A 72,089-nucleotide genomic window follows, 5' to 3' on the forward strand; every position below is an offset into this window, starting at 1 on the left:
GTGCCTCACCTTTTGCAATGACTTTTATTGTTCATGATGTGTGTGTGTGTATGTGTGTGTGTGTGTGTGTGAAAACTTCTAACCACAACTGTACCAACCATGACATTAACATGTTCATAGCTATCAGATTCATTTCACAGTACCACCATGAAACTAGGCTTCCTTGAAGGTGTTCTAGCACAGGGGTGGTTACCCATTCCTGTCCAGGAAGGATGATCAGACTAGGCAGTCAGTAGGAAAGTTGTACTAGCCCATCAGTCCTAACTAGTCAATCGGAGTGTCAGAGAGAAACACTGTCAGTTAGAGCAGGAGGTGAACTTAGCTAGCCATTTAGCTTGCAGGAAGCCAATCAGATCACAGTGGGGAACATTCATTGTGCCAGTCAGATCACATGAGTCAAACCTGTATTGGCCAGTCAGACCACAGGCAAGAATGCTTTTTGCATCTTTAGGTTAAAAGTGATCTAATCACATTTTTCACTATACTCTTCTCAACTGGACGAGGGCACGCATGGCATACAGCAGTTAAGGTTACGTTCACGATTGAGCCAGTTCTTATTACGGTTCTTTAGTAAGACCAAAGGATCCAGCGTCTGAACAGCTGCTGTTTTTGTCATTGTGCCAAATTTCCACCGCCTGCCCTTAATCCACTCCCTGTGTGAACAGTGAGATCCAATCAGTCACAAAAGAGAACCGTTGTTCTCTTGTTCCTGAAAGGCAGAATGAATGAATGAATGTACACTGCTCAGCCTCCACTGCCAGGTGAAGTGAAAAGCATTTCTGTCAGAGGTAGATGTAAAAGGCAGGAAATGTAGTCAGTTCCTAAAGTTGAGGTGTTACAAACAGGACAAATGGGCAAGCATAAGGCCCTGAGCCACAAAGGTCCAATTGTGATGGCTAGATGAGTGGAGGGTCAGAGCATCTCCGCAGCATCAGGCAGGTCTTGTTTTCTGGGTTTTCTGGTATGTAGTGGTCGGTACCTACCAAGAGTGGTCCAAGGTAGAACAACCGGTGAACCGGCCACAGGGTAATGGGCACCTAAGGCTCATTGATGTGATCCATAGAGACCCCACCTTACAGCTCACAGGACCTAAGGGACCTGCTGCTAATGTCTTGCTGCCACTACATGATCAGAACATGATTTTTCCATTCTCCTTCTCCTGCTGAAGTAACTGTCTGGTCAGGGTCATCTTCAACTCATCACAAACATAGTGGACGAAGCACCATCATTCCAGAGAACACAGTTCCACAGATCCATGCTGGGGGGCTTTACACCCAATTAGGCACAATGCCAACAAGTTCAAGTTCAGTCTTATTGTATTGGCAGTACTCCTCTATGCAGACTAGACAAGCTGTAGCTATCGATAACAAGGTTGTGGGTTGGATTCCTGGGCTCGGAAAGCTGCCACTGTTGGGCCCTTGAGCAAGGCCCTTTACCCTCTCTGCTCCTCGGGCGCTGGAGTTGGCTGCCCACCACTCTGGTTGTGTGTGCACTCACTGCCCCTAGCTCACTAGTGTGTGTGTGTGTTCACTACCACAGATGGGTTAAATGCGGAGGACACATTTCGCTGTGCAGTGAACACTGTACAGTGACAAATACGTGCACCTTTACCTTTTTTACCTTTACCTGTGTCAGCAATGGGTGCAGCTTGAACTAGCTGAATGCATTCAGTAGAAGGGGTGTCCACAAACATTTGGACATATAGCGTAGCCTCGAATGGTCAAGAGCTGTTGTGGCAGCACAAAGAGATACTCAATATTAGGCAGATGGTGCTAATGTTATAGCTGGTGTCGAAAGAGTGGGATTGGGGGAACGGTTCTACTGTTGAGGTATTTTGCTGGAATGGCATTCCTCCACTGTCCTGATCAGAATGGTCTCCATGAGGGCAGTACCCCCATCTATTGAAAGCGAGGGGTCACTGAAGGACTTGTTTTTTTTTTTAGGAGTCTGAGGATGATGGAAATGGTTGGAGGGAATATCTTTTGGAAGAGTGGGAATTCCATCCTTCCAGTACCGTCCCAGAGGCTCGTAGAGGGCACACTGCAGCTGTACTGGCAGCTCAGTAGAACCCAATGGGACCCAAGCTCACAAAAAATTTATCAGTTTCCAGGATGGGAATGAGCCTGTTCTTAATGTTGGTTGCACTGAGAGGAAAATGAAGTCTAGCCCTAGATTTCATGTTAGGAAAGGAACGTTTGGATCTGTTAGTTTAACCAGATTTACGGTTACTCGCAATAAACAAAACCCGCACACAAGCACACTGAACTGCTTTAAAAAGCTTTATTTCACCCAAATCTCACAGAAGCGCCCTGTCTGAATTCACTGTGCCTTTAAAAAAAACAAAAAACAAAACAAACAAACAAAACTCTGAATAGGTAGACTTTCACAGAGACGTATTTAACATTCTAGCATGGTACGTAAACTCAAAAAAATGAGCTAACAAAAATGTGCTAAAAAATAGGCTGCTCTATAGTTAAATGCATTCTATAATTGTCTATAGAAAGAAACATAATTCAAGGGCTATCCATAGTGTCTTAAATTTAACAATACCGCTGGTTAAAAAATAATAATAATAATAAAACAAAAAAACAGAAAACCAGACTCCTCACTGGCAGCCTGTTACTATCAATAATTCCAGTATTATAATTTTGGTCTTTCATATAAATTTCCATATACATATCTACTGTTAAAAAAAAAAGGCATCTATCTCAAAGATTAAAATAGGCATAAAAAGATTCAAGTTTGGCGTCGGTAATGCTGTGTAGTAATGAGGCTGTTTGGTCTGTTGGCTCTGTGTTAAACACACATTGACACGAGTGTGCATGAGTGTGTTTTTCAGTGTGCGCACACTCGATTCGGAGAGAGGTTGAGTGCGTGAGGGGTGGGGGACCTGATGTGGCAGCTCCATGGAGCTCTACAGTCTTCACATACTTCCCTGATTAGACATAAACACACACACACACACACACACACACACACACACACACACACAAAACACACACAGTGCTTTCAGTTTTGGAAAACAGTCACAACGACGTCAATACCACTGAATCATGAGTAGAGGGAGGGCAGATAGGCAGGCCATGGAGGGAAGGTAGGGAGGGAGGGAAGAAGGGCAGTCTCACCAGCTCTATACCTCTGCTGCCTTTTTTGAGCTCTTCTTAGGGCCCTTACTGGCCGCCCTGTTAGAGGCGTTCTTGGTCCCAGGTTTGCGGCCACGTTTGGTTGGGTTTTTGGGCAGAGGGGCTTGAGAGGTGCTGGACAGCTCCTTGGCAGGCTCTGCTGAAGCCTGCAGGTCTGAGTCGTCATGCTCTTGACAGCAGAGTTGACTTGTGATGGGGTGTGGTCGTAACGCACCTTCCTCGTGGGCCTTACAGAAGGAGTTGGGACACTGCTGGCAAAAGGCATCAGAAGGCTTCCCGCACACATCACAGTGGTGCCAGGGGCAGTCCCAGCGACCTGCCTCAGCAGATGACAAAATCAGTTACGTTGTACTACAGCGAAGAGCTGCCCTATCATTCAAAACGCCATTAGAATTCCATTAGTTCCATCACACACACAAACACACGAAAATGCCCCTTACCGAATGGTCTCTTGGTACGATCTAGGCAGGACAGGTGGTAGGCTTTGGTGCAGCCCTTCTTATCACACAGAACCAGCTGTCCTCCATCCCCACAACGGAAACACTCGTCCTCCGATTGCTTCTTCCCTTCGCTCCGAGCACGCCGTTTCCGAGGCTTCTTTTTCTGTGGCTTGGCTTTGGACTCCGAAGTTGGAGTAATCTGCAGTAAAGGGATTAGATACTCAACCTTAAGGTCTCATCTGTAGCTTTGTTTCCAAAACAAAGGTATTTAAACAATTTTGAAAAGTATTGCCAAGGCTTGTCAGAGATGGACTCACCTTGGGTCTGTCCCCTAAAAAGCCGCTGCAGTTGGGTGCTCCACAGCGACACACGGTTTTCTCATTTCCCAGACAATCCAAATTGTAGTTAAAGGTCAACTCTGTACCTGCATACAGCACAAGACAAACATATCTTCAGCTAAACCTAAGCAACACTCTTCCTAACAGATCTTATATTACCTGAACACAATTCTATACAAATCTAATATCAGCAGAAATGTCCCGATCAAGATCCCCAGATCAGAGTCTCTCCGAGTCAACACTGACTGTCGACAGATAGTGATCTGATCTTTGTGTTTCTGTAAATAAATAAATACAGCCCCTCAATTTAGGTAAGCTGTGCTAATTCACGCTAGTGTCCACGTGGGGCAGTGGTGGCTCAGCGGTTAGAGCTTTGGGCTATAGGTGACAGGGTTGTGGGTTCGATACCCGGGCTTTGCAAGCTGCCACTGTTTGGCCCTTGAGCAAGGCCCTTCACCCTCTCTTCTCCCCGGGCGCAGGATTTGGCTGCCCATCGCTCTGGGTGTGTGTGCTCACTGGCCCTAGTTCACTAGTGTGCGCGTGTTCACTATCTTACAGTCCAGTACACCACCACCAGACACACCAACTATTCAGCTCTCAGTCCCTTTACAACTCTGCAGATCACTTACTTTGTATGTGGATTAGCATTAGCCACCTTCTAGGTTCTGAATGTACTGTTCAGAGCAGTTTTAGAATCAAAGAAATGAGTGTGGTTCTTTTGCTGGTAGAACAGAGACTTTCCACCATAGTCTGGTTTCTAAATAGGCAGCTTTTAGCAGTGCGGACAAAAACAGCTAACCACCCAACACACTCTACCTGCTGATCTCTAATTTACGGCGAGGCTCTGTGCCATTACATTTCTCTGTGGTGTTGTAAAGGAGCCCAGCGGACATCAAACCTAAGGATCGGAACCTTAAAAGCCGATACTCAATACATTCAAAATGCCTGGATCGGATCGGGATATCCCCAAATGTCAGTGCTAGACATGTGTTGATATTAAATAAGGTAAATGGCAATATTACTGTGAAAACATAAAAACACGATCACTGCACTTCAGTCAAAACTAGCTGCTATTTCTACAACAGCTTTTTAGAAAGTGCCAACCAAATATTTTTCCTTAAACAAAATCCCTAGAAATACTTCCAATTAATATAAATAAAGACAATTCTGAATGCTACATGTGTGCATGTACTCTCTAAAATTGACCTTTCCCCTTTTCTATCAGTACTGAGCATAACAGACTGTCCAGCTAGCAGAAATTTGAAATGCTCAGTGCTCTTCTCTAAGCATACCTGTCGGGATGTCACAAACAGCAAACAGGCCCACTCGAGTATCTCCATTCACAGTCCACTTCTGAGTCTCACAGTTGGGCTGGCAGCTGTGATTCATGAAGCGAGAGTAATTCCCTTTAGGTCCTGCATCTATGATCCGGTCCTGTACACAGACACCAAAATAAATACAGGTAATGTTTAATATAGATAAAGACATTATTATACAAACCTGGCTTAAAATCAATTTGTTGTGGGATGTACGGTTTAAGATAAATAACAATGCTTCAGTGAATGTAATTTTCCTGGCATTTGATAAATTGATCAAATGGACTGCATTCAATTCAATAACCCAGGACAAGCAATTGTGTTTGTGATGAATTATAGTAATTCCAGTTGAAAAATTGCTGGGATCCGCAATCAAAATTAGAAAAGTATATTGTGATGTAATTTATCAGAAAAATGGTCAATATCATAGCAATTAATAGACTTCATTAAGCGCCATAATTATTTTATTGATTAGTTCAATATTAAGTTCTATCCGAAGTGATAAGGTAATCAGAGGTAAGACACTGGTGGGGCTGTAAATGAACATATTTCCGAAAACATGCTTGTAGTATTTAGTACTGTAGTGCCACAGGAGGCTGTTCAGCGGCACTCCCAATCAAATACTGTCCATCTAGCTCTACTGCACTTTCCAGTCACTGAACAGACTGCAATCAGTGCAGGAAGAGCAATCAAATACACTACAAAATAATTCCTGAACTAAATGATGACCCATCAGCTAGATAGAAATCAAATACACATGAAAGAAATGGAGACGACTAGGTCCTTATGAAAAAGACCCGATACATTCAAAAAAAATGTTCTCTGTGCAGTGGAACAAGGACAGTCACGTGAGACATGCACGCCCCCAAATCAGGCTGCAGTGTTTACCTTGTCAATGGTAAGCATGTAGAAATGAGTGATGTCATTCTCCTGGGCATATCTGATCCTGGCTCTGCACTCCTCCTCATCGATCAGCTCTCCTACATACTCGTTCACAAACTCACCCTGAGAGATCAATACAAGGGTCAATCAAATAGTAGACATTTTTCCTGACGCACTCAAAACAATCTTATATGTCATATACATGCGGGCTGAAGCAGCTGTGCTATTGTTATTACCATACTTATATATAGTTCAAACACAAGTTCCAGAAAATTATATATAAAATAATAATAATAATAAAAAAAAAATAATAAAAGAAATATATATATATATATAATTAGGCTCCAACCTTCTTGATGTCTCTTAGAGTTAAGAGACCCCAGCCCTTGCCAGCTGTACGAACGGTCTTGGTCTCTGGGTAGAGGCGTTTTGTGAAGTCCTGGTTCATGCAGCGCTCTCCAGCTGGACACACCTGAGGGTGGCACTCGTACAGAAGCATACGGTTCAGGCACTCTGACTCAAAGCTACAAGGACGCTCATCTGTGGGTTTACAGTTGCACTTTGGGATCTCAGAGATATCCGCGGTGTAGATCTGGACTCGTCCACATGGTTTGTTGATCTGGTAAAAACAGGTTGGGCAACACATGAATAAAATCAGACACGTCTGAACCGAATTTGTTGGAAGATTAAAAACACCACATGAAAAGTTTGTTGGTACCTTGATGTATTTATATGGTGGTGGTTTCTTGTTGTTCTCATGGGCCTCTTTAGCTTCTCTCTCCATCTTTATCTGTTTAAATCGAGCCTCAGCCTCCAAAAGAGCTAAAAGTCATGATTGTAAGGGAACAGTGAAGCACACACAGACATTAATGATGTTCTAGCTAGAAAAAAATAGCTGAAACCAATAAACTGAAGAAAAAAAAAACAAAATTAATTTCACATAAATTCCCTGAATTGCTGAATTAACCAACACACATTTGCTTTTATTGGTTTTGAACTGGATCCAAGTGGTTCAAATAATCCAGTGACTGGCAAGACAGATTCTGTGTAAGCTAGGTAAACCTCACTGCAAACATGTCTTTGCTGGCTGACTACATCTGGGCTAAAGGGTGGGGGACGACTTACCAGTCTTAAAGACTTTCCCAATTCCATTCCTCTGGTGCCTGCTCCCCCGGTCTCCTTCTATATAAGGGAACACACGGCCCTGATGGGTCCAGAAGTAGTCCTTTGACCCAAAGAAGTAAACAGGGAACTCTCCGATCTCATGCCGCAGGTGCTGGATATTTGTGGGGATATTTCTGGGATGACGGATCTCAGCTGGCCACCACCTAGAAAGTTAGAGTGGGTCTAATTAACGCATATTTAAGATCATTTATTATATATGCATCGTACGAAAACCTTGCATTTCCAAAATGACAAATGAACAGTAGAAAACACCAAAACAAAAAAACCCTCTTACTCGGCCTTATTACAAGGCCTGAGAGTACATCTATTGTTATATTAATCATAATATTCTACCATTGTAAATAACAACTGCCAGATTAAATTTATTTCAGTTAACTGCATATTTATTGGTAGAAGGACATGATTTCATATTTAGTGCAGGATGAGACTTGCCTGTAGTTGCCCAGTTTGACCCAGATGATGTCCCTATACTTGGGCTTCTTTCCCGAACGGCAGTCGTTACAGAACCAACTACCATCAGGCATGGCAATATTCAGGCAGTCAGGATGAAAAGCAGCCGGACACGACTCGCAGCACAGCAGACGACCACCTACAACACATGAACACACACACACACACCCCGTACATATAAGTCACTGCATAACCAAGGTCTTAAATCTATTACTTCTGACTACTATTCACCCACTGACAGTCAAATGTCCTATGTAAACATTCTTCTCACCCTTGGAGCAGATAAAACACCAGCTGACGTTGACATGTGAGTGATGGCTGTAGCCCTTCTTAGGGTTGAAGTGATTAGTACACACTATTGCTGTAGAGGTCAGCATCTCACTTCCGGCAGCTATGCACAGGTCTCCAGCATGATAGGCCACTGGGCAGCGCAGACAACGAATCATCTTTCCTAAAATGCAACAATAAAGAAACAAAAACAAACTATTGGCTTGTTGAAGAACAATACGAAGCAAAGAACATTTTACATTGGGAAAACACATCTATGAATGCAAGGAGAGAAAAGGGAGGAGGAATAGGAGGAGTCAGGGTGCTACCTTTGGTGGCTTTTGCAGTGCCACGGCTGCTGTAGTGACAACTGAGACAAGTGTGCAGCGGACAGCGGAACCCTCTGTTTTCAAACACCGTCAAGGCACTCAACCGCAAACACGCCTCATGGTAGTATCTTCCACAGTGCAGAACACTGCAGCGTTTCACCTCCCCTTCAGACTGCTTACAGGTAAAACATGCGTGCACTCCTGAGAAAGAAAAGAAGAGACATTTAGAAAATTAAATGTATTTAGAACATCTCAGATAACAAACGCATCCTCGATGTGATATCTGAGCGTGCAAAGGCTGTCGATCTTGCTTACCTGTCCTGCAGGCAGCACAGAGCACCTTGTCCATTGGCTGGTCCAAACCCAAACACTGCAGGTGGTATGTAGCATAGCATTGTCCCTCACACGTCACCAAGTCCTCACTCGTCTTTTCACAAATCTACACACACACGGATTATCAAAAAAATGCCTGCACAGAACACCACCAAAACACATAATAGATCAAGATACAGCACGCACACATGCACACACACTAACCTGGCACACACTCTCTTTTTTAGCACTGGTCTTCTTGATAGTATGGGCTTCATCTGTACTGTCACTGGGAGAATCTGGTCGGTCCTCACACAAAGCCTAAACCACATTTCAGAAAACAATAGACATAAGTGATAGGTCTGGGTACCCGTTGCCAAATGACTCATTGAGAAGAAAACAGCCTCTGTAGCTAATCAAACAAAACATTTTTGTGAAACTCCTAAGCAATTACTTAAAAATAAAATACAAAAATATATAGACTTTACAAACCTTGTCCTAACGTTAATCAACTTCCTCTAGCAACTGTTTAAAGATGTGAAAGCGAAAGTAATCAATGCTCACAAACGAGGAGAATGAGAAGAATCAAATCAGATTGCGGTTTCTATAGAAATGTTAAGAAACGGAACTTCAGGTGAACTGAAGACTGCTCAGATGCTTGGCTTGACTGCCAAGAACCTGAATAAACATTTATTTGAGTCAAGTAGGCTTGGTAATACACTATACCGCAGGAGTTCAAAATGCTGGCGGCATCTGAAAATAAGGACGGTATTCGTAAGTTATATGTCAAGTACACGGTCAATTAAAGCCATTTCCCTCGTTCCATTAAAGAAAGCCACATGGTGTGGCTGTGAGTGCTCTCAGGGTGTGACCGGGGGTAGCAGGGGTGGAAGAAGTAGAGAAAAAAAAAAAAAAAGAAAAAAAAAAAAAAAGAGAATACTGCCCAACTCTATCTGTCAAAGGGCTGTGCATGTTTGCTTCCATAAACATTTTTTACAGAAATGACGGATTCATTTCAAGAAAACTGGCACTTACGGTTGCAGGTGAAGTTAAGTATGAAGGATGCTACAGATGAATTAATAAATATAAAAATAAATGCTGTGTACTAAAGAATTCCAAATATAACCACAATCAGCAATGGGAACTGTGTTCCATTTATAAAAAAACAACAAAAAACACCCTGCTAACTGTGAAGCATGGGGGTGGAAAGGGAGATTGCATTGCATTAGGATACAATGTTTCATTTGACTAGCTACAGAGGCTGGGTTTACTACTATTTACTAACAAAAGGCAAAACAAGGTAAGGGTGCCCAAACTTTCCATTAAACTGCAATTTTAGTATTACTATTTTATAGTAACAAACTTTGTGCACAGTAAGCCCTCATATAATGTTTCTTTTTGTAGAAATAATAACAGTATAGAAATAAAAATCTATACTGGAACAACTATGACACATAAGGATATTCTGTTATTTAAAAGCTACAGTGTAGCAGCATGTTCTTTTTGTGCCACTGAAACATGAACACAGGTCTTAATAGTTCAGTACCTATTATCTAGTGGCTTAATGAGTCATCTGGACCACAGTGGAATTTTTAGTTAGAAACATAGAAACCTGGTTTAATTTCAAGAAAACCTGCTTATGCTGTGCTTGTTTGCCAATACTCAGGACAATGAAGACAAATATACCTCTAGCTCTAACTGCGTTGATGGGCGGCGCTTCTTGGAAGAGGCAGTACGTAATTGGTTCCCATCCTTCTTCCTCTTTCTGACACGTTTCGCTTTGACTGGAGGCTCCTCTCCTGACACAAAAGAAGAGATGCAGGAGATCAGAAACATTGTTTTAAAAATACCACAAAAAACAAAAGCCAGTCTACCTTTACTGCACTGCCGGGCTTATTTACCTGAGACTGAGGTTTTGAATCCCTTTCTTTTCTCTATGGAAGAATTCTGTTTCTTTCTCCTTTTTATGCTGTCAACTGGCTCAGTAGTCTGTGCCTTTTAGAAACAAAGAGGAAAAATTAGCAGGAGCATCAACTTTTAAATCTACGGAGGAGTCTTCTACCTGAATAGTCTGTAAAATGACACTGATTACAATGCGTCCATTTGGATTTTAAATGCACAGTGAAATATAAACCCAACTACAGCTGCAGAGACCGGTATACCTTTTCAGTCTTGCGTGGCTTTATGCCCTCCCCCAGCTTGGCTTTCTTCTTAGGATGGGCCGGCTCCGGCTCCTCCTCCTCCTCCTCCTCCTCCTCTTCTCCTTCATCGATCATCTCTAGTGCACGCTTTAAGGCCTTTTTCCTTCCTGTATGATGGACAGAAATGTGTTACATTTCACACTTATTACTTCAGCCCAAAACATTCACCTTGAAATATTAAGGCAATTTTTTTGTGGGAATAATTACAAGCTCACCTCTAGGGCCAGCATCTGCAATGTTGTTTCTAGGTTTTCTCCTCATCTTGCCCATCTTTCCATCTTGAGACAAAAGTAAATTGGTCATAAAGGCAGAAAAGTAATTTCACTAAAATATCTGGTCACAATATATATTAAGTAATGTAGAGTGCACAAAGGTCCACAACTTTAATGTGCAGTATACATGTGTGTACTGAAGTATACAAGGGAAGCTAGATGACTCACCCATTACTATTGACTTTGCTAGTTCTGTACTCAGATTTTCAGCAATACTCGCAGCTGCCTTAACTTTCTTCCTTTTTAGAGAGTTTGGTGCAGCTGGAAACTTCTGCCTGAGTTTTCTCTGTTTCTTCTGAGGTGCGTTTAACTGAGGGTCAATGTCAGCAAAGAGGACATCCTGTACATGGACACAAGTTCATGCAATTAAAACCAAAAGTTATCTACATTATAGCATCATTTTGTAGAAAAGAAATAGATTCACACCTGTTTCAGCAATGACTTTTTAGTCAGTGTTCCAGATTTTGTCTTTCTTTCAGGCTTATATGAGGCAACGGCGATATCCTGAAATGCAAACCACAGACAACATGAGGCAGGCCAGACAGAACAAAAAGTAAATTTGATGATACACACTACTAACTCTACTAACCTGTACAGTAGAGTCAGCGTGAGGGAGAACAACAGGGACAAAAACTTTCTTTCTCCTCTTCACAGAAGTGTTGGGACGATTACGGCGCGCCTTCTTGGCTGGTGCTTTACGTGCTTTAGTGGCAAGGGGCATTTTCCCTGCTGAAGTGCTACTGTCGGAGGGACAGGGGAACGGAATAGGGCTGCTGGGAGTCTGTACAGTGATGGGGCTAGACTGAGTGGAGTCTGGGGGAGTAAGGTTGGCTGTCTCTGGAAATTTTCCATGACTCTGCTCTTCACGTTGCTGCTGCAGCACTTGCAGCATGTGAGAGTTGAACTGTGGCTGATTGCCCTCATATGCAAAGCTGAACTTGGTCAATCGCTCCTCTACTGGTAAAGTTACAGCTTCTGTTGCCTGGGATATGCCCATCTCCCATGGAACCCGCAGCTTACGTGGGATTGACTGCTAAAAAGAAGATTTCAAGGATAAAAACTCAATACATCTGCTTCATGCTAGGTTAACAGGTGTTAATATAATCAGTCACAGCATCCTGTATGCAATGCGATGAGCGAAAAGTGGTACCTTCTTGCCATCCGACTGGGGACTGGTTTGTTTGTTGCCAAGGCAGAGCTTCTGGAACTGCTCCTTTTCTGTAAATATGACCATATTCTTGCCAGCAATGTACCCTCTCTCTGGAGCGTCACTAAAATACTGTATATGGTACAATAACCCCGTCCTGCTGTTTGCTGCTAGAGAAGAAACAAACACTACGTCATCAAGGCCATCCTAAACTAACAACTGCTATTTATTAATGATGCCATCACACTGGGTGTGCCAGCATTTACCTTTCTGTCTGAAGTGAAGGTTAGTCTCTGGGTCTGTAGTGACTATACATGGCCACCAGGGGTATCCAGACACTTTAGTCCAGACAACATCACCCACAGAAAACTGCACAGGAGGCTCCTGTTGTGAAAGTGCCTCTTCTACATCATCCACAACCTCCATGTGAGCGTTGTTCTCAGACATGAGCTGCCACACAGGAGAAAGGGGGGGGGGGGTTACTTTCACTCAGCACTTATATACCTAGTTTTATACTCTTGACTAATAGTTAGCTGTTTTAAGTGTAGTATTATCTCCACTAAAAACCATTTCAGCTTGTACTTGTCATTTTCTAACCATCATTACTATTGATATGTTGTATTTTGTTCTCTAATGCACTTTCACAGTTCTTGATTATTATTATTATTTTTTAAATAAAACAATACATCCTTTAAACAGCTACAATTACAATATTACATTTTTCAGCTGCATTTTAAAACTGCCAGCATTAATATAAGGCATGGTTGTTGTATGGTGTATATTCAACTATACAGATATCTATGTTAATATAGGATGTGCCTGGATTTGGAGATGAGTGGTGCCTTACATGAATGGAACAATATAAAATTGTTTCGTATTGGGAAATTTGAATACAATTCTTACTCAGACTCTAACAGCTAAAATGGTCCAACTGTCCATCCATAATAAAAGTTAAAATTGAAATAATAATAATAATAAATAAATAAATAAAATAATAATAAATAAAATAATCAAAATTGAAAATTGAAAACAATTGGAAAACAAAGCCGTACCACAGCAGGCAACGGAGATACACAGGCAGGTACATCAGTGTCAGTCACGTCATGGGACTCAGAAGGTAGAACATCTGTGTCTGGGGCGAGGTTGTGCGATTCTGTGGCCTGGTCACATGGCTTGATGGTAGCGTGCATGAAAGAGGATCTCTCTGGGACAATAGCAGCAGCTGTAATTGGGTGCCTTCTGTTCAGTGGCGTTCTCTTCTTCATGGGTCCCCTCTTCCTCTTCCTCCCTTCTTTACTATCATTTGGAGAGTCCAGAATAACCTCTGGTAGGCTCAAAGGTGCGTTTGCCTCCTCTGCCCCTTCTTCTCCGTAGCTCACTTCATACCGGCTTGGTGGCGGCGACTTTCCATTGGTCAAATGTTTGGTTATTTTGAGGGTGAGCTCTGGGGAGGATTCAGCTTTCCTCTGGGGACTGCCATGCTGAGAACCAGCATCTACCCCTTTAAGAAATGGAGGTGCAGCAGGGGAAGCACAGAGCTTTTGCATTTTATCCTGGTCGCCATTTAACAAGCGAGACGTCAGATCCTTCAGACGCTCATGAGTGTGGTCATGGCCGTGCGTGTGGTTGTGGTTACTCATCTTCTGCAGAACACCTTCCTGGGGGGTGGCAGCCAGCTGCGTAGCTGCTTTGTCCAAAAGAAGAGCGGGATCTGTGCTTCCATCACCACGTCCCTTACAACCACCTGGTGAACCGGAGAGCTGCTTCATACTGGTGGGGTTCTTTGGCTCAGGCATTGCAGGCAGAGACCTCCCCTTACTGTCCATCACTCCCAATCAGGGGGCCTGTTGAGAATTGAAACGCAAACCGAAAAAATTAAAGAGCACTTTCTGATCCTGCACAACTGTTCCACATTTCAGTCAGAGAGGTCGGACCAAAACACTTCAAATTCAACATCAATTTATGACTTTTCCAAAACAGCGTCCGCTAACTCTAGCACTAGTTTTTCACTATTCCCTGCTTCAACACACCAGATACAGCCCATCTCAAGTCCTTTATGAGACAGCTTAAGTGTGCTGGGGAAGGGAATAGCGGCAATAAACCAAGCAAACCAAAAAAAATTAAAAGTATGTAGCAATTTAGTGTATTCATATTTTACATATTTAACATTTTAGGCAAATATATATTTACAAATGCATAGTTTTACTCTTTTATACAAAAAAAATCTTTAAAAAAAGGCAAAGGCATGCTCAGATCTCAGAATTAACACCCGTTCAGAGAAAAGCCAAAGCAGTGCATTAACACAGCTGCACCTGTAGCGACTGCAGAAGACCGAGAGCCCGGACTCTCCGGACGGTGAGGACGTCCTAACAATCATACACTGTTGGCTGTTCCAAATCACAGACACAGTTTAGTAACCCCCAGCCCATGTCAAACGAAATGGGCTTTGCTCTACATAAAAATGGCTACCCTCTTAAGTTTGCAGTGAGTGGGTGGCCGGCTAGTGCGCTGCTGAATGAGATCATGGTTTAATGTGCTGTTGGTGTGCAGGCTGCTTTCTAACTCACTCCTGTTAGTCAGGTACACAGATCTCAGAGCCGGGATATATAAAAACACATAAAAAGCAGACGACTAATCATTCATATTTTCATATTAAAAAGATGGATTGCATGTTAACGTTACAGAAATCCTGCATCCATGTTTAGGACAAAGTCACCTTGTGCGTAATAGCGCATATGGTATGCTAAACAAAATCATTGAAAGAAAAAAAAAAAACCCAAAGCGTTAAAAAAAAACAAAGACAAAACACACATCCTAGCTAGTACTAGCTAGCTACCTCAGTCCTGGACGAAGCCAACAAGCTAGCTAACTCATTGTCATTCAAGATGGGCAATCTCAGAGTGTCCCCCTCGTTAGCTGTGTGTGAGATGCCTATTGATCAGAAAGCGATCTGTGAGGAAAACAGCACCTCAGTAATAGCTTTAATGGAGCTTCCCTAATGGACCACTTAGCACTAATTACTTAAACGATTTCTGAAAGTACACGACTTCAAATAAATAAATAAATAAAATAAATAAATATTCGAAGATGGGCGTTAGTTACTTCGTTAGCTAGCTAGATAACTAACTTGTCCCAGACTGGATCGCAGCAGTCTTTAGATTATCCAGCGCTACTTATCTAATATAAATAATTACACTCACAAAGGCTTCAGCTTAAGCTACATGTTATTAGCCAAGACTGTAACGGGACCACAATAGCAGCACAAATCACAGAAAACACGTTAGCCATCAGGCTAAAATGGAACCTGGCTAACAGCTAAGCTGCAGCTAGCTAACTAGCCTCCACATCAATAAAATATTAGACACCGCTGTGGTTTAATGCAAAGCACGACTCCAAGGTTAGCGACATCACAGCCTTCAACTGCGAAAAGAGAGCGAAATATAAGGAGCTGTGGACCCGCGGGAATGTCAGATCTGATTACCGCGGCTAGCTAGCTAGAGAATTTGAACCCCCTGTGTGCTGTTAGACTGGAGAACCCATACAAGAGAGCAGCTAGCCTGTTAGCCTAGCATACTACAGCTGCTCCACTGACAGGCTAGCCAGCAGCACTAGCCCTCCAAAAACGGCGCTCCCTCCCCCGTGTTCTAAAGCAGTGTTTAACAGAGCAGTATTTTCCTCATACGATACGAACATGAATCTCCAGCTGAAATGAGCCCGTTTGAAGCATTACGGCTTCTCCAACCTCTATTCATTCGAGTCAAGGCTTGCGGGAAACTCATCCCAATCAGCGCGAAAAATACTCACTCCCGATTGGTCGGCGGCAGCGGCAGAATTCACCCGGCTATTTCAAACACGGTTACACTCCACCTTCTCCACCCGCCGCAGAGCATCTTCGGGAATCCGCAAACTGAGGCGCAAAACTACCCCGTCCGCAACTCGCGCGAAACAAATACGATTCTAAGCTCGTTTGTTTTTGTTTTTCGGAAAAAGTCCGTCGCTCAGTGAAACAGGGCGGCCTGCAGGAATGAGCGAAGGAGGGCATCCTCACCATGTGACGTCCTACGAGGGAGGGCGGGCTCCACCGGGAGGTTGCCAGTTGCTCCGTTTTAAACATGGAACAGTTGATGCGACGACAACAACCCCGCCTGATTTCCGTACAGTATGTATTAGTTAGCGTTAAAATATGAAAAGGGAACACGTTTATGTAAACCTCTTCTATGTTTTTTCCCGACATACAATCACACATAAGTGTTGCTGTTAAATCTAAAAGAGCACGAAAATGGGTCACAATTTGGCAACCCGAAAATAAGCGCGCCAGAGTGTGACTGGAATGGCATTCCTGCAGAGCGGTGTTTTGAGCTGTGGCAGAGCTGTGATATATATACACACATCCTCACTGCATCCTCATCCTGCAGTTAGAAAGACATATTCCAGAGGACGAAAAGCAGATGAATATTCTATCATTTGACCATAAATGTAGGTTTCTAAATCTGTTGCCGTGTCAGGGCAAGGATTGTCTAGAGCTGGCCGCCCAGCATGATACCACACAGAACAGTATCTTCAGGAAATCAGGATATATATATATATATATGTGTGTGTATGTATATATATATATATATATATATATATGTGTGTGTATGTATATATATATATATATATATATATATATATATATATATGTATGTAGGCTACCTGCAAGCATGACAGGTGGATGAACTGGCATGTAAGATAACTGGAGTAAAGAATGGCCTTCAGGTATTTAGTAAGTTCAGCAGGCCTGTTGTGTCATCGTGGTGTATTTGGCATCATTCCTCTCAGTCTAAGCAGTCTTTCCTCTACAGGAAATGTGTTCTGTAAAACCCTATGATAAATAAATGTTGTTTCTCCTGTGTCCACTTTCTATGAATGTTACCAGAACCTCTGAATTACACCAAGAATGCCACATATAGGCAGGTTTAGGATGTGCCAGGTTGTGTGCCGGCTGCAGTAACATGTGTCAGTTAGTAACCCGACTACCATAAAATGTGCCGGAAGGTTTGCTGGCTGCTGTAAGATGTGTCGGTTGGTGTGCCAGCTGCTGTAAGATGTGGCAGTTGGGGTGCCGGCTGCTGTAAGATGTGCTGGTTGGTGTAAGGTGTTCTGGTTGGTGTGCTGGCTGTTTTAGCAGGTGCCGGTTGTTGTGCCAACAGAAGTAAGATGTGCCGGTTTGAGTGCCGGCTTCTGTGAGGTGTGCTGCTTGGTGTGCTTGTTGCTTTAGGATGTGCCGGTTGGTGCACAGACTGCTGTAAGATGTGCCGGTTTCTGTGAGATGTGCTGCTTGGTGTGCTTGCTGCTTTAGGATGTGCCGGTTTTTGTGCTGACAGCAGTAAAATGTGCCGGTTGGTGTGCCGGCTTCTGTGAGATGTGCTGCTTGGTGTGCTTGCTGCTTCATGGTGTGCCGGTTGGTGTGCCAGCTGCTTCATGGTGTGCCGGCTGCTTTAAGAAATGCCGTAGGGAATCCAAACACTAGTGCAGAATACGCAAGAAAACGTCTGAGCTCTAAGCTTGTGGTTCTGGTCGGTCACGTTCACGGTCACGGTCACACCAACAGGATCTTGAAATGGCTCCTAAGAACCTGAACCTCTCTCTCTCTCTCTCTCTCTCTCTCTCTCTCTCTCTCTCTCTCTCTCTCTCTCTCTCTCTCTCTCTCTCTCTCTCTCTCTCTCTCTCTCACCTCCACACTCTCCCTCTCCCACTCCCTCTGCTGGCCGACTGACGCTCACAGGAAGGCGGAAGTGGCCGAAGGCCTCGCAGTGCCGACAGTCTGTGAGCCCGTCGGACGGATAAGCGCAGGGAGGGAGAGCAAGGACATGGCAGACAGGATTTGGGACTATGACTTTTGTAGCTAGTTCGTAAACCGTCCAACAGCTACTCACAACAGCCCGGCTGATCGTCGTTTCTGATATTATTACCGTGGGACAGATCTTCCTCCTCACAGGATCACAATGGCTTTGATTTTGTTCTCCAGATCTCGGACTCCGCTGATGAAATCTCACAACGTTAGATCCTTAAAGAACGAGCTCAGAAAAGGTAATGGCCTCTTACCCTGTGTTTGTGTGACTGCATGTAGCTCATATGTCGCTTCTGTGCTGTTCATCAGGACTGGAGCAGCTAGCTGATGTGCTGCTCTACACAGTCCCGTTAGGAGGTCTTATTGGCCTTGTTATTCTCAAAGCGTTGCCTGCCGGTCTGTCAGTGTGTCCGATGTGAGAGCCAGCAACGTTAGGACACAGTCAGCCGGCAAACACCAGCCTGGGGCATTTCACTTGGACCAGAAAGAGCTGAAAAGCTATTTTTGCCGAATAAACGAAGCCGACTGTTTTTCGATTAGCTACACATGAACGAAGTAGACGCACTTAGCTAGCTAACGTTGATTAGCAGGCTTATAGACATCCCCCTGGATCGGACGGTTTAGCTTATGTGGTTAGCCAGCAAGCTAACTGTGGACTTTTCCACGTTGAGAAAGTTAGCTAGACGTTTCGTTTGTGAGCTCCACACCAGCAGGTCAGAACCCCGTAGATGTTACATTAGTAGATGATATTAGGGGCAGTAAAGCTTGGGTTTGTGGACAGTATGGTAACGTCAGTGACAGCAGGTGACGCTGACACGTGTTGTGTTGCTGGGTCTGTGGCTTTTGTGTGGTGGTCTAATACTGTATATAGGTGGGCAATTTCCAGAAGGCATGGATTGTCTCTTGTATCTGCTTTGTTGTTGGTTCACACACGTGTCGTTTCCACACGTTTAAAGAAACATCCATGGCACGGGATCTCTCTAACCGTCCTGCTGTGTTAAGGTTCGTCTCTTAAACGTTGTAGGGGCTGAAACATGACGCTGGAATGTCTTCGATATTTCCAAATGTTTTTTTTTTTTTACTTGACTTTTCCATGAGTCATGCTAGTCGCACTGTAATTTTGTGAGGTGCCTTGTTATTTTAGCCAGCCTGCGCACAGACAGGAGTGCTCACTGCTGCCTCATGCCCATTGGAGGTTATCTAAGGACACGTTCTGCAGGAGCTCTCCTCGTTTTACAGGGCCACCGTGGGCACAAGTGATCTAAGTGGTCCATTCTAAGGGTCTTCTTTGCCTGTGTACCAGTATACCAGTTATACCGGCCCGGATGCCGGATCAACTTAACCTGTTCCTTAACAGCTGGTATGCGGCATGTAGCTATTTATGCACTGTCACCATAGCTTAGTATAGTCTTAACTCACTCATTAGGCCACCTATTCTGTGAAAGCCTCGATCTGTCTGATTGAGCAAATTACGTGAATGGTCAGATCTAAGAATTCGTAGCATGTTCTAGCAGGTATGTCTATACACTCCAAAGTCCTGTCTGATTAGACTGCCTTCAGTATAATCCATTCATTATCTAAATTCAGCGTAATGAAGAGTGGATGAGACCAACTAAAGGTGCTTTAAATGGAAGAACCTGAGCAGACTGAAGCAGTGAACATGTCAGGGTGCAAAGGGTTGAAGGTCAGAAAGGTCGTTCATGGCAAGGAACGCCTTCATTGGTTGGTGGACTGGCGGTAGACCAAAGAGGAAGACGACCATCATCTGTTAATGTTTTGGGGCTCCTTCATGCCACACTTTCACTAATTCTTGCTGGCGTTTCATTTTGGTTGATCTGTTAAAGCACAATTTGCAGGATTGAAGTCATTGCCTGTAGCCCATCAGTGGCCTAATGCCACTACTATGTTAATGGCACTACTTGGGTCCTATGGTGGTTCCTTTATTCACTGGATTCGTTACAACACCTCCAGTACGTGGTAAACTGATCAGTGAGTATGATGAGTAGTAGTTCAGTATTCAGATATAAAGGTATAGTTGTTCTTATACACTTGTTCACTTTACTAGCTAATATGCCCTAGCTTTTGATGAAGCGCAGGGATATGCACACCATTGCAGTAGGTGGTAACAACACTGCCCTCCCCATGGCACTCTGATAAGAGCTTCAGCCAAATGCAGTGAATGTAAACTAGACTCTTTGATTGGGGTTGTAGAATGGCAGTGTAACTCCATGCAGCAGAAAGACTGCACTGATCTGTGATCCGAGTGTATTGATATGTAATAACTAATTTAATAACCCTGTTACCTAGATATAAATATAGAAATATAGTCCGCCTTTACCACAAAAGGGCAGTTATCAGTGTGATACCTGGCTGCTTTGGTTTATCTCATATTTAGAACTGCTTCTGACATGTGGTCAGTTTTGATTGGTTATGTACACAACACTCTGTGTTGAAGTTTAGAAGTTTAAAGAGAATTTTAGAGTAATATAACAGCATTTTACACAAATATGACTCTGGTTCCGGACTCCGGACTCGGATTACGCAGAGTTACACAGGTCTCGCGAGCATTGTCCATAGTGCAGTTAGCAGCTTGCTGAGCCCAGAGTGGGAATTACAAGTCAGTGGAGCTTCACAATGATTTTGCCGCTGTTATATGATAATAAATATGCTTGTTTACATTTATTTGCCCATCTTAAGCTCTAGTGAAGCTAGTGATGCCTGCACCATTGGCTAACATCGTGCTGAGTAGTGAGGTAGAGGTAGGGTTATTGTTTCCACCAGGGGATCAAACCGATGATCTACCAGTGAAAAAGCTGACTCTTAGACAGCTGCACTACTTAATATAATGTTGTGCCAGTATTGTATATTGTGATAAAATGACAACATACAATACTAGCATCTGATGTTAGCTCAGGCATGGCTACTTTTCTTTCACAGTCAACAAAGAGAATCATTTTGTTGATAAAAGCATTGTTTTGTCAGGATAGGGTCTTTCTCCACGCCACTTTTGGCAGGCCACTTAAAATGTCCCAGCGTGGTCCTTGATGTCCCATCTGTGCTGGGTGTCGTAAGTACCTGACACCTAGAGAATCCAAATGAAACATGACCCAAATTCTCGTAATGATCCAGCAGACATCAGACGTAAAAAGGAATGAATGAAGTCTGAAACCAAGCCGTTTTTTTGTGAGAGCTGCTGTTTGTAATCAGTTTGCTGTAGAAAACTATTGTTTGCCATGAGAATGTCGTATTAAATTAACTAGGCCCTGTACATAGGTCACATATTCAGGCCACACAGGTATTCACTCTCATAACGACATTACTGCCATAATTAACAGTTTCATAGGTCCTAAAATAAAACCTTGTGGGACAACAAAAATATGCTAAATGGTTACCAAATACCTAGGTTACCAAATACCTAGTTTCTGCATTCGATTTTGTAACAGAATAATATACCACACATGCAAGAATTAAGTGAATGTAATGTTCCCTCTGTGCAACGTCTGTTTTGTTATATCCTAAAGCTAAATTTGTAATTTGTAGTTTTAAGCCATTTGACCATTTAAGCCATTTGACCACAGTTTATTGTACAAAGACTGACCAATACTTTAGTTCGAAGCTGATTTGGACTACGGAGCTAAAAATTCAAGCAGAGTTAATCTAGTGGATATCTGGAATGATCCTTTTGTTCTTTGGTCTCTGTTGTGATCACCTTGAATCTTGGCTTAAAAGCTAGGCTATGCTCCTAAATAAAGCTGGCATATAAATTTGCATAGGTTTGTTTTGCAATACATAGCGATACATTTTTTCCAAACCAAGACTGGGAGCTTTAAATAGAAGTGGTCAGGAAGCTCTTCTCCTAAGAAGATAAGGCTAGCAGCAGTAACACTGCGGCAAACCAGGCTTACAGTACATGCAGACACAGCCATTATAAGAAACATGAGATTTTTATGGAAACGCAGTTCCCTTACAGAAATAAGATTCTAGACAGCAAAGTGTCATACCAGTGCTAATTGTTTCCCCCATCTGGGTTCTTCTAAGGCCTTAGATCCAACCCAAGCTGCAGGAACTGCAGGTCTTGCTTAGTTCATATATGATAAGGTCAGTGTTCATGATTCCATCATTAGAAAGAGACAGAGAAAAAAACGGTGTCCAGAGATGCAACTCCAGAACCACTACTGACCAAGAGGAACAGTCTCACATTAGCTGCTAAGACAATATTATGTAATAACATCATATAGTCAAACATGGTGGTGGTAGTGTGATGGGGGTGGGATGCTTTGCTGCTTCGGGATTTGGGCAGTGACTTTCAGTTGACCAGAAAACCCTGCAGGAGAATGTCCAGTCATCAGTCTGGGAGCTCAAGCACAATTGGGCTTTGCAGCAAGAGAACTATAGAAAGAACAAGAGCAAGTCCGACACGGGAAAGTTACTACAGCTGAATTCCCTTAATTCCCATTCCACATCTTTAATTAACACTGGACCAAGCTTATTAACGCTGATTTGTTCTTTAATAAGGATTGCTTCACATGGAAAGTGAAATTTCAAAGTTTTCACTATGCCCCACCTGTGTAAACTTTTGTATTTTGATAATGCTTAAAATACTACGCTATATGTCCGAAAGTATTGGGACACCTGCTCATTCATTCACCCCACCTCATCCCTAACGTGCACTCAGCTCATGCAAAAAGTATTGAATGGAGCACCACCATCATTCTAACACAGTTCCACTGCTCCACAGCTCAATTCTGGGGGGCTCTAGCACCCTTCTAGCCCACGCCTGGCATTAGGTATGGTGCCAATAGATATATGTTCATCTGCTCCAGAGAGTCCTATTCTATTGGCAGTACTTTTCTACAGGGACTAGACAAGCTGTGTGAGCGCATTTGCACTGTATCTGTATCAGCAATGGGTGCAATCTAAAGTAGCTGAATGCCTTCATTAGAAGGGGTGTCCACAAACATTTGGACATACGTGTACTGTGTGTTAATACGAATAGATGTGTTGGACTCTGTGGTGGATGTGGACTTGGTACTGGCCCTGAAACCCACTGGGTTACTAGATTGGCTCAAAGACTTGGTTTCCATGGCAACAACGTGCCAAGGCAGCAGCAGCTCTCCGTCATAGAACTGAGCCAGATCGAGCGCAAACATTTTGGCCTGTTTTGTGCTCCTTATTTCACAATAACAATAATGATTGGACTGTCTGGCTTGTACAGGATGTAGTATCAGTGTAATTTCCCCAAGTGACCACACATAACCCAGACTGAAACACTGTAGGCTGAATGTTCACCTCAGTGATGGAGGTATTACGGACCGTTTTACGGACCGTTGTTAAGATGTAATCATTTTAGGGATTGATCTTCCAGTTGCCAGAAAGAAGTGTTGTTGTATATTAGTTTTTATTACACAATAAAAACTAATATACTAATATATTCTATTTCCTTAATGCAATTATAAACAGATTATCGTTGCATCTTGATGCATCCTTTTTTTTCTGTACAGGATTTCTATTTCCTTACTGTGTGACTCTGCATTGGTACTTTTAATGATCCATATTAAATTTACTTTCAGTCTTCCAATATGTCATATTATTATTATTAATAAAACAAATGGAAGTGATGTGGCAAGTCAACTGGAGGGTTGGAAATACAACGTGGTAATGCATCTTACCCTCCCTAGTAGCATTGACACAGTGGGCCACTGGAGCACTGGCTGAGAGACCAGGTTTAGCGTGTAGGCAGAGCATTTCATACGTAGGAATTTACCCACTTCAGCAGCAGCAGCAGCAATGTGATCATGTTATCAGTAACTACACCAACAGTTTTCTAGTGATTTAGTGATCTGCTGTTCCTCTACTACATTCTGCTACAGCTCAGACAGATCTGCACCCGAGTGGCTCTCATTCACAGCTCATGTTTTGTGGCACGAGACACTAGCTGCCACTCATCGGTGATGAAATGCGCAGTCACCGTGACGTAAGATTCATTTGCAATGGATGTCAATGGAGTCCATCGATGTTCCCTTATTAATTAACATTACTTTTTTTTATGACATTTGTGAACCGCACATCGAGCTGCATCTAAGAATCATTTTCCCCCCACCCCCAGTTTAATAATGTTAATTATTAGTTAAATAATAGTAGCGCTAATTACTTCATTAATAATTATTAGGAAGACTACAGTCTGAGGACGCACGGATATCTGAATTGTGGGCTCTTGCTGATATCTTGTATTTCTCTTGTTTTCTTGTTCGTTTAACTTTGATTTAAATCACAAGTCTCCTCAGTGATTACATCTGAAGGACAGGTTTTTTTCGGGGTTGTTCCCCGAGGTAAAAGCAGTTCAGCTAAAATGAAGGCTTTAGAGTCAGTCCAGACCTTAGTTTAAGAAGCTGATGACAAACGCAGTGTTACCAAGTAGACTTAACATTAGCGCACTGGGTCAGAGCGTTCAGAAAGAGAGGAAAAGGAGGTGAAGAAGTAATCACGTCCTGCAAAACCTGGTGACTTCCTGGTCAGAGCAGGATTAGGCTCTGGCAGTGGGCCAAGGGTCTCGCCTACAGTGCGGCACAGTACAAGGAGATGTGAGAATGTCCTAACTGACTAATTGAGACTGTAGGTCATCCCAGGATTAGGCTGCTTCAGGAGAACTGTACCAAAGGTCACACAGATAGCAAGCCTCGCAGGGGGAGCGGACCAAGGGTTGAGGACTGATTGTAGCTTGGCCTCCGGTGGTCTGTCATTTTAAGGTGGTGCATGATGCATGTAACCACAGACTAAATACATCAGTGTTGTCAGATTCTTATAAACTACTGTTCAGATACTCTCCCGTAATGAATACAGTGATTTTTATTCAACATCTGCTGCATTTCATCCTATTAATCCAGTCTAATCACACTGTTAGTAATGAAACATGCAGCTGATCAGTGTTTATTAAGCACTGACAGTATTCTCTATATGTTTAGAAAAGCATATTGTGTATCACGATAACAAAATTGATCACGATACAATAAAATATCGTCATATTGCCCAGCTCTAGGTGGATATACTATGGAGTAATCCAGTGAACGCCTAGTGTAAAGAATCTAATGGGTGCAGGCTTGTACCCGTTGTTAACACAGATGCTCACACACACACACACACACATCTTGTCTAGTCCCAAATGCCAGGCATGAGCTAGAGGGGTATAAAGGCCCCAGCATTGAGCTGTGGAGCAGTGGTACTGTGTTCTCTGGAATGATGGTGCTCCATCCTGTACTTTAGGGATTAGGAGGGGTGGTGGTCACTAATGCTCTTGCTGCTAAATGCTAATCAAATCCTCACAGCTTTCCCAGGACAGTAAAGACAGTTGCTCCCAACAAAAGCAGGATTTTGGAAAGAACAATGAATGAGCAGATGTCTCAGTACTTTTGTCCATATAGTGTACATGGATAGATCCATATCTTTCTAATAATATGTCAGGAAAGAGGTGTTTCTGTGTTTTAGAGTCATAGAAAACATCTTTTAAAAGATTCTGGATATAATTTTAAATAATTTATGCATGATTGGAAGCTTTACATAATGTAATAGTTCCAGACCAACTGCAGGCTTTTCCTAGAAGTGTAGGCCTAAGCCAAGAACCATTTAGAAAACCATTTAAGAGTGTAGTTGGGGCCGTTGTTTAAGAGATGGCTTCCCAGTGGGAGGGGAAAGGCAGATCTAATAGCTCCTCTTGGCTCATCGATTCATCTTAAAACAAGAGGTGGAGTATTACAGTTTGAAGGTCACTTGTCTGAGTGGATTTTGACGGGGAATGATTCTTTGAGCGATGCCATAGAAGAACTACTTCTGGTTCCATAAAGAACAATGTTTGTCATACAAAAGAACAGAACCTTTTGTAGCACCTTTTATTTTGTAGAGTGTACTAGAAGGGTGGCAGTGGTATGGAATTTTAACAGTATTACAACCATCTTAGCAAATATCACACTTTTACAGTATCACAGTATACAGTATTTCATTTTTTCTTCCTCCTCTTCCTCTTAGTCATTAATATTATTATCAGGTTAATCGCAATGACCCTTAAAGGACTGAACAAAGACTTTACTATCCAATAAACATTTTTATATTTTATATTGGAAGTATATGTCTCCCCTTTAATAAACAAATGAATCAATTAAATAAAATAAATAAATAAATAAGAAAGCTGCACATGAGGTGGAGTTTATGTTAATGATTATTTTCTCAATTAATCAATTGATTGTTTTTTTTTTTTATCTGAAAATAGTAGGAAGTTGGTGGGATTCTTTATTCGGTTTCCTTTAGTATTTTTCCAGTATTGTATTGGTGAAGCACATAGCCATCAATTACTCATACTATGGTTAGGGATGCACCGATCCGATACTAGGATCGAATATCGGACCCAATATTATCAAAATTAGCCGGATTGGGTATCGGATAATTAGACTGACCCAAAGGATCGATCCATTCATGGAACCCGATTCTTGTACCGCTGGTATCAGAGTAACCCACAGACTTCAGAAACAGTGTTTAAGTACACTTATTAATTTTAGTGACCAATAAACATTTATTTGTTATAGTTTGTTTTACAAAGTAATGTCTTTCTCCCAGATGATGATGTCTATACCTAAAACCGGTATACTGCTGCAACCCTACGTACTACTGCAGTGCAAAGGTTGCATATGGCAAGATATTGGAGAAACTAGCCTTAAAGCATACAGGAATGACCTGACCTACTGTGTACAGGTTGACTATATACCCTCTAGAACTATAGTTACTTTCACACAACTACTATTCTTCATTTACATATATTATATTGAGTCCCTGATCATTCGGGTACAGATCTGATGTGAGGGTAAGAAGATATGTTAGGACTGGTGTTCTGAAGCACAGCTCTAAAGTTCATGTGTCAGTTGGGTTAATTACTGCGGTAACTGCGGTCACTGTTTCTGAGTACATGACTTTATGTTCTGAAAAGACCTGCACACCCACCTCCCAGTCCCTGTCCTGGCATGTGGAGAATGATGAATCATTTAAAGGTTGCTGCTGACGGGGAGACGTTTCAGCTCTGTAGTGAAATCTATGGAAGTCACTCCTGACCTATATTATAGGACGCAGTATCGCACTGTTTTACAAGCAGTGAGTAAATGTGTGGATAGTGACTGCATTTTGGTAACACTGGACCCAATTAAAGCCAGAGACAACTACTACATAATAGCCTATATGTGCGATCTGCCATCTGCACTGTCCGTTTTGATAGGATGATGTTCGCAGTTCCTAACCACACATGCAAATGAGGGAAATGTACAGTAGTGTCAGGTGCTGTATTCAATCTGGTTGTGGATGTGTGTGTTTTCTGAATCTCTGTGTGACTACATGCATCACCCTGTCTGATGTAATACAGGCTAATGTGACCTAAAGAAAATCCACTCAACCTTTAGAACGAAAGCCGTAGTTCAAGAATTGCACAAGAGCTGAAGGCTTGCTTTGCTCTGAATAAGGCAGGAAAGCCCCTGTCCCTCAGTGGTGTTGCCGCTGTTCTTCTGCCAGCCCCGCTCTCGTGACGAAAGTTGACATTGGCCTCCTGCTTAAATATCTGAACAGTGAGCTTCTGGCTCAAAGATTCAGTCTTGAGCAAATGTTTGGACACCTTCGGCCAAATGACACATTTTGTCTGTAGTCTGTACCAACACTCATTAAGCATGGGCTCCTTTAAGCAAACTGCCCCCTCCCCCCAAAGCCCCAAAGAAGTGTCATTTGGCCAAGGGTGCCCAAACGTGACTGTATGTAGTGTCTGCCGCTTCTGTGGCGTGTTGCGTGTTGTGGTTCGGAAACGTGGAACAGCCAAAAGTATTCGGACACCTCTTAACAATAAGCGAATCCAAGCGTTCAGTGGGATGCTTTGGGTCAACTGGTCAACATGACTAGTACCAAGAGTCGGCTAGAGGGGCTTTGGGCTGTGAGGCGCTGTGGAGCGATCAGTAGGTGACCTCATCACGCATGTTTCTCGCGCGAACTAGGAGCGGTTCTGGACGCACGCGAACTACGGACTAAAGGACTAAAAGACAAATAAGTCACAACAGTGTGAAATACAGTGTTCTCAGTTGTGCGAACGCAGCGTGTAGAGCAAAGGAGTGACTGAGAAAAATGAGTAATCTTCTAGGAAGTGAACCCACAGACGTTAAGAATAAAGAGATCCCTCACTGGTTGAAATATGAACGGGAGTAATACTAGTCCCGCCCTTCAACAGAAAGAGCCAATCACCTCGCTGGTTACGGAAAACGTCCCGCCCTTCAGCAAAACTGGTCAATCAGCTTACCGGAGGGTGCTGGCCAGACAGTGTCAAAATAAAAGTCACTAAGACAAGCGTAGCATGAACACAAAATATTTCCAGACTGAAAGCTAAAACTACTGTCTCTCACTTGTCTCCTTTTAAAATTCTTACTGATCTGAAAAATAATGGGGAAATGATGAAGGAAAAGCTGGTTTAGTTTTATTCTGTTGGTATCTTTGGTTTTCAATTTTGACAATATATTTGTGTTTATATCTGTTATGATCATAAATCATATTAGCAGGGAAGTTCATTAAAACTGTTTTAGCCTCAAGCTAACAGCCTAAAGTTACATTTATAGATGACAACAATAGAGTTTTTAACTATCAAAGTAGTCCTACTGTTGTAGCCTTACTGTAGTCCACGTTGCATTGCATTATGACTTAAAAATAACAATATATAAATGGCTCTTATTCTTAACAAATAAATCTTGTTCGTTCTCTCTCTCTCTCTCTCTCTCTCTCTCTCTCTCTCTCTCTCTCTCTCTCTCTCTCATATCTGTGTTTCAGGACACCTGACAGAAGGAGCTTGTTTCGGTTGTACTGCTCTAAGGCTGGCTGCAAACAGGTAACCTGATGTGAAAGTGCAGAGTTGGCCTCAGCCAGAACTCTTGTCATTACCCAGTACATTTTCAGACAGTACTGTACAATATAGCCGATCAGCCAAGAAATGTTTGGTATATTAAATGTATTACTAGGATCAACAAGACTAATGTACAGTTAAAAATGGATATTTGATTTTTATTTTAACAACATTGAGAGATACAGTTATTATAACTAACCATATACAGCTGAATCAGGGCAGGACTTAAACCTTATCTGTCAAACACATTGTTCCAGAAGTCCTCGGCTTTGCATAGGTGTTCTCTCAAACGTTGATGTTTTTTTTTTATTTTTTCGTCCTTGCACACCTCCCCTCAAAATTCAAACTCACTTGTAGAGGTGAAAGGATCATCTGTGTATCTGTGTCTGATCAGCCCATCTATCCTTGCTCAGAGAGCTCTTTGGATCTCACCATGGTAATGAGACTTAACACTTAACCAATCAAGAGCAAATCAAACTAAATGCCTGAGGTTTAAATAAGACAGGCTCCTCCAAAATCCCCTCTCTTTTTGTTTTTTTAAATAATTTGTGTTTTTTTGTTTTTTATACTGCCAATTAACCCACCCTTTTGTAGCACCCCCTAGCTCTGTTCCCAATACTAGGAGGGTAAGGGTAACACACCACCTTTTTCTAATTGCCGCCAATGCGGCATCGCCAGGCAGCCAACACGCTCGGACAGATGCCATTACACCAACTAATGGTTGCCTGTGCTGGCCAACACTGCTTTGTCATTAATGAGGGGGAGAGAGAGACCCCATCTACCCACCTGGAGACAGCACGGCCAAAGCGGCATGGCTTGGGATTTGAACTCTGACCTCCAGGCCATAGTGGTAGCACATTAGACCGCTAAGCCATGCAACCTCCAAAATCATCTCTGTAATTATTTTATCTATATCTCTCAATATTGTTCAAATGAAGGTTAAACATCCTTATGTTTAATGAGATGCAACAACTTTATCTACAGACATGCAACTACTGTGCAGTCTTCCACTGTGAGCGTTCTCTGCTTTCCGTTTCTTTCCAGTCCTGATGTTCTCAGAAGCAGTTCAGTGGCCCAGACGTCCCCTCTCAGGCCACTGCTATACCCTGACCACGCGTCTGTCCGTCGTCGTCCCTCAGCTTCGTCTTCGTCTCGTCTTTACTGTGCCGTCCTGATCCCTGACTCCACCCTAACCGGCCACACTTATTCCACCTCTCATCCTACAATCTCCCAGCTGTGCACCGCGCCAGTGCGGTGGGTGCACACCTCAGGCCGCCTCCACGACGACTCGAAGGTGGAGCGCTCCTTGCGCTCCCTGAAAGACCGGAATAAGAAGCTGGAAGAGGGGGGACCCGTTTACAGTCCGACAGTGGATGCGGAGCCCGTGCGGAGAACGCTAGGGCAGCGTGTGATTGACGAGGTGAAGCACTACTACCACGGCTTCCGGCTACTGTGGATCGACACAACCATCGCCGGACGCATGCTGTGGAGAGTGCTGAACGGAAACGCTCTGTCACGCCGAGAAAGAAGACAGGTATAAACACACACACACAAACAGTCTTGGATACTATATGTGGTCTCGTCCACTTTAAATGCATGAACAGTTTAACAAGTGATGAAAGTACAAGATCTTCTAGGTCTAGGACTTGGCCTGGTCATTCTGCCCTGTCACGGTCACGTGTATTTAACTCCATGTAATGTAATTAAGTCCTGTGGAGCAGATGGATGCCAAAGAGTATTTGGGGTGACCGGGATAGGCCTGGTGTAATGGTTTAATCCAAACCCTGTAAATCCTGACTGGATCACTTCTCGTGATTAATGACTTAAATTAGCGTCACGCAGAGTCTCCATGTAAGGATCATTTAGATGGTACTGGATGCGGGCTCTCCTGGAGAGAGGCGATTTGATAGGGCCTGAGCTCAGGAGACTGACAGAGCCATCAGGCACGTCTAGCAGCCTAGAATGGGTTTTTGACCTCATTGAGGTAAAGTCAGCGTGGAAGGTCATTCTGCGGGTCAAGGTTGGGTTTAAATAGAAATAACTCCATACGTGGCTCAGTGTGGGATCTTCCTGCCCTTCTGTCCTCTCACTCCCTCTCTCTGTACCGCTCTCTGCCTCTCCCTCTTCCTGGCTAATGATTGATTGGCCACCAGAGCAGCTCTATGGTGACACGCTGTACTGAGCTGAAGCATATGTGTCTGCTGGCCAGTAGCCCAGTGTCTATTGTGGTAATGTGATCTCCCTCTGAGAGCTGCAGAACATCTAACAGAGGTTGAAGAGAGTTTAAGGCCACGCCGAAAGAGAAACTAGCTCTGCCATTCAGCGACAAGAGCATTAGTAAGGTCTGGATGTTTGATCACCACCACCCTACCCCTTTCCCACATACCCCTCTAGCTCATGCCTGGCATTAAGCATGGTGCCAGTAGGTTCATGTTTATCATGAGTCCTATTCTATTGGCAGTACCTCTCTACAGAGACCTGACAAGCTGTGTGTGCGCACTTGCAGATCTGTGTCAGCAGTGGGTGCAACTCACAGTAGCCCATGCGTTTATTAGAAGGGGTGTCCACAAACATTTGGACACATAATGTATCTTGTTTGTATGAACACTGTGGAATTGTGCACGTCTGGGAATCGTATGGATGCTTGCAGGAATGCCTCTCAGTATGTGATCCGGCATTCACTGACCTCTTAAACACTCTTAAAAATAAAGGTGCTACAGAAGCAATGCCATAGAAGAACCACTTTTGGATCCATAATAGACGCATGTTTGATTCCATAAGATGTTTGGAAAATAGATGTGTGGTTCTAAGAAATTTGGTTCTACTATGGATCCAAAAGTGGTTCTACTAAGGCATTCCTCAAAGAACCTGTTGTAGCATCTTTTATTTTTAAGATTGTAAAAAGAACCCCCCCCCCCCCCCCCAAAAAAAAAAAAAAAAAATGCAATTCCTTACATAGAACAAAAGGTTTAAGCAACCTGGGTTCACCCTGTTTCTCTCCTGCACTGTAACACTAGCTTATTGTTAGCATAGCGCTAATGTCTGACTGTCTCAGTCTCTCCGACAGGCACATGACCCACTGCGGTGGTGTTGCATTCCAGAAGGATCTTTGCTCAGCTCATATTTAAATATACATGCAGCCCCGCCTCTTTGCCCCGATCACTGCCTACCGACTGGAAAGTGAAACATGGCCAGATTCAAAGGCACACCAGTGGTCAGTTACTAAATAGCTGGTGTCTGTCGTCACGTGGCAGTTGTTCTCGGTGTCCTTCCAGCAACATGCCTCTGTTGCAAACACCTTTGATGAAAGTCCTGCTATTAGCTGACTGATAAACTAGTCTCTGTACTTTATGACCACGGTTGTCTGATTTGCACGGAGTGGCTGACTCAGCAACTTGTGAGTGAGTCCATATCAGTGATCGTATGGCTTATAGATTAGAGTACGCTACATGGACAAAAGTATTGGGACACCTGCTCATTCATTGATTTCTACTAAAAATCAAAGGTTATAAAAAAGGTATTGATCCTGCCTTTGTTGGAGTGACTGTCTCGACTGTTCAGGCGAGGCTTTCTACTAGATTTTGGAGCATTGCTGTGAGGATTTGATTGCATTCAGCGGCAAGGGCATTAGAGAGGTCAGGATATTGGATAATCACCACCCCGCGTCGTCCTCAATGCTCTTTTGTGTCTATTGTGGTAATGTGATCTCCCTCTGAGAGCTGCAGAACTTCTAACAGAGGTAGAAGAGAGTTTAAGGCCATGCCGAAAGAGAAACTAGGTCTGCCATTTAGCGTTAGCATGTAGCATTAGCCTTTTCTTAGTATGTAGTGGACTAGAGACCGTTTACATTACAATTACATTACGTTTACAAGACTGCAGTTAATGCAGTATTGTGTGTGAACGGCTATGCTAACAACGTCACACAGTTAGTTCTTTCTTGTTCATGTGGACCTGTCTTATTTAAAGCACGTTAAACGTCCCCACGTTAATCTCAGTTAGCATCTACGTTAACTCCCCACTGCTGCTCTTTCCTCCTGCCTCCTTAATTCTCATTCACATTCAGGCCTGAGGCCTGAGGTGTCACTTCTTATCAATCTCCCTATTTCTCTCTCTCTCTCTCTCCTATTTCTCTCTCTTTCCTCCTCTGTCTCTCTAAAGCAGTCAGACCCCATGCCTCTTTTTCTCCCGCTTTCCTTATACCCCCCCCTTCACCTCTCCCTGACTGAGGCGATATACATGTCAATGGGAAACGCACAAAGCTTCTTTTCAGCCTGCTTGCCTTTGTTCCTATAGGACCCCTGACATGCAGGTGGAGAGAAGGGAGAGGAACCTTCTGTTATGGCCAAACTTCCATCCCATGTTTGGTTCACTTGGATCCAAGTTAGATAATCGCCTCATAAAACTCCCTGTGGGAAGCTGGTCAGGTGTGATGTAGTGTTGTTGATTGTTTTATTGGTAGGCTGATAGCAGAGATGAGTGATGACAGAACATCCAAATAGGGCTAGAGACAGGAATGACCAGCAGTGATGGAGAAGGAAGGGGGATGGGATGTGTGAAGAAGAGACATGTAGGAGGATCAGTTTTGGTACACAGTCTTGTGAGGCTCGCTGTTTCCTCCTACTGGATACAGGGCATGCTCTTAGTGCATATGCTAAGTTTAAATGAGTAGGATGTGTGAGTCAAAACAGCAGTAACTGTTTTCTTGCACAGTTGTCAAATGTCAAATTATTTGCTTACTAAATTTGTGATATCTCTGCATGACCCTAGCATCTCACTGACGAGACCTTAGATTTCTTTTGTGTAATACCATGTGTTAGTTGCATCAGTGTAGGCCTTACTATATTGTATTATATAAAATATATAATATTATAAGTTCACTATTTCCAGTTCAGCATTGTGCTTATTGTTGTTACTCTATCAAAAAACTCTCAAAGGTCTCAAAGGTAATTCTCATGTAATTCTTTTTAACAATAAAAAAAGATCTACCTTAAAGGGGAATTCCACCATGACTCAAATTTTCCAAACAGTTAAAAAGTGAAGCTCTCCACAGTCACCCAGAGTTGGATGCTAAATGAGTCATTCTAGAGAATCTGTTTACAGTGGTGGTGACGTGAAATCAGACGCACTAAAGCGTTTTTAGTTTTATTCATGGTGGAGAGATACACTAGATGGAAAAAGTATTGGGACACCTGCTCATTCATTGTTTCTTCTAAAATCAAGGATATTAACAAAATACTTTCCTGCTTTTTCTGTCCCGGAAAGGCTTTCTACTAGATTTTGGAGCAGTGGAACTGTGCTCATTGTTGGGGAGGCTTTATACCCCTCCAGCCCACACATGGCATTAGTCATGGTGCCAAGAGGTTCATGCTTATCTGCTCTAGAGCGTCCTGTATTACTGGTAGTATTTCTCTACAGGGACGAGACAATCTGTGTTTGTGTGCATTTGCACAACTGTGTCAGCATTGGGTGCAACTTAAAGTAGCTAAAAGCTTTCATTAGAAGGGGTGTCCACAAACATAAATAGTATAGGTGCAGGTATTTGTCACTATGTACTATGTACAGCAAATTGTGTCCTCCGCATTTGGACCCCTCTGTGGTAGTGAACACACACACACACACACACACACACACTAGTGTACAAGGGGCAGTGAACACACACACACCCAGAGCGGTGGGCAGCATACTCCAGCGGGCGGGGAGTAGAGAAAGTGAAGGGCCTTGCTCAAGGGCCCAACAGTGGCAGCTTGCTGAGCGCATGAATTGAACCCACAACCCTGTTATCAATAGCCCTTAGCTCTAACCGCTGAGCCACCACTGCCCCACCATATAGTGTACACTATTTATGATGGTAAGCACTCTTTTACCATCATGAGCATGGCATAGAACACTCAGACAAGACGTGTAGCTTTAGTGGTTGTTTTGAAACCTTAATAAAAGCCTATATTTGTGTTCTAGACCTCGTGACTCAAAATCTGAGCCAGGTCCACAGATCCTGAAGTCTGAATTTAACCGAACGACAATGTCAGGACGTTTTCCTTGTATATGTATTGTATATGCTGCTTATAATAATTCACATTCTTTTTTTTCCCTTTTTTGTCTATAGTTTCTGAGGACATGTGCGGATGTATTTCGGCTCCTGCCATTTCTGGTCTTCATCATCGTTCCCTTTATGGAGTTCTTGCTTCCTGTTGCTCTGAAGCTTTTCCCCAACATGCTGCCGTCCACCTTTGAGACTCAGTCTAAGAAGGTACAGTGATCCACCAGCTTCCTGTGTGGCCAGTGTATGGATGTGTGTTCACAAAATTGTGTGTTTCCTCCTCTATAGTCAAAATAAGTGTTCATATGACATGGAAATCTAGTAGTTGATGAATTAATTCTGCAGTAGAAGGTAAAACAGTGTTTCAGAGCTTCAGACTTGTGTTGTTGGTATGTTGTAGGAAGAAAGGCTGAAGAAGGAGCTGAGAGTGAAGCTGGAGATGGCCAAGTTCTTGCAGGACACCGTGGAGGAGATTGCACTGAGGAACAAAGCAGACAAAGGAAACGTCACTGAGGAGTTTTCTACCTTCTTCCAGAAGGTGACCTAACAGTGCTCACACTCATTTGCTCCTTTTTTCTTTGAACAAGAGACAGTGCACCTACGATAATCCAGGGTAGAACATTCTGCACAGTTTGTTGAACCCAAAATGTCTGGGTCATCAAAGCTCTCTTTTTCCCCGCCCAGATTAATCTTAAAAAGCTCTGCGTTGCCCCCGTGTGGTCATACATATACACTAGATTATGCCTTACTCTTCAACAACTCGTCCTTTAATTTGTGTCACTCTTAAAAAATACGGCTCATTCTTTCGTCTTTTGGTCTGTATTTCCTTCAGATCCGGGACTCTGGGGAAAGACCCAGTAATGAGCAGATCATCCGCTTCTCCAAGCTGTTTGAAGATGAGCTGACTCTGGACAACCTGACGCGCCCGCAGCTGGTGGCTCTATGCAGGCTGCTGGAGCTGCAGTCCATTGGCACCAACAACTTCCTGCGCTTCCAGCTCATCATGAAGCTCCGCGCCATCCGCGCCGATGACAAGGTACGTGGGCTTGCCGGTAGCTTATCTTTTATCCTGAACCAAATCTAGACCCAGCAGCAAGACTTGAGGGCAAATAATAAATAGGAGGGGCTTTATTTTGGTTATTATATCTTTAATTGCCAAACATCACCATTACAACAACACTTATGAATTATGGAGACAGAATAGTGGTATGTCCAGTCATTGACTATGAGAAGTGATATTCTGGCATGTGAAATTGCATTCATTCTAGTTAATATCTGCCTCTTTTTGACCTAGTAAAAATGTCTCAATAAACATTACACCTATACTTAGCATTTATTTTATTATATAATTAATATATTTGCTAGATTTAAGATATTCTCACTTGTCAAGACTGTGGACATGCAAAAAAATGACTGCAAACCTTTTCACACACATTCACACACACATTTTGTAATAACATATGATTTGTCCAACAAAAGCCATTTCATGCCAATAAATCACTCTGCTGCTCTTCTGGACCTGGCTAGTGCGCCCACAAGAGGTCGATAATTCAATTCTGCTGCATTTGTAACTCTTCCTCAACAAACAATGACATAGCGAGGACTTTTCACACTGTTGCGTAGTGCTGGGCAGTGGCCTTCCAAATTTTGACGCCCCCACTGGTCACCACAGCAATCTACTATGCAGAAAAGCCTCCAACTGCTGCTATGTACTGTACTGAGACAGGAGACCAGCAGATATGGATGGTGGATATTGTCACTGTGCCATTGTACAACGATTTAAACCCTACAGTCATTCTTTACATATTGTTAAAATGTCATTACGAAAGGACCAATAGAAATGCTTGAAAATGACTTGGAATGAAAAATGTGTTTACATTGACTTCAATTGAAAGTTAAGTTTTTTTGGTCCTCCTGTAAAGTTGGCATATTGGAGATACAAGGGTTTTGCATGATCGTGATAATATGCTTTCTCTTTTTTGATATATTAACATAAAACGAGCCAAACTGGAACTAGTAGCTGCACTTGATTAACTGAAGGACTGTTGGGTGGGTTAGCTTGCCCGCAGTGGTGCCAGGTCTGACTGAATCACTGTCTAAATAAGACATCAGCCCTGTGTGTTGTGAGTCTGAGCTGTGATTTTCTGTCCACAGCTGATAGCGGAAGAGGGAGTGGACAGCCTGAATGTGAATGAGTTACAGGCCGCATGCAGGGTGCGAGGGATGAGAGCTCTGGGTGTCACCGAAGACAGGCTAAAAGAACAGCTGAAACAGGTAACGCACGCAAACACACAGTAAGGGTTCAGTAAGTCAGTGTTGTGATTATGGTGATTTTGGCAGGCGGTCGTACAGTGTGTGTAGCCAAGAGTGGTTTTAATTTTGTGTGCGTGTGTGTGTGTGTATATATCTGTGTGATTGACAGTGGTTGGAGCTGCATCTGAACCAGCACATCCCCACCTCTCTGCTGCTGCTGTCCAGGGCGATGTTCCTCCCTGACACTCTGTCACCTGCAGACCAACTCAAAACCACACTGCAGACCCTGCCTGAGATAGTGGTATGTGTACTACAACACCCCCACTGATGTTTTATGAGAATACTGGGGCTGGATTCACAAAAGCTTTCCTAAGCAAAACTGAAAGAAGAATTTTAAGATACCATTTTTTTATTTAATCTGTTTATAATGTAGATTAAATGGTGGGAGACATGTTTCATTTAGGTTAACCATTATTTCCATTATTCAATTAAAAAGAGCCAGACTGGCAACTTTCTATACTGGGAGCAGATTTCAACAACAGATTTAATGGCTCTCTGCAGCCATGAGTGAGGTCCATATTGCCATCTAGCAGCTGAATGAGGAACTGCAGCTTCTTGGGCCACACACAACACTGCAGCAAACTCGCTAAATAGGAATAATTTTTAATGATTATCGCATGATCGGCTGATTGCATATTTAGGCTTAAAATCCACTGATAATGGTACATAGCAGATCAGTCTGTTCATCTCTAAACTGTAGCTGTAAAAATATTCAGTAAAGAAGAACTAGAAGAGACGGTGGAGGAAGCAGCCAACATCCTTGGAAAATATGTTGACTGTGACGGGATGCCGGAAAGCCATGATTTTCCTTACGCAAATGCGAATCTTACTGTAAGAACAATCTCCACATAATCGTGTTAAATTAGACATTAATTCCACTAGCTATTAAAACCAAGCATTTTTTAAGCTTACCTTCCGAGCTCTTAAAGTCTAAGACCAGCGTAAGGTGATTATAAGATTGAGAAAATATTTCAGAACATATTGTTTTAGAATCTTAATTGTTCATAGAGTAGTTCTTATAGGGAACATATAAAAAATATTCTGTAATAAAAAATCCTCATGATATTTGCCGTGCTCACAGTACATAACATTGAGCAGATTTGGATTATTTTTAAACTCCTGATTTAACCCATTTAATTCTGCTTAAAGCAACAATATGTAGCCTTCTAGCCTAAAATATCATTGTGATTCTCCAGTGACCTGTAATAGGGAGAATAGAGTTTTTATGATTTCCAGTATATAACTTTCGTAAAATGGACTGGACACCACTCGTAAGAGCATGTGAATAAGCGTGTTCTTTAGTGGTGGCTCAAAGTGTGAATTCCACTTCCCAACTAGGGGAAAATGCATAAGCAAGAAATTCCAATTCTCACATAATGCTGCTTTAAGGGGAGCCTTTTGGAGCATCTGAATGGGAGAATAAGGTAGATGTGATTAGAGCTACAATACCAATTCTCTAGGGGAGTCGTGATGAGCAAAATATGCCAGGAGGAGTAGGTGATCTGACATAAGTGTAATATCACAATACTTTTCACAGCATATGATATCTCATGTTCTTTTTTTTTTATATATATATTTTCTTACATCTGGTAGGTATGAATGGACATGGGAACTTGGGGTCATAATTAACCTGGTAGTTGGGCAGTGTTGTAAAAGTACAGATAATATCTATGATGCTTCCAGAAAAGCTTTTTGTGACATATTATGGCATAATATTATTATTATTACGCATTATTTTTCACGGTTTCCATATTGTCATATTGGCATATATCATACATTACACTGTACTGACAGTGTAGTACTGTTAATATACAGATTGTTCAGTGTTTTAACTTGATAATATTAATAAATTATTAACAGAGTTAATATTGCTTCCAAACCCTCGGTCTGTTGTCTATTCTAAATCAGTATAATGAGTTCCCAGAACCATGCTGGAATTCAGTGAGCTCTTTAGAACAAGCCGTTCATTCACAAATATGTGTGTAAAGACAGACTACATGGCATGATTAGGAAGTGTGTCCCAATACTTTTTGCCAAATTGCATAAGCACAAAGATGTTACTGCTCTGTTGCTAATATTAATATAAGGCCTGTTCGTGTGTGTGTGTTCCAAGGCTAAAGAGGCTCAGATGAAGGTGGCGGAGATGGACTTCTCTAAGGTGGATAATAAGACTAAGCTGGAGACCATGCTGCAAGAGGAGGCGGCTATACTTCAGGAGAACAGAGAGAAGGAGATGGAGAGGCTGGCCGACGCTGCGGAGAAAGCCAAAGAACAGCAGGTCCGAGGACATGTCACTCGCGCTTACTTTATGATCCTTTTTCACAGATGGATAAGCACACCCATCTATGAATAGCTAGTGTAGTAGCTATAGTTACCTTTCAGTCTTACTGCTTCATTGTAATGCTGCACTGTATAACTAGTTATGCTTGGCTGAACCCACAATTATACAGATTGCATAAAAATGAATGTATTACGTCATGAGCCTGTTTCCTGGACATGGATTAGACCAAGTCTTAGACTAAGTTGAAATGTAAATGGTGATTCACTTGGCTTTAACTTAATCTAGATCTGGGAAACTGGCCCTGAAAATTGTACTTTGTACTAATGTATGTTTATATGATTGCTCAAATGGGTAAAGAGAGACTCATTGTCATATCTGTGTGTGTGTGTGTGTGTGTGTGTGTGTGTGTGTGTGTGTGTGTGTGTGTGTGTGTTTGTAGAAAGCTGAGTTGGAGGCAGATGCTGCTCTTTCCAGTGTAGATGTGGCCATCCACTCTGAAACACTACGAGACACAGCACCTGTGCTGGAAGGCATTAAGGTAACAATAACTCACACAAGCCTCAGATTTACGGATTGTTTAAGCCTTGTGAGCTTCTGTGAGGATGACTCAGCACAACTATATTCTTCTCACATTAAACAAAAAGGTTTTAAATGAAAGTATGTGTATGCGTGGGAAAGGTACACTAATAAAATGTCATGAAGATTTAGTTATTAGTTAGTTAGTTAGTATATATATATATATATGGATAGATAGATATATATAAACAAATAATTTCTCCTGAACTGGTCTGGGTAATGTCAAGCAATTCTGGGTTTGAACTCATGACTTAATATTTAGCTTTGAAGATAAAATGAGTGTACCTTTTAAAGTTCTTTAAATCAGGAATTCACTTACATATATTTGGGGGTGTAATGATAGAAGTGTCACGATTTAATACAGTAAATAATTTGATAGAATTTTTTTCTGATAGAAGTCAAAATTTAAGATACCTGAGAGAGCCTCCTGAGTGGCCCATTTGTCTAAGCGTTGGCCTTATCATCTAGAGATCTCCAGCTCTCCGGATATCCTGATAATGCCACAGTCCTCCATGGCTCAGAGACCTAGAGATTTTTCGAAACTCATTGACATTGTCACACACACACATATATATATATATATATATATATATATATATATATATAGCTCCTTTAAGGTGGTAGTAACTTTAGGCTCCTGCTGATCCTCCACAAGAATGATCTGGCTATAAATACCTGGGTGTGTGTGATGGGATTCATTCATAGATTGAGAAGAGGTGGTACAGTGCAGTGAAGGCTTCGTTCAATGTGTGGAAAATGGGCCGCAAAGCATATGTAAATGAATGGCACAATGAGTTGGGTGTGTCAAAGGCCACAGTGTGAAGAAAGTAGCTGAATTTGCAGGGACATCGAAGCATACGGTCATACAGGTCTACCAGCAGTGTCAAAAATCCCAGTCTAAAGAAAATTCTCCTTATTCTCGTCGCACCTTTTGTATGCCACTTTGCTCCACATGTTCCTGGTGCGCAGTTTCTTGTGAAGTGTTCACAGTGAAAGACTGGCATTGACTTCTGGAAGCATTAACATCTGCTTTTTTTCAACCCATTTTCCCCACACATCCAATGAGACATTCACTGCACTGTACCACCTCTTCTCAATCCCAATACACACACCACACAGGTATTAATAGCCCAATCATGCTCATGCAGCGCCATCTGCAGGAGTCAGATGACTACCACCTTAAACACACAAGGTGACATTTTTACTGCATGATGGCACTCTGAGTTTTTTATGGGCAGCTTTGTCCTGGGTACAATTCCTGATTGTGGCTTTAATTAACTTACTGATTTCTTCAGCTTACAATGCTTTGTGTAATGTGTGTCTGTGCATCTGTGTGTTAACTCATTTTCTTTATGCTGCCGCCAGTTTGAGCAGTGGCAGAGGTTTCTGCGCTTTCAGGTTATACACTGATCTGCTTTCATTTGGGCCAACAGCTACACTGGCTACTCTGCTCTTCAGAACTAGACAGCTTAGCTAACTGTTAGATTACACTGTTACATTTTTTCTTATGGATTGGGACAAAAAATCCATAAGGAATTACAAACCACCTGAATTGAAAAAGTAGAAAACACACATTCATCCAAATATAAAGTTCCAGTTGAGTTGTACCAGAGATATTATGAAGAGCAGAAGTTTAAAGTGTAGCCTGCTCCATTCCTCTCTCTCCCCAGTGTGTGCCTGTGTATAGATGGGTGGGGGTGTATGTGTTTTAGTGGTACAGGCTGTGGGTTGACACACCTCTAACAGTCACAGAGCACACACTATGCTGTCTAAGACAGTTGCTGTAGCCTCTTTCCTTCCTGTAACCTTTTAACAACCCTGCTTGGTTAAACTGCAGTTCCTGCGTTGTGTGTGTATGTGTGTGTTGAATGTGTTTACTAGTCATTGATCAAAATCCTTTAATTTTAACAGTACTATAGTCACTGGTGTCCCTCCCTTCTTATTCCAGCACTCTGTTCCTGCATGACGCGCATAGATGATGGTTTGAGCTTTTAGCTCGTACTGTATTATGGTTAAAGATCCAAAGGCTTCACCTAATAATATACAGGACTAGAGCACACCAGAAAGGTGGCATATTCTCTTTTACAGCTCTGTACTCACTGTGATTTTTAAACTCATTAGGGTGAGGAGATCACTAAGGAGGAGATTGACATGTTGAGCGACGTCTGCACCAAACTGAAGGAGCAGAAGAAACTCCTCACCAAAGAGAAGGAGGAGCTGGAGGAGCTGAAGGATGACGTGCAGGAGTACAGCGAGGTGAGGCAGGGAATAAAACCACTGGAGGTCACTCTGTGCCTAAGAAGCACAGGCTCAGGTCTGTCTGTGCTTCTACTAATATATACTGTGGGTTCCCACACATCCTGGAAAATTGGGGAAGCCCGGAAATGTGGAGACTTTTTTTCCCCCTCATTGAAAATCCTGGAAAATGAGGAAATTGCTAAAAATGCCAAAAATATTTGATATTAATATATTTCTATATTTCTATTGTCACATGAACAGATTCACCGCCACAGTGGTTAATGATATATACATCACTTTTATATGAGTAAAAAGGACACTGCCTAACACATGTGCCTCACACATATTGGCAAGGTTTTTTCATAACATCAGTCCACTATATTGAGTCTAGCTGCATGACATTTGCATAATTTTACACATTAAGTTATACTGAGAGGCTTACAATACCCAGTTTTTCCTGGTCAGGATTGCGGTGGGTCCAGAGCCTTCCCACGGAATTAGGATGGTAGGAATACCCACTGGATAGGCCACCAGTCCACTGCAGGGTACCACACACACACAAGTGGCAATTTGGCATAGCTATTGCACGCACCATGTGTTTTGGATGATTGGAGAAAACCAGAGTACCTGGAGGATCTGCCATGAGGAGAACACACCAAACGTCTCACAGACAGTGACTGGAGCAAAGATCAAACCCACAACATGTAGTATGTATGTGCCACACAGCTCCAAGGATGTGTTCTCCTTGTGTCCATGTGGGTTTCCTTCAGGTTTTGTCTCCTAAAAAACACTGTTTTGACCTAAATTGACCTGTAGGTGTGAGTGTTTAGGTGTGTGTGGTACCCTGTGATGGCCTGGCCCCTGTCCCAGGGCTTTTCCTGCATTGTATGAATGAATGAATGAATGAATGGCAGACCACATTCAGATCAAAACAACATGCTATTATAGTTGTTCTTCCTTGCCCTCCTTCCTTTTTTTACTCATGTCCCGTTTCTGTCCTGCTCTGCTTCAGGATCTGGAGGAGATAAAGAAGGAGCTGTCCAAGACTGGGCAGGAGAGACAGGTGGAGGAATCTAAAGCCAGTAAGCATCTCTCTCGCCGAGTCAACCGCATGATCAGCCGCATGGGTAAGATCATAAACGAGCTGGAAAAGGATAAGTTGGTGCTGGATGGGCAGATTGACAGTGGAACTACGCCACCAATAGGGTAAGAAAGGCTACGTTTGGTTTGAATAGTTTGTGTGGTTTGTTTGCTTGTCTGTATGAATGCTTTGTGTACTTGTGTATTTGTATCTGTGTGAGTGTGTCTGCCTGTAGTGTGTCTGCCTGTAGTGTGTCTGCCTGTAGTGTGTCTGTGTGTGTGTGTGTGTGTGTGTGTGTGTGTGTGTGTGTGTGTGTGTGTGTGTGAGTGTGTGTGTGTGTGTGTGTGAGTGAAAATTAGATTTTTTTTTTGTGATTTCTTGTGAAACTTGTGATATCCAGTAAAATGGTGGTGGGAGGCTAACATCACGGGGAGCTGAAGTCCGGTGTTTTTAAGCATAGAAAAGGGTTCCCAGCTAAATTAAGTTTCTTTTTGTTGTTTTTTATAGATTGTTCTTTGAGAAACGTAGTGACTTACAAAGGTAAGAAAAGGGGATGCTGTGGGGTCTGTGGGGTCTCTTGCCTGTCGAAACCACTAACACAGACCTCATAGTTCTCTTTCCATGGTTTAGTGTGGTCAATTCATCTTGATTTACTTCTAATCATCAGTAAATCTTATCGTTGTTGCTAACTGGGTGCTTTGTCATTGGTTCTGCTTGTCCTGTGGATTGAGTTGATCATTTTGATTGATTTTATTCTTCAACTGTCTCTTCAATTCTTTAGTGTTTTCATTTCTGTAGTCTCTGCGACTAACATCATAGACTGTGCTCCGGTGTTCTCAGTGCTGGTGATGAAAGCACTAAATACCTACACCTCCTTTTCTTTTGCTAAAATGACACACCATTTAATAAAATGTCATTTTAGCACCAAAACGTAGTAGCTTTTTAAAGGGCAGGCAAAGCTGCATCCTGTGTTCTGGGAACCCTGTATAGCATTAGCGGCATGCGTTCATCATCCAACTTTCTCCTCCTCCATCATCTCATTTTCTGTGTTATCGAGTAATTGTTTCCTGTATGCAGTATTTTCCTGTCCTGTAGGGAGAACCTGATCAGCATCAACGAGCTCATCACTGTCATGCGGCAGATCCAGAGCATTCCAGAGCAGAAGCTGCTCAGCATTGCCGAGGCGCTGGATGAAAACAAGGACGGCAAAATAGACATTGATGATGTTATGAAGGTAACAGCAGGAAACTATCAAGCAACGGAGAGAAAAAACAGGGCCCTCTAAGTCTGTCTGTGGGTCTGCCAATTTATACCTGGATCATCTTTCTTTCCTCACTCATTGATCTATATGTATTAGAGGTGTACAGATATGGAATATATTCCTATAATTTTAGATATATGTATTTATGATGTATTTTGTATGTATTTATTAGATATATAGATATAATCCATATATCAAGTCAGGTCATCTAGCATGTAGGAAGTTAAAAAAATCTATTTTTATTTCCATAAATATTTATTAGAGAATTATTACAACTTTTAGTCTACTCAGAACTTCCCAGTGCTAGCATTTTGTCACTGTCATGCAAAAACCTTATCTTCATTTTTGCCATTTCTCACGTTTTGGCATCACATTTTGAATATAGCAGGGTTCCAAAATGACCCCCAGTCATTTGGTGGGGGCTTTTTACATTGACTTCCACTAATATTTAAGAAAGGTTTTCCTTCTCCTGTAAAGTTGCCATCATTTTCATTGTTTTCATGACCGTGGCAATTTGCATGTGCAGTTGCAAAAAAAGTAAGTGAGCCCTTTGGAAGTACCTTGAATTCTGTATTATTTACTAATAAAATGTGGTCTGATCTTTTTCTAAGCCACGAATCTAGACAAACACAATCAAACTAAACTAATAGCCAACAATCATTTCTGCTGTTCATGTCCTTCCTCTTGCACATTGAATAAACATTCACAGTGCAGGCTAGAAAAAGTAAGTGAACCCATGGATTTAATCACCTCAACCAATCATTTATTACAGGTGATAATAAGATTTAAACAATGTTGAGGAGAAATGTTGGCCCACTCCCTGCAAATGATTTTCAGTTATCAATTTTTTTATGTGCACATCCCTCTTCATGTTATTCCACAGTGTCTCAGTAGGGTAAGGCAGGCCTAATACTCAGGACTTTATTATTTAGTTTTTAACTTGTGTGCTTTGGGTCAGTGTCCTGTTGCGTCAACCCAGTGTCTCTTCAGGTTTGAAGTTATTGACCATTGCCCTCACATTCACCTGTAAAACATTTGGGTACATTTTTAAATTCATTGTTCTCTCAATGATTGCAATGCGGTCAGGCCCTGAGGCAGCAAAGCTGTCTCAAACCATGATGCTTCCTCCATCAAGCTTCACAGTTGCGATGAAGTGTGGTTGGTGTGCAGTGTTCTTTCTCCTGCAAACATAGCGTTTTTTTTTTTTTTTTAATCTTTAACCCTTTAACCCATTTTTTCTCAACTCATTCAGCTGTTTTGCTCTTGGATTGACTTTACTGGATGACTTTGACGGCCAGATTCCTGAATTTTTTTCCCGTTTAGACAGTTTGTCTAACAGTGGATTTATGTACACCCAGTTCTTTAGCAGTGCTTATGTAGCCTTATCCAGCTTCATGCATCTCTATAATCTTCTGATGTCTTCTGAACGTTGCTTGAATCAAGGCATGGTTCACACTAACCAGGCTTTGTGTGCTGTTATTTACAAGGCAAAGCACATGTGAAAACCAGCTCTTCCAATCCCCAAACCTTTTGCCAATTAGCTTTTGAAGAAGTCATCAACACAGAGATTCACTTACTTTTTCTAGCCTGCACTCAACATTCAGCATAACCGTGTCTGTTTTTAGTGTGGCTAGATTGTGTTATAATTGTGACGTAAATAATGATAAGACAGTTTAAAGTTTATTTACAGTTTATTAGTAACTATTGCAGAAATCCAGGTAATTCCAGTTCTTTTACAATCTGGAAGTTGGAACTGACTGGGTATCTACCTATTTGTTGTTTGTGCCTAGGTGATGGAGCTGATCGATAAGGAGGACATAGACATCTCCACCACACAGGTGGCAGAGATCATGGTGATGCTGCAGAAGGAGGAGAAGCTGGCGGAGAAAGAGAAGGCCAAGGAGAAGGCTGAAAAGGAGCAGGCAGCTAAAGTTCAGAACTAAGCCCGACACCTGGGATACAGTGGGAAAGGAACACTAGAGCTACTGGTGCTGAAGCCCCTGGTTTTGTACTTGAAAAAAAAGAAGCAAAACTAAGTGATAATAAGAAACCTTTTCTTCCACTCCCTAACGCCACCCCATCAGCTGGCAGCGATGTCCGTATCCTGTGAGCTGAGTCACTTATCCTTTTCGCACACCGTCATCCTCATCATTCCACTGCCATCGTTCAGATTCATTTGTCTTTGTGTTGTTTCATTGAAAGCAGCTTCTGTTCAGTTCACAGCTTAGTTCTTTAACACAATTCAATGAATGTAAGCTTTGGGGACCTGTCTTATTTGCCCATCCTATTTGCCCAGTAAGAAGGAAGTGAAAAGGCAGAGTGCTTTAGAGAACCCAAACTCAAAGCATTTGTTTTGTTTTGCACAGATGCTGCTGACTGATTGAGCTTTCCAGGCCAACTCTTTGACTGAGTTGAGTCTTGATGTCACATGTTTAATAATTTTTCTTTTTTTTTTGCTACTACTCGATTGTGGCCTTGAGTGAACAAAAAAAAACATTTTCCTGACAATGCCAGTCATTAAAAAAAATCAAACTTTTTTAGATTAAGTATCGCACAGTAGAAAGCTCTCCCTCAGAATTTCATCTGATAACCTCCCCATCTGTAGTATACAGTTCATATGGGACAGACAGGCATTTTAATGCATTTCTAAACTCCAATGAGCCGTTGCTATTATAAGGAAGTTTATAAGGACGATTATAAGGATCGACAGGTTTTCAGCCGTTTCCTAAGTACAGGGAAATGTGTGAATTATTTTCTGTGGTAGCTGGCTGTATGCCTCCTTTGCGCTAGATCGAGGTTATGTTGTAAATATGATAGAGTTCCCCTTTAAAACAGGGTTCCCTTTTCAAGCCTACAGTCCTTGTGGTTCTGTATGTAGGGAGTATACTTAGCCATGGAAAAAAGTAGCTGTTCTGCTGGGCTAGTGACTGCATGGGGTAGATGAGTTTGAAAGAGGGCTTGGGGTGTGTGTGTGTATGCGTAGATGTGCTTGCGTGTAAGTGTGTGGGTGTGTGTGTGTGTGTGTGTGTGTGTGTGTGTTTGTTTGGACAAGTGAAGACAGAGGGAGCTCGGTGCAGTGCAGACAGGGCCGGCGTGGGGCTCGGCTCAGACCCAGCATGGCGAGGCCAGTCTGGGTATAGTCAGTCCAAGCACTGGGTAAACACTCGCGCCATACATGGAGAGGGTAGAGAGCAGAGGCGGAATACGTGCGCACACACTAATAGACATGCACGCACACACGCTCGTGCAGTATTTTGTCAGCATAGCATAGTTGCACAGGGCACAGCAGACAGTAAATACATCATTCCCAACCCTAAACATGTCATACACAGAGAACAGAGTGTCTGAGCTGGAAGCGCAGTGTCTGTGCTGCGTCAGACAGACTGAGAGTCAGAGGGACGGTGAGAAATGGTGAGAGATGAACGTCATTTGGAGTCTGGGTGCCTAATGCTTTGAAACAGTGTCCATAAGCTTTAGCAAGGCAGCAGGCGCTAGTCTAGAGGGCGTCCCTCGCCACAGCAACACAGTAAGCCTGTGTTTGTGCAGCTTCTACCTGCATATCAACATGTAGGCCTTAAACCACATGCATGAACTGCTCTGCATTGTAATCTCATCCTATTGTATCTACTGTGGAAAGGGAGCAGGATGTATCATGCTGATGTGTATGATTGCACTATGATTATTTAAAGCTTTTTATGCTTCTTATTATTATTTTTGAGGTCTTGATCCAGACTCAGGTACATTTATGTAATGTATGCCATGGGCTGCTGCAGGTCCAGGACGACATGTTGGAAGAAGCTGGAGTTAGGTGTAGACATGGCGGGAGATATGAGTAATTATTTTATTTATTTTTTTTTTTACTTTGAGCTTGCGCTGCTATTGTCCTACTTTAGTAAACAATATAAACATAGGGTCTGACCAATAGCTTTTTCATGCACTAAAGTTGCTACAGAGGGTCCTCGAGCAATGGCATACCATAGAAGAGCCACCGATTGTCCCATAAAGAACCATTTTTGTAAAAGAGGTGCATGAGGTGAGTGTAAAGAACCTGGACATCGACTTCCTCAAACCTCTAAAAGGCTCTTCTGGCTCATATCGCTGTTGTGATAAAAGATATGTTTTCTTTATGGAAGCAAAGAAATGGTTCTTCTGTGGCATCGCTCACAGAACTCTTTGTAGAACCTTTTATTTTTGAGAGTGTGAGGTGAGCACACGTAAGACACATAAGTAGCATTGGAGAATAGGAGAATGACAGCTGGAGAAGGCAGAGGGTAAGAACCCTGGGAACATAGCCACTGTGCTCAGTTACGCCCGTAGCTTGAGCTCACTTAAAGGGGAATTCCACCAGTTGTTCAAAGGTCCTGCATAGTGTGATTGGGAAGATCTGAAAAGGTAAGGCCTAGTGGTCTGATATGAAATGTATCCTTCCAAAGGAACTTGCCAAGGCACAGTCATTCACAGTGGTGATGATGGGAACCAGATGTCTGAAGAGTTTAACACCTCTTAAAAGCTACGTCACAGAAAGTCATAATGTGAGAGGTTGTGAGACGTAGTTTTAATGGTAGTTGGGCCCTAAAAAGGTATTTCAAATATTTTTAGGTTGGAGAGGTACATGCGTGGCAGTGTACAGCAAAATAAAGCTTATTTTTCAATTTTACCACTGTTTTACTGTCATCTGCATTACAGTACATACCATGAATGTTCACTGGTCATAGGTCATAGAAAGGCCAAAAGGACATCCCAACCCCTGGTTGCCATCACCATCTCTGTCATACCCGCAGAGTCTGTGAGTTTCTGTGCAATGAATCACTCAATCACACCAAACTACTCTGAATGGCTGAATCTTGGAAAACCAGTGCTATTCCCTTTTCAGACGATGATTATAAAAATTGTAATATATATATAATAAATATATCCAGCTCTGTTCAGATAGGGTCACTGTACTGTACTCTTATGGGGTTTGGAAACATTTGACCATGTTTCCAAAGCTTGAAAACACAGAAATAGTCAAATGTCTATATCGGCTCTCTACGAGAATAGGATTAGGGCAGCAGGGCTAGATAAGCTAGTACCGTAGACTGAATGTGTGTCCCTCCCTAGAGCAATAAAGGCATGTTGAGGAAGCCGTAATGGAGCTGGTGCTGTATTGCGTCCTAGATGAGCACTGATTTCAATTGACCGAGCTACACTTGGCCCTCTAGAGCCACTGTAATTGTGTGACCGCTTTACGAGCCTACTGTACAGCACCTGAAGTGGTATTTGACTGCCTGGTTTTTCTGCATTCAAAAATAAATTAATTAAAAGTATTCTGATGATTAATTTAGAAGCCGAATGAGGAGATTTGAAGTAGTTGAAATTCAGCGTCTCTGATGTCTTCTTGTGCAAAAGTAATTGGCCCACCTGGCCCATCTGTCAAACCACCTGCTGAAAACCTGTGCGTTCAGTACCTCCTCATGCCTCTGTATGGTCCTATTGTACAAGTGTACAGTGGATTGGCTCTTGGTCATTTAATTCAATGCATTGTTCTCATTGCCAGTTCACCAAACATTTGAATGAAATGAGCTGATGTGCGCTGATATGTTATTTATTTATCTTTTAATGATTTAATTCCAAAGTGCATAAAACAGGTATTATATTTGAAACTCATCCAAATATTAAAATTTTCAGTGTTTAATTTTTTTTTTCATGTTTACTACAAATTAACGCTTTTTATTTTGTTAGAATAATTCTGATGTAAAAGCTACTCATTTGAATTCTCATACTAGTGGCTCCAAAGTATTGAATAAAATAAGTGAAACTGGTCCGTGCAAATTTGTTTACCTTTTTTTTTTCTTTTCACATTTTCACACAGATATTGCACAAACCCATCACTCATCCATAATCCATCTTTCGGTTTCCTTTCTTTGCCTTTTTCCATTTATTTTTCCACCTCAACACCGCTTGGCTTTTCCCTCTCAATGTCCTGCTTCGCTGTGGCTTTTGGAATGACTTGCATGGTGCTCTGTATGCTTCTGCACATGTGAGGTTCCAGAAACTGCGAGTAGGCCTCTGCAGAAGCACTGATGCTGCTTTTGGGACAGCAGCAAGAGAGGCCTTGAAACATGGCTGCCGTGAGCCTGTTTTACCATGAAAAAAAAAAAAAAGAAATAAAGGTGCTAATTAAGGGTTCTTTGAGTGATGCCATAGAAGGAACACTTTAATAAAAGAGATTTGCGTGTGATGAACCTTTTCAATGTTTAAGAAGTTGATGATAGTTATATTAATTAATTAATTTAAAAGTTATTTAAATTAATTACAATTTTAATAATAAATTATAAATATAAAAATATATATATATAAAAGAACTCTTTGCAGCACCTTTATTTTTATGAGTTTGTTTCCAAAGCTTGGTCTTCTGGTACGTTTTGGGCTTCTAACTGAACTTACTCACCTGGCATAATCTCATCAGCTAATATACACATCCTTAAGGAGTATCTCAGCATTCTTCAACCATCTCTATGTCTGCCACATTTGTGTAAGGTTGGTTATCATAGATTTGAATGTGTTTCCAACTGCAAAAAAATGTTAAAATGAATGTAAATGATGGGTAAATGATAGTATGAGCTCATTATGTGGCAGACATCACTGACGTTGAAATCACTGGAGCTGCTCTGAGGGCAGAACTGAAGAATACTACTGTAAGTGAATGCAACACTAGTCCTAGCACCTGGTCTTTGTTCTGCTAATCTAGACTGGGCCTTCAAATTGCTTTCATCTGCACTGTTTTGGGAAAAGCAAGCACAATGTGCACTGAAACTGTACATCTCTGATAGCCAGGATGTCTTTTAAAGGCATTATCACAATGACTGCATGTTTTTTTAAACACTATTAGCTAGACATGATAAGGAGAACTTATCTTTTAGACCTTTGTTGCTTATTTCATGAACCATAGAACATAGGAAAATGCTGTCTGCACATCTTCTGAGAAGGAATCTTAAAGAAAAAGACCTGAAGATGGAAAAGAAAAAAGAGATGTGTCTGTTGGCTTCTGAAGATGCTCTCTTAAAGTCTGAAAGGTTTTTTTTTTAACTCACAGATACCTGAAAAGGGACAAGACTAGACAAGACATACACAAACACACAGTGACCAGTGAGCACATGTGCCCGGCGTGGTGGGTAGCCTTGGCTGCAGCGTCCGGGGAGCCCGCTGAGCCACCACTGCCAACTTTGTATTGATATAAGCAAAGTATAGATTATACACTTAAAATTAGTCCGATGTTACCATGTTTGGAGTCTAACATCCCTAAAGTCCAGTTACAAAGTCCAAAAATGGCACAGTTTGCATTAAAGTAAGTTTAATCGAGTCTTTTACATTTAAATTAAATGTTAATAAGGGATATTTTTGTAAAGAGGAAATAACTATAGGTAGCAATATGTGTGTCAATGGTTGTCTGTCCACCTTTTTAATGTTAGGCTCAAATTCAAAACTTCAAGACCTGGAGTTTCAGTAAAGCCATGTTAACTGATTAGCAGCCAAAGCAAATTGAGAAAATAGAGGGCAATGCTGATACCCGTGTACCCGTCTTCATTTTTCATTACTCTGTTAACCCAGACACCCATCTCTGCAGCTTCAGCCACTACTGGAGTAAGAATTAGCTTGACCAGCAGGGGGCCATTTGACTCAAAACACAAGGCACCTCCTGACATTGCGATATCGATCGGGCCACTGGAAACCTTAGCCTATCTGTCACAGCAATGCTTGAAAAGGTCGCTAATTTGCACAGATTCTTTACTGGCTTAGCAAATGATCAATATTTCAATGCTAAGAAGGGAAGAGCTGCCAAAACATGCATGTCTGTCCCACAAGCCTCTAAATGACTAGGGCTAATAGCAGACTGGCTATCAGACTGTTAGCTTATCATATGCTATCTGGACAAAAGTATTGGGACACCTGCTCATTCATTGTTTCTTCCGAAAGCAAAAGCGCGTATCCTGCTTTTGTTGGAGTAACTGTCTCAACTGTCCAGGGAAGGCTGTCTGCTAGATTGTGGAGCATTGCTGTGAGGATTTGATTGCATTCAGCAACAAGAGCGTTCGTGCGATCAGGATACTGGCTCCTTTTTTTCCCATTCACAGGCGAAACCATCTAGCATCTTTCTACTATTACAAACTACCACCATACATGCAAAAAACCCTGAATCACTTGCTAAGCAGTATTCGACAGGCTCCCTCAACAGCCATGTAGACCCATCACTTCCTGTGTGCTACTTTTTTATTCGATTAACTTCATAACATTAAATATGTTCCAAAAATATAGAGGTTTCCTGTTCCTGAAAATCAAGGACGTTTTACAATGACCACTGTGCCTCGAAGAGTTGTTTCCAATGATCTGCTGGTTTAATAGATGTCTGAAAATATCATGATCAATAATGATAATTATATTTGTATCCCAAGCTCACAGTTAGAAATATTATCTAGACTGCCTACATTCAAGATGCAGACACAAGCCAAGGTCTCATGTTTTGCAGTGAACACATGGCCTAAGTGACTGTGCTGCGGATGGATAGCATGCTCCAGTAAACGTTGCCCTGTAAAAGAATCTGTGCAGACTGGTCGACTGGTCAGAGTGTTCTGTTCTCTGTAAGTGGCTCGTTTCTCCCTGTTGACACCTCAAGTTCAACATCTCCGCTTGTGAAGCCAGCCTCCTCTGGCTGACTCCTCAGATAGTTTTGGTTTGAAGGGAGCAATGTAGCGTGGTGCTGAGAGATTGCACAAGGTGTGTGTGCAGCGTCTGGGGTCACTGCTTAGACACAATGGTGATAAGAACAGGTTTTAATGTTCTGTAAAAAGCTAAACTGCATGCTTAACTTCTTCTGAATGCCCAGATTGAGGTGCACTTACTCGGTGTACTCACCCTCTCTCTCACTTTCTCACACAAATACACTCCTCTGTTTCTGTATGTGTGAAAGGTTTAAGCAGGGTAAACATGCCTGGGTTGTGTAACACTGGACCTGTGCGTTATATGAAATGTACATGTGCTGGTCCTGCTTGCCTTCACTTCTCATCTGTGTTCTTCTGATCTGTTTCTAATGGTTAATCGATGCGTTTACTTCATATAGCACATATAAATGTCCAATGATGTCTTAAAGTACAGATGTAATTCCACCAAAACATAGTTTGGTGATATATCAGTGTAGTAACGTAGCATTACTTAACATCACTGTTGTAAGGAAACCTCGTATTTGTGATATGGTTTGTGTTTTATGGATATAGAAAAGACAAAAAGTTGCTCATTGGAGTATAAATAGACAGTATGTGACTTTGTTTGGGGCGAGAAATGAGCAGATACTGTTTTACAAACCTTTAAACCTTTAGCAGAGTAAAATCGCTGCATTTATTGGCCGACATAACGGCAAGATAATAGTAATAATATAACAGCATAGTTAACGCTGTATTCATGCCTGACTCATACTGGATAGTGTTGCTGTCCTCTCGTCTCTACCGCGATTTGCTGTTAGCAAAGCTGGTTAGCTTTGGCCCCCACTCGCCTACATGACTTCAGCTTATATACATTTCCATTTCTTCCATTTAAGGCACTTATCCAAAGCGACCTAGAAACATGCTTTACTGTTTACTCAGAAAATGTAACCGGCTAGGGTCTAAAAAATATGTCTAAGCTTAGATGCTACTAAGTATAAAAGTCAGTATGGGGACCACAATACTCGGCACTACACTTCGCCCAAGTACATTTCTTGAGTCTTACCGGTTACAAAAATAAGCTGGGACTTTCCTTTCTGATGTGAGTTAGTTCCAGTTTGGTAGCCAGCTGAGGTAGTCCAGCTTGTTTTCGAGGGAGCTGACATTTTAGGGAAGAAATGGTAAAAGCCACTCAGCTAGTGTTAGCTTCTAGCCTAGCCAGGATCCCAATTTGCTCCCTTTGGCTTTCACAGAGGCCGAGTTTGAGCTCCCCATCTGTGGACACTGACCCAGGAAGAGATGCTGTCACCAGGCCTGGGTTGTGTAGCGACCTGTTCTTCCATAACTAGGAAAGTCTGGAGGCGAGGTGCAGCTTTCCGGTATCAACAACACCATATTCTCCCATCGCCGTCAGGTTTAAGGGCTTTTGGTCGTGGGCTGAGATTACGGAAATGTTTAGAGGGATATAATGAGGGTTTTTTTTTGAAGAAGAACACAGCAGTGTTTAAGATTCAATGTACTAAACTTGAAATATTCGACTATACCAAGGAAAAGTTTGTAATTCTTAGGGTCAATGTCCAGCATATTTGTTAAATTTCATTCTTTTTACCGGAGCAGCTAAAAGGCTGTTGAAAATAGGCTTATAAAGCGAGAAATGCGTTCCTCGTCCCAACCAACAGCCTTACTATTTATACTAACTAACTTTACAGACACCTTTACTATAATACATAAACAATGACTAAAATGAATTTACAACCATTAATGTAAAATGTTACTGACACGCTCAGACATTGTAAGGGACAGCATTTTCCAATGGTCCGAGGTTTTTGTATAACAGTGACGATAAGTAGATTAATGCACTGTGTTAATGCACTGATCCACACTGCATTACATTTTGCTGTACCGTTTTTATATGTGTGTATAAAAGTTGCCAATGTATGCTGATCTAGGACTAGTTATTCACACCCAAATCCTAACCACCAAAACTGATCTCAGATCAGCATAATGGGCTAATTGTGCTTTACACTTCCTTTGAATATGGCTACAGTAACAGCACTTTACCTGACTGAACAGTAGGACGTACTGCTGTAGTAATGTGCATCATTCAGTACTGTATTAGATCGTCTGTAGACATTTTCATAATGCTTCCATTTGCAGAGGACCGGTGAATGTACTTTTAGAATCAGACCTGAGAGTAACTTTGTGAAGGTCTGGTTCTTTCGGCCGAGTACAGCAGTAGGTCATTCTGCACAGATGGTGAACTCTGTGTGGTAAGGAACTCGCACAGAGGCACAACCATGCCATTGCACTCACACTGCTGCACACTTTATCAACGCCTTATGCGCAATCTGTAGATAGCACATATCATTAGCTCTGAGAGATTGTGCTTTTCAGTTGTTTTGAGTATTGTTATTTAATCTGAATCAGCATAATAAATCATCAGACTGCTCAAGACTTAGTCCTTGATTGTGTTCTTACGGGGCAGAGGCAAGCCAGTGTGCCTCTGGAATGACTAAACACTGAAATGGAGGGTCGGGAATGTTAACGAAGCAAACATTTACACGGAGCGTCCACTGTTGACATGCTGCTGACGTCAGAGACATTCCCATTTTAATCTCTTCTACTCTCCTGCAGCTGATTGGACCAGGAGTGGCAGTATTAGTTTAAGTGTGTTATTAAAGGATTAGTTCAGCGCAAAGTTCAATTTACACAATCTCACTTTTATCAACCAAGAAAGTTTGCCTGACGTTTGCTTCTTTAAATTTGCTCTAGGGCTAACGTAACTAATGAGTAATGGAGACTTACAGCCACCACTTTGCATTTAGCATTTTACAGAAGGCCAATAATCTATACAGATGTTAGTATATTAGAAACTAGAATATGAAAATATTATTTTTTTTTCCAGTTTTAATCTTGCTATGGCATTTGATTGATCTTTTTTATATTTTAGAGGAAAGCTGCACAGCTTGTAGACCAATGTCGGCAACCACCTAGCCCAAGCTAAAGCTAAAATTCTGCGTTTGAGGAAAAGTCCCCAAGACAGCAATTTAATTCAAACAAAATCAGTAATTTTTAACCTGAACAGTGTTTCCTTTTTTTTTTTTGCCAAAGTACTTCAGTTTTGTTCGCCAATAGGATTCTGTACCTCTCCTCCATCACTTAGCATGATGCGAGCTAACACAGCTTTTTGTTATGTAAAAGTTAGCAAGTTCAAGAGTGTTAAGCCTTCCAGTGACGCCATGTTTGCGGCAGTTCAAAAGGATGCAGGTGGCATTTCACATGACTTGGCAGAAGAATGCCCTTGGCCTTTTCATCCTTCCAGCATGGTAGCGTTGTAAGATTGGGAGACCTAGCCTGTGGGTGGGCATTGCTGATCTAGGACTGGCTTTTCCCACCAAAATCCTTACCACCAAAACTGGTCTCAGCATAATGTGGTAAATTCTTGTGCTTTACACTTCCACAGAATATGGCTACAGTAACAACACTTTACCTAACTGAACAGTAGGCTGCACTGCTGTAGTAATGTGCATCATTCAGTGCTGTATTAGATCGTCTGTAGACATTTTCATAATGCTTCCCTTTGCAGAGGACTGGTGAATGTACTTTTAGAATCAGACCTGAGAGTCACTTTGTGAAGGTCTGGTCCTTTTGGACAAGTACAGCAGTAGGTCATTCTGCACAGATGGTAAACCATCCAGTGTCGCCATGTTTGCTGCAGTTCAAAAGGATCCGGGTGGCATTTCACATGACTTGGCAAAAGAACTTTCTAGGCCTCTTCATCCTTCCAGCATGGAAGCGTTGTCGGATGGGGAGACCTAGCCTGTGGGTGGACATGTCTTCAATTTGATTAGAACATCGATTTGTTCCAAGTTTAACCCAAGTTGGCCCCTACATTCATAACAGAATATCATACAGTGTCAGAAATCAAATTACAACAGCTTGATGTTGTACAACAAGCATTGCGTACAGTTTACACAGTGCTAGCTGATGTGCACAAGCTTCCTTTAGTTATTAGTTACATTAACATCATAGCTCACTGTGAAACTAAAGAAGCGTAAGAACTAAAGAATTTAAGAGCTAAACCTTTTTGACTGACATTTGTAATAAGTAACTCAACACATGTATGTATTAATTATAATTTTCACTAATATGTTATCAATTGAAGTCAAGAAGTTCCAGCCATGCAGGTAAAGATGAGCCCTGGAGGAGACCATATCCTCTCATGCTTTGACCCCACAGTAGAAAATGCCTGAAAATATTCCTATTGACCACTAAGAGGCAGTATACGACTGTATATATTTGAGAATATAACGCAGGATCGCTGTCAGACACACATTAATCATATATATATATATATATATATATATATATATATATATACTCTCTCATTGTTTCTCACACACTCTGAAAGAGGAAGGTCTCTGGATCTGTGAGCAGAGCAGATCAAAATGTGAAGAGGAAAGGGGGATGTTACAAAGGCAGCAGAGGGTCAGAATGGTTTTCAGTCACACAGGTATGATTATCAGAGCTATCTCTCTCTCCTTTCCACATCCCCAGCTCTCCAACTCATTCCAGAAAGTACTGGATGGAGCACCATCATCATGGATAGTACACACCTCTAGTATATGCCTGGTAATAGGCATGGAGCCAGTAGGTTCATGTTTAGTGTGTATATATATACACACACACACACACACACACACACATCAGCTATAACATTGACACCACCTTCTACACTCACTGTCCACTGCCCACTGTCTCAGCTCCACTTAGCATATATATAGGAGCACTTTGTAGTTCTATAATTATATGACTGTAGTCCATCTCTAGTTTCTCTGCATACTTTGGTAACCTCCTGCAGCAGAACGTTGCTGTGAGACTTTGATTGCATTCATCCATGAGAGCATTAGCAGTCAGCTTCACCACTTCATCACCAGGGAATGCAGTTCCAGTGCTCTGCAGCCCAGTGCTGCTGGTGTGTTATACACCCTTCTAGCTGATGACTGACATTGGGCATCCCTTTCCATTAGCAAAGCTTTTCTGCTGAGATTATACAAGCTGTGTGTGTGCAGTTACATACCTGGGTCAGAACATGCTGCCCCTTAACATAGATAAATTAAGTTAAAAGGGGTGTCTTGATACTTTTGGATATATATGTATCTCTCTCTCTCTCTCTCTCTCTCTCTCTCTCTCTCTCTCTCTCTCTCTCTCTCTCTCTCTCTCATATCTCTTTTATTCTCTGAGTGAAATGCTGTCTCTGGTTGTGCTTGGTCCTCGTAGTCAGGCTGCAGTCTGCCTGTAATAATATTGTTCCTCTTCCTCCTACACAAACACATCTCCTCTGCTCTCCCCCGTTCCCCTCGGTTACCCTGCGTCGTCACGGCGCCTGCAGTCACCAGAACCCTGGCACGGCGTCCGGGAAACAGGGTTGTCATGCCAACAGCTGCGGTCAGCAATGGGAATGCTTATTGGCTGGTGAAGATGATCTCTGTGAGTCATGAGAATTCAAAAAAGCAGAAGAAAAAAAGGGGGCTCAAAAACTATGAAAAACAAACTGTACTGGGTTGAATAGAGGAAAAATCCCACAAGCGGCACTTTGGAGGCTCTGAGGTTTGCCCGATGCGCTGCTCTGAAATGCTGGGTTAGCAAAGCCCACTAAATGAGTAGTTATTCTGGCCTTTAGTCTGTATCCCAAAGCCACAGTTTGACATACACATCAGATGCTTTATATAAACTCTGTGGAATGGACACACTGTCCATACGCTCCCACTTTCCTGCATGACTGTATGGAACATATGTGCAGGCGTATATTTGGAGGTCGTTGCCGGCCTGTAGCTTTTACAGCCCCCTCCAAATGCTTTAGACAGCCTCACTGCAAAGCACCCATGGATAGTGGTCCAGGAAGGTCACATAAAGAGGTTTTTTGGAGGGAGGCCTGAGAAGCCCCACCTTTAGTTCCACCTTAGTACTGAAATGCAACAGTTTGCCCCCTACCTAATGTCTTCTATTCTATATATATATATATATATATATATATATATATAATTTCGAACTGCCACGGATGCAACATTGCCAGGCAACCAACCCGCCTGAAGGGAAGCACCGCTTAGCTGGCTCCAAAGCACGAAATCACTTCTTCTGTGATATTGGTTTTGATTCAATCTTTATCTTCAATAAATGGAATGCTCATTTGAAATCAACGTTGTATGTTTGCTTGTGTTGCTCAACCTATTTACATACACTATATGTCCAAATGCTTGTGGACACCTCTGCTTATGAAACAATGCATCAAGCTACTTACCCATTGTCGACGCAGATGTGCAAATGCATACACAGTTTGTTTAGTCTCTGTAGAGGGACTAGAATATAGAATAGAATTGGACTTTCTCTGGATATACATGCAGATGAATATAAACCTATAGGCACCTTGTCTAATGCCAGGCATGTGCTAGAGGGGTATAAAGCTCTTCAGCATTGAGCTGTGGAGCAGAGGGACTGTGTTCTCTGGAACGATGGTGCTCCATCCAATACTTTCTGGAGGAGTTGGAGGTGAGGTGGTGTGGGGTGGTGATCATCCAACATCCTGACCTCTCTAGCAATGAAATCATCACAGCGGAATGTGGTAGAAAGCCTTCCCTGGATAGTACAGGCAGTAACTCCAACAACAGCTGGATTATACTCTTTTTTTAATACCTTTGATTTTGGAAGAAACCATTAATGAGCAGGTGTCTCAATACTTTTTGTCAATATCAAGTATATTCACCTGTTCAGTCTACAGCAATTTAACCCACCCATTCACACTGTTGTTCTAAGCAGTGTTACAGCCTGGACAATACAATACAATACAATACAATACAATCAGTGAAACAGAACAGAGGGGATTCAGTCACATCAGTCACTGTATGTGACAGATATTATAGCATAGTCAGTGGTTAAGTGGCAGAGTTTAGTGAAAAGTGTGCTGTAAAGGATTTGCTTCAATGTAAACGTTCATGGTTTCTTTTGAGTGATGACACAAGAAAGACACTACAGAGTGGTGAAGAAAAAGTGGGACAAAGTAGAGAAGTGAAAGTCAAAGTTTTTTTTAAATGAAGTTCATAAGTACAGCAGTGAGGTACACCATGTACACCATAAGTGGACATCAAGGATAAGGGTCGGTAATGGGCCCCTTAAAGTTTACAGAACTTACGCATAATTCCTCCAATAGAGTCTTTCTATATCCATTAAGGGTCTTTCTGCTGAGGAACCTTTATTTACAAGTGTGAAGTTGGAAGCACTTAGTTGGGTTAGAGGTTAGGGCTTAGAGCAGGAGAGAAGTTGAAGAGAGAGAGAGAGAAGTAGAGAGAGTTTAGTGTAAGTGTGTACTTCAGCATGGTGGGGCCACGTTTGGCTCTGGCATTCGCTTAAAGCTGGCAGTTTGGCATTGACCGGACAGTAAAAGGCGGGCAAGATTTAAGGGAATAGAATAGAATGGTGCGCGTGAGCGTGCGCGTGTGTGTGTGGGGTAGGGTTCTGTTAAGCAGGTGCTAGGGAAGCTGCTCTTTATGAAGGCTGAAGCGCTGGCACTGATCAGAAAAATGAGAGAGAGAAACGAGAGAGGGAGAGGGTGAAAGAGTGAGGGAGGAGGGAGGAGTGAGGGAAGGAGAAAGTGGCTGGTGTAAAAAGGATTTCCTGGCTGGAAGACAGCTGGTCATTCCCTTAGGACTCATTACTGCTCTCTGACAATCTAGTGGCAGTGTAACACACACACACACACAAAACTAGGCCACTGTTGCTCATATGAATGTATGTCCATGTTGTAATAAAATGCAACGCAGGGGACAAGCTGCCGCTTACGGATAGACAGCACACAGATAGCTGTGTGAGACTGACGCATTTATTGTGTGTAGGTGTGTGGTGAGCATTTTTAATGATATACACTGAAATTCAGAGCACCAGTGGAAGACCTCTTTTCCATCCCTAAATACACACACACACACATAAAGGAACTGTGTGTTAGAAGTTTAGCTGGAGCGTGGTGGTGAGAGTGGGGAGATATTTTTAGAGCTTTGATGTATAGCCTGCTCTATTTAGTAAAGTAATGCATTTCAGAGGTACAGCAGTGTGTTTCTGCCTGTGTATATGCATATGTGTGTGTTCTAGCAAGCAAAATATGACCACATTTCTCAGAATAACGTTGGCAATGAATGCCAAACTCTCCGTTCCTCTCAGGAGTCTTGTTCTGATTATGTGGAGCATATTGAGACCATGTACAATATTCTTGTGTGTTTATTTTTATACCTTTTCTATAGTCAGCTGGAAAACAGGGCAACCCTGCACAGTGAGAACCAACACAAATTGCTCTAGACTTTGTAAAGTTGTATTCCCAAGAAATGTTCTAGAAATGATTCTTCTGGAAATAATAAGTAAGTAAGAAGTAATGATAGGGGATGATTAGTTCTTGGTCACAAATGCCTCTCCAGGGCTACAAAGGTATTCAGTAGAGCTCAACAAGGTGAAATGTGCATATATATATATATATATATATATATATATATATATATATATATATATATATATATATATATAATCAATGTAACTAGATTTTGGAGCATTGCTGTGAGGATTCAATTGCATTCATCAAGAATGTTAGTCAAGTCAGGATGTTGGATGATCACCACCCCTCCTCATCCTCAACTCCCCAACTCATCCCAAATGTACTGGAGTAAGTATGAAGCACCATGATTCCAGAGAACACAGCTTCACAGCTCCACAGCTCAATGCTGGGGGCTTTATACCCCTCTAGCCTATGCCTGGCATTAGGCATGGTGCCAAGAGGTCCACATTTATCTGCTCCAGAGAGTCTTATTATATTGGCAATACATGTAGAGGATACATGTAGACACGTTAAGCTGTATGTGTGTGTCGGCAATGGGTGCAACTTAAAGTAGTTAAATGCATACATTACAAGGGTTATCCACAAATATTTGGACATATAGTATGTGTATATTCACACACTGCATATAATTGTGAACAAATGTGATAGAAGAGAGTGAGCAGCGTGAAAGACGAACACCATCCATGATCCCAGCTTTTGAATGAAAAACTAATTCACCTCAATTTGTGATTAAGAGAAGTTAAAGTTAAGCTTTCTCTCCTTCTAGCAGCTGAAACAGTGTTAGCTCACGCAGCCTTTCCGCAGCTTAGACACTATTTTGAGTGTCTTTTTCAAAGCTAAAGCCGGGAACTGAGAGCAGATATCCATGCTAGGCTAATGCTGCGTTCCATTTACCTTGGAAGTCGGATGTTGGAGCTGGGAATGGCGCAACACTTTTTTGAGTTTACCGCATTCCAGTTAAACATTCTGATAATTGTGCAGTATTTCAAGGATATTTCCAAAAAAACAAACAAAAAAACCCTACAACAGTTCACTACAAGAAGTTTGACATTAGTTTGCTGGTGTTTTATGGAGAATCGAACTAAATATATATCCCACTTTTTATGTTTCAGGTTAGCACTGGAGTTTAGCATTGTCCCAGGTTAGCACTGTCAGCAATACCAGTTGATAACATTATACAGTATTATACAGAATTTTAACACAGAGACACAAGATTTATTGAGACACAAATAGATAGAAGTGCTAATAAACTGTATAATCCTGGGTGGCCTTCTTGGATTTTAAACTCGGGGACGGTGAGGCTCTTCTGACGTTCAGAGTAAGAAATTCAATGTGAGGGGGGGGGTTCCAGTTGAAATTTCCGACCTGGAATTTTAGCCAATCCACCATCCTAGTTTAAATAAAAGCTAAAGCCGGATATATCAGCAATTTTCCCCACGTCTTGATCAGTGTAAGGGTAAAGAATTGAAGGGTTTGAAGGGTTTGAAGGGTTTGTGTAGCGCACGCCTTTCCTGTATATATTCCGAATATGACAGAACGTACCACCTGTCACGTCTTTCTCTTTCTCTCTCTCGCTCTCTCTCTGTCTCTCTCTGATAGGGACAGATGGTCGTGCTGCAGTGCTGCAGTGGTTAGGCTGTGTCTTCATTTAATCGAATTGCTCTTTGGTCCTGATGTTGAGACATTCACTGCGGCTCCAAGTGTGTATAATACACAGAGTTCTCTCACCGAAGCTCTATGGATTTCTATTATAGATGAAGCTGAGTTTGCAGGAGGCTAATGGGACACAGAAACCTGTCCAACTAAAGCCACTGGAGATTGGAGTGCGGTTAGAGAGCTGCTGGACCACTATTAGTGCAGAGAAACTGTGATAGGCATGCTGTGAGTATGACCTTAAAGGAACAGCAATTAAATTTCTAAACATCATTATTGCTAGTGATATAAGCTAAGCTTTTATGTTTCAGCTGGCCTGATCAATGTTTACTGTATTGTCTGCATACAATAGAGGGTGAAAATAAAGGGCCACTTTTACATTTTTGCTGTGTAGGCATGTGTCTAGTATAGCAATATACTTCACATGCACTCCCCAAGCACTTTATTAGGAATAGCTGTAGACCTACTAATTTATGCAAATATCAAATCAGCTGATGCATAAAATCACACAGATACAAGCCAGCAGCTTCAGGTAATGTTCACATCCACCATCAGAATGGGGGGAAATGTGATCTCAGGGGATTTCCTGCTGATCTGTTAGGAGTTTCATGGACAACAGTCTTTATGTTTTTTTCAGAATAGTGTAATAGAGACTAAATATCCAGAAGGCAGCAGAGAACAGGTCAACATAGAATGGCCAGAATGGTTTAAGCTGACAGAAAGTCCACAGTAACTCAGATAACCATTCACACTGCACAATTGTGATGAGCAGTGAAGAGAAGCATCCTCATAATGCCTCAGGGCATATGGGCTACAACAGCAGAAGACCACATCAGGTTCCACTTCTGTCAGCCAAGACCAGAAAGCTGAGGCTGCAGTGGGCACAGGTTTACCAAAACTGGACAAAACATAGCCTGGTCTGATGAATCTTTGAAGACAGCCTGAATGAATGAAACGAAACCTTTCTGTGTCAACAGTCCTGTTGGAGGTGGTGTAATTGTGTGGGAAATGTTTTCTTAGCACACTTTAGGTCTGTTAACACTAATTAATCAATGCTTGCATGCCACAGCCTATTTGAGTATTGCTGCTGACCACCCCCTTATGTCTGCAATTTACCATCTTCGAATGGTTACCGTTAGCATTATAATGCACAATATCACAAAGCAAAAGTCTCAAACTGGTTTCATGAACATGGCTTTGAGCTTCTTAGTGGGTGGCTCAGGATCCTGTTCTTCAACAGCTTGAAAGTACTTTTGAAAAATCCTGGGAATCTCCAGGAACTGCATGACACAGTCGTGTCAGCAAGAACCAGAAACTCAAAGGAATGTTTTCAACATCTTGTGAATTTTATGCCATTAACATTTTTAAGCTGTGGATAGCAATATGAGACCCTTCCCAGTCTCAGTGTGATGTTCCTAATAAAATAAGTGTATGTAGTCAATAGGAATCCTGTATAATGTATTTGTCAGTGAAATACAGTAGTAATGAGGCTCCTGCAGCTAGCTGAGAATGTTTGCCCAGTGATAAGTGAGAATTAGAAATGGGGCAATAAGTGTTTTTGGGGCTTATACCAATCGCTGGCTGTCTTTCATTGTGATCGGTTAAACGCTGCTACCGATTGAGGGCGGGGCTGGATGCCACAGTAACCTTTCTAGGCAAACTTGGTAATGCATTCTCGTGAAGGGCTTCTGTAATGCTCCTGCATTCTTTCTTAAGATAAAATGTACTTTACTTTTTTGAATCAACCACATTTAAACACGCTGTGGAACTCCACAAATTCCCATACAGAACTGCACTGGAACTCTGTAGTGGAAACACAGTGGAAAAGAGCTGCTAATCTAGCGCTTAAAATTCCACCACTTTGGACGCAACTCTTTTAGCTTCCCAGTGGTTGCTGCTGTACTTTTGGTGGTGGTTAAATGTGGTCGGCACTGTTTGCAGCTCTGCTGGGTTCTGATACTCACTTTACTAGGCTGAGTGATGTGCTCTGGAGATGCGTATCTGGTTAGTGCTGTTACCGCTAAGTCTTTACTCTGCTTCCTCTTTGAGACATGGTTTTACACATTCTACATATATGAGAGTAAGATATGTCAGATTATGTCATACAGTGTCAGATAAGCCACATAAGCAAGAGTCCCAGCAGCCCACCACAGTCTAAGGTAAGAGTGTGATTTTTTAGGCATGCCGTTCATAGTACAATGCTAATCACTTGTTTTTTGCTTGAGCCTCGTAGCTCCAGTGCAAGCATGTCTCGGCTGATTGACTACATGAAGGGGGAAAAGCGCTGCAACCTTCATAATGCATTTGCTATGTGCCAAATATACACCCCTCACTGCTATAACTGATGTGTTGATGGCCATAGCCAGTGTTGGGGTGTGGTATCTGCTTTGTCAATGTCTTTATGTGACCTTATATTATAAGGCATATGAATGTTTTATGGAGTACAGCCCTTGAATGGAAGAGTTAGTGATGCAAGTAGCCTACTGTAGAGAGAACAGGAGCAGCGATGATGCTAAGTATAGATCAGTGACTCATTAAAATTTGACATATTTATTATTATGCTTTAGCAGCTTTTAAACATAGTCTCTCATTCACGCCAGAATGCTAAGCATTCAAGGTGTTAGTGTGTGTGTAAGAGTGAGTCAGAGAGAATTTGTGATAGAGTCATGTGTTATGGCTGTCATCTCTCACTCGCTGAGTGACGCAGAATGCCAATACTTTCACTCACATGCATGTGATGTGTGCGTGTATGTATGTGTGTGTGTGGTTTTTGTGTTAGACAGCGAGATTTAGAGTGACAGCCCTTGTCGATATCTCCATCTCAGTCGTGGCTGGGCGTGTCCATCCTGTCAGCACTCTGAATATACAGGTCATGGTGTGCCACGTTCTTTGGCCCGGCAGGACTAACTGCTTTTCTCCCCACTCACTTCCCCTCCTCTTCTCTTTAGCTCCATTTTCCACTCAGCTCATCTGTTTGAGAAAGGCCCTCCTCCTGCTCTCCATGTTTTAAACCCCCAGCGTGAAAAGCATCAGAAGCAGTATTATGCGCAAGCCCCCCGCAACTTTCTCCATATTGCTCCCCTGCCCTATAGCCCTCCACGGCTGGACAAATCAAAAGCCTGCCTGCAAGTTCAATACATATCTAAGCTACTCTCAGACACACATGCTCACACACACACACACACACACACACACAGTCTAAAAAGAGGTCCATTGTCTGCGGGCTGCTTTTGTGATGGCAGAAGAAGCGGAGGGGGATCCTCTAAGCCATGTTAGCGAGACTGACAGCTTCATACAGCAGAGAGAGAGGGAGAGAGGAATGGAGAGAGAGAGATACACACACACACACACACACACACACACACAGAGGGGTTAGAAATCTGAAAGAAAGAGCCTTGTGGGGTTTTTGGAGCCACTGGCTGCAGAGAGCTGTCCAACGCTGTGCTGCTTCCTGTCTCTCTGCAGGCGCTCAGGACTCCCTCTGTGATTCCTGATGATTCCTGAACAGACACACTCTGCCGTGCAATGCTCAGGTGAAGCAAGCCCCAACTCACCAAGCTCTATTGCATAACATTATTCCCCAACTCACCAAGCTCTATTTAATAACATTATTCCAGCTATGATATTGTGATTTTTTTGATCTCTTTCTTTGATTAGACTTATTAGAACCATTATTTTGCCAGTTCTTTGCATCAGCATAGTATTCAGCTCTATTGCATAACATTATTCCCCAACTCACCAAGCTCTATTTAATAACATTATTCCAGCTATGATATTGTGATTTTTTGGATCTCTTTCTTTGATTAGACTTATTAGAACCATTATTTTGCCAGTTCTTTGCATCAGCATAGTATAACTGTTCCAAATGTAAAATTATAAAAGTTATTATGTTATATTATAAAATGCCAGCTGCCATTTATGCTGTCTTAATGTCTTAATGGAGCGACAGAAAGGACCCAACATGACTTGATATAAGTCCTTTAAAACAAAGGCAATATGTAGGCAGTTTAGCTTACTGACTAGTTGAATGAGTGCCTAGAAGACATTATCTCATACTGACTAGCATTTTGCCACAGAACTGACAAGTATATGTGCTGCTGATAGGAGATGTAAGCTGAGGTTGGGTCTCCAGGTTGGGTGAAGACATATTGTGGACATAGTGTGTGTCAAAGTCCATAGCGATTGCAGGTCGATGATACAACTGTGCTGGGTCTCATCAGCAAAGGCGACGAGTCAGCATACAGAGAGGAGGTGCAGTAGCTGACAGACTGGTATACAGTCAACAACCTTCACTTGAATGTAGAAAAGACCAAGGAAATGGTTGTTGACTTCAGGAAAACAAGACAAGACCACTCTCCGCTCAACATCAACGGCTCCTCTGTGAAGATCGTTAAGAGCACCAAGGTCCTTGGTGTCCACTTAGCGGAGAACCTCACCTGGTCCCTGAACACCAGCTCTACAGCCAAGAAAGCCGAGCAGCGTCTCTACTTCCTCCGGAAGCTAAGAAAGGCCTGTCTCCCTCCACCCATCCTCACCCTTTTCTAAAGAGGAAACATAGAGAGCATCCTAAGCAGCTGCATCACTGCCTGGTTTGGGACCTGCACAGCCTCTGACCGCAAGACCCTCCAACGCATTGTGAGGACAGCTGAGAGGATCATCGGAGTCTCTCTCCCCTCCGTCATGGACATTTACACTGCCCGCTGCATCCGCAAAGCAACCAGCATTGTGGATGACTCGACCCACCCTTCACACAGACTGTTCTCCCTCCTGCCATCAGGAAGAAGGTACCGCAGCATCCGGTCCAACACGACCAGACTCTGCAATAACTTCTTCCCCCAAGCCATCAGACTTCTCAACTCCAGAGACTGAACTGATGTTTTTTCTGTTTCATGCTCTCTCTCTCTCTCTCTCTCTCTCTCTCTCTCTCTCTCTCTCTCTCTCACACCATTTACCCCAGACATATGACATTGTATGTACTAGGTTGTATTATCTATCTGCACTTGTTTGTGTTGCATTTGTGTTCTGTCTGCTCTGTGTCTGTGGTGCACCATGGTCCGTTGTTTTGTTTCACTGTGTACTCTGTATGTAGTTGAAATGACAATAAAAACCCACTTGACTTGACACTTGAGGTCGACTTAACGTCGCTATCACAACCACCGACATCAACCAGCATCACTTCTGTAGTTTTCACTATCTTATAGATCTCACCTTGCCTTCCACAGTTCCCCTGAACTGCCATTTCCTAATGGTTCTCTTAAAGCCTTCCCTGCTTTGTGGGCCAAGATTACTCTCATTATCAGATCTTCAGACAGATCTGTTTAGAGGACCCCATGGTTTCTGTGAGTTAACTCTTAGACATTTAAGAAATTTGATTCAGGTGACTGTTCCTAATGACAACTGATGACATGTGTCAGGCCTGATTTGCTAATCAAAACCTTGTCAGGCGAAGTGTAAGTTGAGTGCCTTTGCAACGTTTAAGGTGTCCAAATGTGATCACATACTATGGTACACGCTGGAGCTGTTTAAATGCAGCACTCAGCTTACTGTGGGGAGCTAGTAATCTTGTATAGGCATCCAGTCCCATCTACAGGGCAGCTTACAGCACACACACACACACACACATACACATATATAGTAGGAAAAGAGAGCCTGAGGGGGGTCTTTGTCTTGTTAATAAGGAGTGTGTTTTGGCTTGTTTGGTGTACTGGCCGTGCTGGAGATGGACTGATTGATATGTATGTGCTGTGGGAATTTGAGTGAAGGAGATATTCCTTGATATCCCTCCTTGGGAATTCACACTCTCTACTATTCTTTAAAGCCTTAAAGGCTAAAATACCGCTCACAGTAAGGAGCCATATATTTACTCGGTTTGCTTAAATGGCATCTGTAATGCAACGATTAGCAGAAAGTAAAGATAAAGGATTTTTCTAGAAATGTTTGCAGTGTCTAGTAGTTAGTTTGTCTCAGCTGCAAGTGTGTGTGAAGCAGTGTGAGCTGATAGTGGTCAGCTGTCTCATTAGTTATATCATTAGGGTGCACAGCTGAGCACGGAGGAATCTCTCTCCCTCTCTCTCTCGCACAGCATATGCTTGTCTGTTTGCTGTGATGTGAATACAGAACTGTGCTTTTATATGGGAATCAAAAGAGCTTGAGAAACTGTGAACCATTCAATGGTTCGTTTCCTCATCTGCTATCCAACCAGAAAAGCTGGTCACAGACATGTTTTACTACAGTAATAGTGAAGCGCTTCTGCCACAGCATGGTTCCATATGCCCACATAGATTTGCTATGATATCATACCCCTACATCCATCTGTTATAGTCTTACGTAACTTCAAAAATGCGTGACGGAGGGACAGTCAGTACATGCTAAAGGCGTTTGGGCATGAACCTCTGCTTAGCACTGCTCACAGTTATGGCCCTCTGAAGGATAATGTTGACTGACCTGGCTGTCTATGCTCCGCCTATGGGTGTGTTCTTTTGTTGCAAATGTTGTGACGTTCATTCAAGACGTTCATTCAATTTAATAAGAAACTGTGGCAGACAACCCAAGTTTTGTTAAAATTCTGAGTGCACTTCACCTCGAGATGAAAGGGCTAATTAGCTGGATCAGGTACATCAGAAGCTGGGAAGACACCAAAACAAATGCAGTACAGTGGTACATGAGGACCAGGATTGAGATCCACTATCTAAGCCTTTGCTTGTAGCAGCACCATTAGACATTACTCTAAAATGTGTCATTATGCCAACATTTCCCAACAAACATCAGTAATCTGTGGAGTTTGTACTGCTCCAGAAGAAGAACTAACACATTCTTCTAATATTCCTTCGGTAAGAAACAGTGAACAGTTTGAAAGAGAAACGTATTCTACAATATTTTGAAAGAGAACAGCATTCTAGAACAACTTGATTTCTAAAACATTCTAGAACAGGTTGAAAGAGAAAAGCATTCTAGAACAACTTGAATTTCAAAACATTCTAGAACAGTTTGAAAGAGAAAAGCATTCTAGAACAGTTTGAACAGCTTGAAAGAGAAAAGCATTCTAGATTTGTTTGAAAGAGAAAATCATTCTAGAACAGCTTGAATTCTAAAATGTTCTAGAACAGTTTGGAAGAGAAAAGCATTCTAAAATATTTTGATAAGCATTCTAGAATAATTTTAAAGTGAAAAGCATTCAAGAACAACTTGAAGTCCAGAACATTCTAGAACAGCTTGAAAGAGAAAAACATTCTAGAATAGTTTGAAAGAGAAAATCATTCTAGAACAGCTTGAATTCTAAAATGTTCTAGAATGGTTTGTAAGAGAAAAGCATTCTAAAATATTTTGATAAGCATTCTAGAATAATTTTAAAGTGAAAAGCATTCAAGAACAACTTGAAGTCCAGAATATTCTAGAACAGCTTGAAAGAGAAAACCATTCTAGAACAGCTTGAATTCTAAACCATTCTAGAATAGTTTGAAAGAGAAAAGAATTTTAGAACAGTTTAAAAGAGAAAAGAATTTTAGAACAGTTTAAAAGAGAAACATTTTTTAGAACAGTTTGAAAGGCTAAACTTTCTAGAACAGTGTGTATTGGAGGAGAACATTCTAGATCCATATGAATGGGTTGAGAACATATTAGAACAGTATGAATAAGGAGAGGACATTATAAAACTGTGTGAATGGAAGACAAACATGCTAGAACCTTACGAATGGAATCATACCACATTAGAACAGTGTGAATTAGAACAGTGCAGAAAGGGTGAATAGGGGGAGAACATACTAGAACAGAATGAGAACATAGTAGAACAATATGAATGAGGAAAACCCTTTTTGGACCTTATAAATGTGGGACATAATAGAACAGTATAAATGAGAGAAGAACATACTAGAACAGTATGAGAATACATTAGAACAGTATGAATGAGGAGAAAACTTTGTAGAACATTGTCCCACAACATGTGGGACATAATAGAACAGTATGTAGTGGTTGAAGATCATACTAGAAATATATGAATGGACGGATGACAAACTAGAAGCATATGATTGGTGTGAGAACATGCTAGAACAGTGGAAATGAGGAGAGAACATGTGGGGTGTGGAGAATATGGAGTGTGTTGGAGAACCTTGCGTTGGGTCAGTGTGCTCCGGTCAGGGTTTCGCTTGTGATCCATACAGCTTGTTCACCCTCTCTGCGGTTGCAGTGCATTAGTGGGCGGAGCATGGACCGGCCAGATTGGAACTGATAAATAATGTCATGTGGTTCTGAAGGTGAAGGTGTTGGTCGAGTGCTCAGATTGGCATCTATGGTGCAAGCCCCCCCCCCCCCCCCCCGCCAACACACACACATTCACACAGATTGGGAGTGAGTATGTGAAAGCTCCTTTCATGCGGATGCGAGGTGAAGACGTGGCACTGGTGAAATGGAGCTCTCAGGCGTCTTTCCGATAAACGCACAGGAAGAGTCAATATTTGTTCCCACACAGTTTTCACAAGGCCTTCCTGTTCAGCAGCTCACTGCCTCATTCACTGCCCTCTCCCTGCATCTGTATCTGCAGTTTACTGTCAGAAATAACACACTCTTAATCATGTGTGTGACAG

The 72,089-nt window shown here is 42.1% G+C and overlaps 2 protein-coding genes across 7 annotated transcripts; one reads left to right on the forward strand and one right to left on the reverse strand.

Moving 5' to 3' along the window:
- Window positions 1-2,266: 2,266 nt before the first annotated feature.
- On the reverse strand, window positions 2,267-16,052 carry nsd2 (nuclear receptor binding SET domain protein 2). 2 transcript variants are annotated; one of them, XM_072677804.1, is made up of 24 exons: window positions 14,595-16,052; window positions 13,335-14,126; window positions 12,549-12,732; window positions 12,286-12,449; window positions 11,725-12,168; window positions 11,562-11,639; window positions 11,304-11,475; window positions 11,079-11,141; window positions 10,825-10,970; window positions 10,564-10,657; window positions 10,349-10,461; window positions 8,888-8,983; window positions 8,666-8,789; window positions 8,351-8,551; window positions 8,026-8,205; window positions 7,737-7,893; window positions 7,245-7,447; window positions 6,838-6,941; window positions 6,469-6,738; window positions 6,126-6,242; window positions 5,214-5,355; window positions 3,901-4,007; window positions 3,584-3,782; window positions 2,267-3,459 (listed from the first exon to the last, which is right to left on the reverse strand). In XM_072677804.1, the coding sequence occupies exons 2-24, from the start codon at window positions 14,106-14,108 to the stop codon at window positions 3,131-3,133; spliced, it is 4,461 nt and encodes a 1,486-aa protein (XP_072533905.1). In that variant the 5' UTR covers window positions 14,109-14,126; window positions 14,595-16,052; the 3' UTR covers window positions 2,267-3,130. The 2 variants fall into 2 exon arrangements, with proteins under 2 accessions (XP_072533905.1, XP_072533904.1); XM_072677803.1 differs by having other exon boundaries at window positions 12,286-12,452.
- A 2,005-nt stretch (window positions 16,053-18,057) lies between these two features.
- letm1 (leucine zipper-EF-hand containing transmembrane protein 1) lies at window positions 18,058-55,932 on the forward strand. Of its 5 annotated transcripts, none has more exons than XM_072677812.1 (15): window positions 18,058-18,351; window positions 28,946-29,003; window positions 30,063-30,552; window positions 35,122-35,265; window positions 35,456-35,593; window positions 35,888-36,091; window positions 37,210-37,329; window positions 37,478-37,609; window positions 39,482-39,646; window positions 40,089-40,187; window positions 42,347-42,481; window positions 43,476-43,669; window positions 44,052-44,084; window positions 44,622-44,778; window positions 46,596-55,932. In XM_072677812.1, the coding sequence occupies exons 1-15, from the start codon at window positions 18,267-18,269 to the stop codon at window positions 46,746-46,748; spliced, it is 2,307 nt and encodes a 768-aa protein (XP_072533913.1). In that variant the 5' UTR covers window positions 18,058-18,266; the 3' UTR covers window positions 46,749-55,932. The 5 variants fall into 5 exon arrangements, with proteins under 5 accessions (XP_072533913.1, XP_072533914.1, XP_072533915.1 ...); XM_072677813.1 differs by having other exon boundaries at window positions 44,640-44,778; XM_072677814.1 differs by lacking the exon at window positions 44,052-44,084.
- The last annotated feature ends 16,157 nt before the right edge of the window (window positions 55,933-72,089 follow it).

The sequence above is a fragment of the Salminus brasiliensis genome, chromosome 4 (assembly GCF_030463535.1).
Source record: "Salminus brasiliensis chromosome 4, fSalBra1.hap2, whole genome shotgun sequence".
In the NCBI taxonomy this organism is placed as follows: domain Eukaryota; kingdom Metazoa; phylum Chordata; class Actinopteri; order Characiformes; family Bryconidae; genus Salminus; species Salminus brasiliensis.

Bases quoted from the DNA above. Each gene is read 5' to 3' on its own strand.
- nsd2 (XM_072677803.1), bottom strand. From the start codon at position 14,108: ATGGACAGTAAGGGGAGGTCTCTGCCTGCAATGCCTGAGCCAAAGAAC. The intron at 10,971-11,078 runs GTGAGCTTGTAA...TCCATCATACAG, and splicing joins TGCAGATGCTGGCCCTAGAG to GAAGGAAAAAGGCCTTAAAG. The intron at 6,739-6,837 runs GTACCAACAAAC...TGTTTTTACCAG, and splicing joins CACCATATAAATACATCAAG to ATCAACAAACCATGTGGACG.
- letm1 (XM_072677812.1), top strand. From the start codon at position 18,267: ATGGCTTTGATTTTGTTCTCCAGATCTCGGACTCCGCTGATGAAATCT. The intron at 43,670-44,051 runs GTAAGAAAGGCT...TGTTTTTTATAG, and splicing joins GGAACTACGCCACCAATAGG to ATTGTTCTTTGAGAAACGTA. The intron at 44,779-46,595 runs GTAACAGCAGGA...GTTTGTGCCTAG, and splicing joins ACATTGATGATGTTATGAAG to GTGATGGAGCTGATCGATAA.